This window comes from Cheilinus undulatus, linkage group 9 (genome assembly GCF_018320785.1).
Source record: "Cheilinus undulatus linkage group 9, ASM1832078v1, whole genome shotgun sequence".
Taxonomy (NCBI): Eukaryota; Metazoa; Chordata; class Actinopteri; order Labriformes; family Labridae; genus Cheilinus; species Cheilinus undulatus.
Window position 1 is genome coordinate 5,565,713 of NC_054873.1, and position 71,530 is coordinate 5,637,242.

Below are 71,530 nucleotides of genomic sequence, written 5' to 3' on the forward strand. Positions count from 1 at the left end.
AATACATGTTTGATGTATAAAAATCTGTTGGCATTCACTTAGAAAGTAAAGGAAAAGACTCGATTACTTTAGCATGAGGTTTTCTGGAAGCTGCAGCATAAACGTCCACACAGATCCACTTCTAGGGAAACCCTTCATCTGCCGTCTTGGTTTCCAGTTCTTTCCTTCGACGATGTACTCCAGAGTCATGCTCCTGTTGAGCGTGAACACAGAGTCGCCTCTCACCACGGCTGTGAACAGAGAACCCTTGCTGTTGGCGAAGTGTCCCGGCAGAGACGTCCACTGTCCCGAGCTCAGGCTGTAACAGTCCATGAGACATCGCAGGAAGTCGTCGGACGGCCCGTTTCTCATGACGTACAGACAGTCTCTGTGGCCGACCATGCAGTGACCGTAACTCTGTTGCCTGATCAGCGTGGTCACAAGGCGCCACTCATCTCTTCTGGAGATGTACTCGTAGATCTCTGTCGTCTCCATCGGCTTCCATAAACACACAAATATCCTGCTCATGGCTTTAGTGCACGCTGCTCCTGCTGCAGGTCGAGGTAAGTGTGCTGCAAACTTCCACCTTCCTGTCTTAACATCGTAGATTTCTACAGATGACATAACCGTTCGCTCGTATTCTCCTCCGATGGCATAAAGATGACTGTCTACACCTAGAAGGCTCAGATTGTATCGCAGCTGTGCCGGGCTGGAGATCCTGCCCCAGCTGTTTTCTTTCACATCATAGCAGAAACAGGCATCCACGACCTGTTTGTGAAGTCCGTGAACTCCTCCGATGATGTAGAGTTTGTTCTCTAGAGCAGTCACTCCAGCCATGGAGGTGCTAGCCTCAAGTGGAAGATCTGTCAGTACCTTCCAGGTATTCGCCGTCTCATCAAGGTAGCAGACCGTCCTGGAGGCAGCATGGATAGTTTCAACCCCGCCACAAGTCACGTGGGCTCCAACAGCAACAAAAACACTCGGTGTCAAAGACTCCACATAGGAAATCAGCTCCGATGGAAGGGATTTCCTGACCTCCGCCTCCAGGTCGGTGTACATGTTTCTGATAAAGAGCGCTGCAGCGTGGTAAAGCTCCATGAGTCCGAAGGTTGCAGCCGTGTGATACATTAACAAACAGTTGTCAGAGTCAGTGAGGTTGATGAGATGCTGGGTGAGTCGTTCAACTTGTAAGAAAGCAGCACATTCAATGGCTTCAACAATATCATCGCCATCCAGCGCTGGCTTCTCCCCTCGAAGCACCGCCAGTGCAAGAAAGAAGCCCCGAGCACGCAGACACTTGAGGTGGATTTCATCTTGTCGGCATTCCTTCATCCCAGAGCGATACAGCGCCCGGAAATAGTCGCAGCTCTGCACAAGAAGCATCTTTTCCTCTGAGAAGTGGGTGTCTCCAACCACGATGGTTAGTTTAGCAGGGACGAGACCAGACGGGCAACATGGTGGATATCTTCCATCTGCACTGTCATAGCTGCTTCCCTCCTCTTCCTCACTGCTGTTCAGAGACATTCCTCTGCTCTGGCAGTGTTAAAAAGACATTTCCAAAAGTCATAAAGTGGAGCTGGAGAGGAGTGACTCAGTCAGAGCAACTCCGCTCTTCAGGGAGGCTCAGTTGTTTCACAGCTTTCAAAATAGACGCAGCTAAAAATAGATCAGAACAAATGACCAGGGTCACAACCATGCTGGTGACAGGAGGGAACAAGGGTCGTAATGCATGCTGCTGGTAACTAATCGTGGAAAAATGGCCATTTTTAACTTAGACCCTACTTGTTCACAAATTAGGCCTAAATTACAGTAACATGGAGTTTTTTATACCCCGGTAAATCTAGTGATATCTATTAAAAGGGCTGCTATGACTCCAGTGTACACTTTTTAAATTATTAAGTGATTACATGTAGTTAATAAAGATCAAATTGTTATACTAGTCTGAATAAAATTAATGCAAACAAGTTAATCCTGGTGTATACTGCTGTGCAACACCACTGAGCACTACATAGTTGTGCAATGGTACATCTGCATTGCATTGCAGCTCTGCAGAAACACAAGTGGGCAGTGCTTTTTCTATACTATTTCTATTGCCAGATTCCAGTCCCATTCTCTGCTTGTTTGTCAACAGGAAACCATGGAAAACTAAATCAAGGATCTCATGTGGGAGCTGATAAATTCTAAGCAGCAGGTGTTTATTCTGCAGTTACTGCAAAGGAGAAAATAGAGGAGATGGACTGGATGGATGTTAAATCAGATGAGACACAGGACGGGGTTTCACATCATCAAATAACTAGAAAAGCACTCAGAGAGCGCAGAACTCCACCATTAGCCCTGCCTCCCAATAGTGAAAAATCCTTTAAAAACATTCCTGGATCCAGACGGTGATCCGGATCACTCCCAAAACCTAATTCGTCGATTACTCCCTCCCCGGTGGGGTGGAAACACGGTGGGGCAGAGGACTGGCTTTGCTACATGAGGACTGTCATGGTGGAAGCGTTGCCTGCTGGCGCCAACAGATGCACTGACAGTCTCACCCATGGTCTCACGGGATGACAAAGTCATGGCAGAGGGTGAATATTCCTCTATTCCTCCCAGCATTGTGAGTATTCTCGCTACAACTCGCTGCCTTTGTCTCTGTTACGCTCCAACTCGTCTCCTCGACCGGGCGTGCATCTTACAAACTCTATAAACTCCAAAACTTTGAACAGAAACACACCCAAAAATGCTGCTGGGAATGAAGTTACTCATGTCCGCCATCTCCTGGTGTAAAGTGGTAACAACAGTAGAAAAGCACTTGGAAATCGCAGACCTCTGCCATTAGCCCTATCTCCCAATAGTAAAGAATCCTTTAAAAAATTCCTGGATCCAGACGGTGATCCGGATCAGTCCCAAAATCTAATCAGTTCTTCCTTATGCCATCTCTGACATTTCCTGAAAATTTCATCAAAATCAGTCCATGACTTAATGAGTTATGTTGCTAACAAACAAACAAACTAACAAACCGTGTGGATCACTTAACCTCCTTGGCAGAGGTAATAATGATTTTAATATTAGACAAAGATAACCGGAGAAAATTGAAAATGCAGTTTTTAAATGATTTTATTTATTAAGGAAAAGAAGCCAACCAAACCGACCTAGTGCTATGTGAAAAACTCACTTCCCACGAATCCTAATGACTGGTTGTTCCACCCTTGGTGGCAACAACTGCAAGCAAGCATTTGTAATAAATGGCCTACTTTTCTTTGCAGAATTATTCTAATTCAGGCTCATTGAAGGGTTTTCCAGCTTGAACAGCTTGTTTAAGGTCATGCCACAGCATCTCAATCAGATCTAAGTCCAGACTTTGATAAGACCACTCCAAAACCTTCATTTTTTAAGCCATGCAGAGGAGGACTTGCTTGTGTGTTTTGGGTTATATTCCTGCTGCATGACCTACATGCTCTTGAGCTTAAGGTCACAAACTGATGGCTGGACATTCTCCTTCAGGATTTTCTGGTAGAGAGCAGAATTCATGTTTCCATCATTTACGCCAATAGTCCAGGTCCTGGAGCAGCAAAGCACCCCCAGACCATCCTACTACCACCACCATGTTTGACTGATGGTCTGATGTTCTTTTGATGGAATGCTGCTAGTTTTACTCCAGATGGAATGGGACACACACCTTCCAAAAAGTTTAGCTTTTGTCTTGTTAGTCCACAGAATATTTTCCCAAAAGTCTCTGGGATCAGAGGATGTCTTAGGCCCTGTCCACAGATTCAGGAGTATACGCAAAAGTTTTTTCTTGTATCGGCGTTTCATCCACACGGAAACAGTATTTTGGGAGGCCGTAAGCGATACTTTTTGAGTGAACAAATCTGTAGACACCGTTTCGTCTCCGTGTGGACAGCCAACCGCATCTTTCTTCAAACGATTACGTCACACATAGCCATAACCCACATAACCCACATAATCCGCTAACACCGCATGTGTTGTCGAACCAAACCAACAATGGCAGATTACAGGGTTGTGTTCGAGCTGCAGAAGCTACTGAGCTTATTATGGCTTTTACAGCAAAATCTGATGCTCCTTTACCACCACTGAGAACAGCAAACACTAGATTTTCTTAAATCCAACGCGGAGAACATCCAGGAGGACAACTAGGAGAAAGTTTGTGTCAGTTTTCTGTAATCTTCTTCTCTTTTGGTGCATTTCTGTGGCAGCGTTACAGCACCAATTACAGGCTCAGCATATATACTACAGCGTTTCCAGTCATCTTCAGTGGTTCCGTGCTTATGCAGACATTTCCTGAAACAATTCTGTATTTACGGAAAAATTTTTCAAAACGAAACGGAAAAATGTTGTTTCCGTCTGCATGTGGACAAGGCCTAAGTCAAACATGAGAGAAAGAGCCTTTGTGTTCTCCTTTGTCAGCAGTGGTTTTTGCCTTGGAACTCTCCCATGATGCCATTTTTGCCCAGTCTCTTTCTTACTGTTTAATCATGAACTCTGACCTCAACAGAGTCAGGTGAGGCTTGCAGGTCTTTAGATGTTGTTCTGGATTCTTTTGTGACCTCCTGGATGAATCATTGATGCGCCCTTGGAGTCATTTTGGTAGACCGACACCTCCTGTTAAGGTTCACCACTGTTCCAAGTTTTCTCCGTTTGTGGATAATGGCTCTGACTATGGTTCACTGTAGTCCCAAAGCTATAAATGGCTCTATAATCCTTTCCAGACTGATAGATGTCATTGGCTTTTATTCTCATCTGTTCTTGAATTTCTTTAGATGGCACCATGATGTGTTGGAGATCTTTTAGCCTACTTCTCTTTGTCAGACAGGTTCTATTTAAAAGATTTCTGGATCCAACAGGCCTGGCTGTAATCAGGCCTAGGTGTGGCTACTGAAAATAAACTCAGCTTTCTAAAGACGTGGTTAATCAGAGTTAATGACTTTTTCACATAGGGCCAGTCAGGTTTGGATGGCTTTTTCCCCTTAGTAAATAAAAACTACTGTCTAATAATAAAATTAGTTTAATTATCTGAGACATTTAAGACTGAAAAAAATGCAAAAACCAACAACAAAGAAATCGGTGAGGAGATGAATACTTTTTCACAGAAATGTATGCACATCTTGGTGCCAGAACAGCAAAGACAAGTGAAGAAAATATGGTGAAAAGTACTTTTTGGTACAGCTTGCATGTTAAAAAGTTCATGTGTTTGAAATGACCAGATTTATTGGCTTATATGAGTTCAAAACACTCAAACAATGAGGACAAAAACCAGAGATGTGATTTTTCTCCAGAGAAATAATTCTATTCATCGTTGTTATTCAGATCTGCTGAAATGTTGTTTGACTTCTTCAGCTCTGTGATGTTTACTGTAAAAACAGTGTGATCTCCAATCCCCTGATCGTCATGTGAGTGGATGTAGGTTTAAATTTAAAGATGTTTGTCTCCTGGGAACAACAGCAGCTCTTTTGTTGGTGTCTTTAAATCTGTTTTCTGTTGATCTATCTTTACATTCACGTACAGTACGTGGAGGAGGGGCTGACCCACATTTAGGGCACCGCTGCCTCCTAGGTCAAAACAATCACCCCGGACAACTTAAGAGAGATGACAGGGGGGATTGTGGGAGTGTGGGGGGGGGGCTTCTCTGATCTTCTTAAACAGCTGTGGATGTTTCTGCAGTGAGTTTAAAATGTAAGCTCACTGGAGGGAAAGTATAATTAAACACATAATCTGTAAATTTTGCCACCAGGGGGCTTTTATATAAGACGCTAACATAAGATGGCGTTGAGGGTAGTGGGGAATCATGGGAGTAAATCTCTGCTATGGCACCCCTTTACCCCCCTCATGAAAACAAACTGCATGACCAAAGTCAAGATGAACAATGGGAACCTACAGCCAATAGCTCTATGACATGTAAGCAGCAGAAAACATGGATAAGATACAACAACAGAACAGCAGCTTTCAGTGCTTACAACCACCTTAAAGGGATATTTCACTGTTTTGAATTTGGGTTGCATAAGGCAGTAGTTCTCAACCTTGAGGTCGAGACCCCCTTGGGGGTTGTGAGACACTGAGTGGGGGTCTCCAGATGCTCTTCAAAAGCAAAGACTATTTTTAAAATTACACTTGTTGCCACTTTACACCAATTTTGCCAATTTTTAACCCCTTTCATCATTTTTTCCCACCAATTTTAACACAAATTTTTCTATTTAACAATTGTTTTTTGTCAATTCTCAACTCTTTCCACCACTTTTTTTTCTGCCTGTTCTTGCCACTTATGCCTAATGTGTCCTCTGCCCATTATTGCAACTATGAACCCATTTTAACCACTTTTTTACACCCAGTTTTTCCCATTTTAACCACACTTCACTATTTCGTATGCACGTTTTGCTAGTTTGACCAATTTCTGCCAACATCCCTATATTGTCTTTGTTAGTTAATCCTAACTGACCAGTTTATATAGACTTTTCATCCCATTTTACCAAGTTTTCCAACCATTTTTGCCAGCTCAAAGCCATTTGAGCCACTTTTTAACTCCCTTTTATAACTATTTATGCCAATTTTGCCACTTTAACCCATTGTTGCCATTTTTTGCTATTTTCATCTAATTTTTGCCACTTCTAACCTATTTCTGCTGCCTTTAAAATCCCATTTTACCACCTTTTCAACTATTTCTTTGCCATTATTACCCATTTACCCATTACCCAAGGATTTAAATTTTTAATAAGGCTATTTACTACACAAATGATGAAAAATATATTAGTTTCTTTGAAACTAAGCGTGGTTATTTTTTCAGGCTAAATATAAAATATGTATATACCGCTGCTTAACTTTCCAATGGACCATGATTTTGCTGACTTTCTGGCTCTCCCAGTTTGGCTGGGTGCCAGAAAGCTCTCCCAGTTATCCCCCATATGGACGGCCTTGTCTTCACCTTCATTTTAGGGGTCGTGGACTGAAAAGGTTGAGAACCACTGGTGTATGATAATAGTAGAGACACCAGCCTGCAGAACAGTGAGTGTTGCCTCCTTAAGGAGAGCATGCTAGGCTATACAGCGCTACAGATGAGCACAGTTGCTCTGCATAATTTAGCCATTTTTAGGTAATAATGGGCCAGAAAAATAAACAATGTTAGCTCAGTTGTGCTCTATATCAAAAATGTTTTATGTGTTTTATTTTTCCCCAACAAAGCCTCTGTGTTTGGCACAATTTTGCAATGCTAACAGCTGTGTGCTCTCCTGCCTCAGCATAGTCAGCTGTTTGGGTGTGCAGGCTTTATCAGAGGAAACATAAGCGATTTCGACTCGAGTGACAATGACATGCCATTAAGGGGACATCTTTATGAGTTGAAGTATAGAGGAACTTCTACCGATGGGAGAAAGAGGAGAGGAACTTTAGTGGAGACTGGTGAGCAGGAGATCTCCAACGTTACCTGATGAAGTAGGTGTGTAAACTGTGAACCCAGAGAGTTACTGCTGTTATACTTCGGACTTACCAGCACTTCTTCAGGACATTTCTGATCAAGGATAGTGGCTCACAGATGCCGGCAGCCTGCATCACTCCCCATCCTGAGTTCCCTTAAAAAAATTAATGAAATATCCCTTTAAGTCTGCTTTACAAATCTGCATCAAAGCTACACCATCTGCTACATCTGCAATATGCATGCTATGCAGACTCTCAGGCATGTTTGGGTTAAAAACTGCAGAAGCAAGGTTAAGAGTTGGCGAGTAAGGCGCCTAAGGGAACCATTGGGCAGGAAGGAGGACTGAAAAAACCCAGACTGTGCCCTGGATGTCCTTGCAAATTACCAGGGGCATGGAAAATAATCTGCAACAACTCAAACATAACCCACTCTGTTAGTCATGGTTTCTTGTACACAAACAGGAAATGGGGCAAAAGGACCAGGAACTGGCATAAAAATTGCAATGCTGTGTAATATTTGGCTGGATTATACTAGAATGACATAGACATACAAATACAACCCAACAACCCAGAACTATAAACCAGGCTTTATGAAGCAGTCTTTGACATGCCAATTGGTGTTTCAAGGGCAAGAATAAAATTAATGGATCTGTCTTAGCAGATAAGACAGTGAAAAAAAGATTTTAGAAGTTGTAAAAAATCATGAAAGTTAAAAAACAAACAAACAAAAAAACATTATTTAAGTGCAAAACATGCATTCAGATATAGATAATAAGGTTCACAGTAACAAGTTCACCATTTCAGCTTCAAAGAAGCTGATTAATTTATTTGTGACCCCAGTGAGCAAAAATATCAATTACTGGTGGTTAAAGAAATTATAATAGGCTCATATACTGTTAATTTAGGGCACTATGCATTGAGAAATATGAAAGGCCTAATTTGTGACAGATTTAAGTGTCAACCTATTTTGATCAAACTAAAATAGTTCATTCAAGTTTGGTGAAAGTATTTGTAACTTATATTATTTAAGAGATATTAGAGATGTGGAAATAAACAAGAATGCCAAGAAAGGGACTTAAGCACGGCTGATTAGTTTCCCTTTGCTCTAATGGGCCGCATCTCTCCCGTAGTGACCCTCCTTAAATCCCTTCGCCTGTCCTACTACATGAAAGTAGTCCACCCGTTTTTTTTCTTAAATAATGGGCTTGCTTTACGATATACTGTTTTAAAGCAACACAAATCGATACACATCGGTCCAAGACTACTTATCTAGGCCTGTCATCTCGTGTGAGAAGTGAATTTGTTGTAGCGCAACTTAACGATCAGACTGGCGGAAGGATCCATGTCGTGTTTGTAAATATTGGCAGCGGTGGAGCAGGAGGCAGAGTGGCGCGCTTCTCGGGATGCAGCAGGGACTATTCGTCTGCTCCACGACACAAATGACCGAACTACCGATGGATTTTTCTCATGCTTCTGTCCTTTTTCGCTCTTGAGAACAGTTGAGGACTATTTTTTTTTTCATTTGGATTTGTAACATCATTTCTTTCTCGGCGTGTTCACATTTTTTTTTTAGCAAGAATCTCGAGCAGCATGCTGCTTTCCAAGCTGGACTCCTTGTCTCATATTTCATCCAGCATGGACCTGCCGGCGAAGCTGCATCTTCAGCAAGGTAGGTAACGCACGATGTTAACGGCATTTCACCGTCTTCCGTGACCCGTTTGATTTGGTGACCTGATTATTTTATCCTTACCTAACCCCAGTCGGTACGCATCATCAAAAACCTGCAAGCTAGGTCATGTCAGGTCACGAAATAGCACGGGTAACAAAATGCAGCGTAACACGTCATTTCAAGGGTAACGTAACAGTGTAACCGTTAGGATATGATTAAACGTGTCTTTTTCCGCTTAGGGCATTACCATTAGTCCTAATTATTTTAAGATAATCTCAGTATCTTTAAAAAGCTAAAAATCGCTTGTTAGTTATTTTTAATCGGAAAAAATCATCCTTATTGATACATTTTCATATGTTTTACCGCATTGCCTCTAGATAACAGGGTAGAATGCCATTTTAAACGTCAGGTTTAGTGCCAAAATGCATAATTTGTCGTTATAAATACTATATCTTTATAATATATTAAAGGTCAATGTTTATTTGGGCTTTTCAGTTGTAAAATTGAGCTTTTCAAGGGGATAAAGATGCTATTGTGCGTCCACCATTTTTAAACGGCTCACGCAGGAACAACGGGGGTCATCTGAGGACATTTTGGCGATGTGACCGCGTGGATTCTTTGTCTTTTGACTTTATCGTTGCTAATTAATAATTTATATTACATACATATGTTACATAAAAAAGGCGACGAGTACAAAAAAACAGCATAGGATCAAAAATTCATCGGCAGAGACAGAGGTTCTTATTTAAACGAGGGGTTAATTTTTGGCGCAATACTGCTGCAGAGCCTCACCGTCTTAAACCAACGGATATTTTAACAGATTTCTCATTGTTTTACAGCTAAATCGGAGAAGCAGTCGTTTGAAAAGCTCTACCGGCTGGGATCGGTGCTTGGCAGCGGAGGATTTGGCACAGTTTACTCGGCGGTTCGCCTCGCCGACGGGCTACCGGTAAGAGCGGGGAGACGCTTTGTTTTGATCCCGGTCTGACCGGCACATGGCGGCGGCCCTGAGAGTCAAGTGAAAAGGAGGAAGCTGTTGTTTCCTGTTCTTTACTACAAAATAAAAGCCTCAATTTATAATGGATGAAGTAGTTAACTAATTTTACACATTACGTGTTTTTGTAATTAGTTATTCCAATATTTGTATTATTTTTAGAAGTAGTAAATAGTTTGATTTTACATTGATAACGATCATGTTAAAGTTGCATGGTAGAGTTTTAATTATTTAAAGGTACTGTTTTCACTTGGTTTAATTACAATCCTGTTGATGATGCAGTTCTAATGTATTCACAGTCTTGATAAAATCAAGGTTTCTGGTGTGTTTCATTCCTTAAAAACTACTAATTTCCACATTTATTATATGAAGCTTATGATTTACTTTACCTTGTTTGCAGTCTTTGAAGATGGTTAAATACTTTGTTTAAACAAGCTGCCATTTTCAATATGTGCTTTGCATCAATGCTGAACAAATCTATGTACAAAACCTGCCACAAAAGTATCAATTTATCACATTTAATAATGACGAATTTAAATTGTCAATCTGCATGTATAAAACTTAGCTTTTGAGAGTCTTTTTTCACCTAAAATGGGATTTCACACCATCTTGATGTAGTCAGATAAATCACTGGATATCAGTAATCAACAATAACTGCATTGTTGTTTATTGTTGATTTATAATAATAATAGTAATACTTTTATTTATAAGTGCCTTTCAAAGCACTTCGGGTTAAGTAGAACCATATTTCAAACACTTTTTAAAACACAGAACAGCTGATGGACATAGAAGCTGTTAATATGCACTCTTCATATTAAAATCACATTTGACTTTTAAAATTATTGCATATTCATCGCTTTGTGTGCTTTTATTTGGAAGGCAGTGTGTTTTTTTCTCCACTTCCTGTTTTATTTGTGTCAGCTGGCGAGCTTGACACATCTCAGTGCTGTCTGGCATGTGGTCTTTGTTTTCACAAAGACCTTATGGTCTATGGAGCTTTGGTGTCCTCTTTGTTGTGAAAGAGAGATCACATTTGTTAAACTTACGGAGCGGGACACGATTTCTTAATTTTTTAGGTTCTCACCTTTTTGTACACAATTTGTGGGGAAATCCTGTTAATTTGTCAATAAAAACATTTAGAGGCTGGTCATCAAACAAAGGACTGTTTCAAATGAAGGGCATGACTTTCCCTAGCCCAAATAGAGTGTTATTTATTATTTATGGGGACTGTTTGTTCATGGTGTTTTATGTTTTCATGCAGGTGGCAGTGAAGCATGTGTGCAGGGAGAGAGTAACTGAGTGGGGCTCTCTGGTGAGTTTACCCTTATGTTAAAACACAATATTTACCTTGATAAATTTTAACTTGTTAAACACTAAAGACAGCTCAAATGGACTTTTTAGTAGTGCTGTATGATGTGTTCATAATGTGCTGTTGCGAATATACCAGACAATATCACAGTACAAATGGTTTCATGCGTCTGCTTGCTGTGTTGTCAAGGAAAATGCTGAGAATAATAATTCTGAAGTGTGTTTTCTGTAACTCAAAACATACAAATAATAAGTAGTATAAAATACAAGAGAAAACCTGAAGTTTTTGAACTACTACTGTCAAATTAGCTCAACATTTTCCAAAAAATCTTTTTGTGTGTTTTGAAAATGAAGGGCATTCAACAAAGTGGAATAGTTGCACATTTTTGAAGGCCCGTCTGCGTTGGGCATTTTTGATAACCTTTCAGGTACTGCTTAATAAAAAGTTATTTTCTTGTGGTTATGAACTTGCACAGCCTGATGTACATTAATTTTACAGAACTACTTCATAATTTCCTCCTTTCTCAGTTAAATTAAACACAGAGCTGGGTTACTGGTCATACTACAGCATACATACAGAGTTTAAAAGAGACCTTGTGTGTTTTTAAGGCATTTCTAAAACAAAACACATTGGAAATCAAGGAAAAGAACAAGACCATGCCTGTTTTAGACTCTTAAAGCAATTTCAAAATAACTCTTCTTTTGTCATGATAAACTTGTCAAGCTTTGATATTTCTCCCTTGCTTGAAATCTCTTACATAATGAAGATAATTTTCCTTTTTGTTTGATCATTTTTTTCTTTTTGCTCTGGTCAGTTATTTTGTCTGTAAAATACAGTGACGTTCCAAACTAAACTCTATATATTTGCCCAATAATCCCACAAAATTCATATATATCAATCAGTTTTTATTTGTATAGCTCCAATTTATAACCAAAGTAATCTCAAGATACTTCTCCAAGAGGGCAGCTATGGGTTACACCAACTGTGCGTAAGTTCAAACGTAGCCTAGTTTGAACATAAGTTCTTACTTACAACGGCATTTACGCTCTCCTAACATTTAAGGTGTTGAACCAGCAGAAATAGTTTCAACGTAGGCGTAAGTATAACTTAAATCTTACACCTAACCCCTACTAGGTGTAAAGTCCTCTGTAGAATATGGCTGTCATAGTGATAGCTCTTAAAGACATGATAACCCGGAGGGTGACGAGGAGTTGAGGATTTTACCAGAGTCAGCACTGTGTTCTCCTAACCTTGCAAAGCAGATGGATACGCCCATTTCCTTGTTTCTCACTGGCGAATCAAATCCATCTGGTGTATCAGGTTAGCTTTCTCCATGATCAATAACAGTTGTTTTCCGTGAGCGGAGATCATTTTCGCGGTCCACTGTTATATTATCTTATACTGGCTCTAGGTTTAGGCTGTAAGCTTCACAATACTCACATATGGAAAATGCCTTGTCATGTTTCATCCACACTGGATGCTGTTTGATGATTAACAGCAGTTAGCAAACGTTTATTTTAGCCGTTAGCATCTGTAGCAAACACAAGGTTTAAAAATGCTTTTCAGTGATTGGTTAAAGTAAGAAAATATGTCATATCTGCAACAATATTTTGGTTAGTTTGGACGTAAATCTCTACTAATTAAGATCAACCTTACATTTCTGTGGTGCAACTGAACAATGACACAACTTAAGTTAGGACTTTACTAGTTTCAACGTAGGGTTTAGTTTGGACCATGTTATATTACCTAAAGAGACCCAGAGTTGATTCATCATAAGCTCAGCTCTAAGAAACACTTGGCAAAAGATTCTGTAAAAGGGGAATTGTAATATTTTCGATCCTGAAAATGATAGAGGTTGTATTGTTGTAAAACATGGGATAAAAAGTGTCCATTTAAACAAATAAAGCATTGTGGGAACTGTCCGGTTTAATAAAGAGATCAAAAGTTTAGCCTGTAGCTGATCCAAGAAAATGTTTTTATTAGAATAACTTTATTGACAGAAAAGTGACACATCTACATTTTCTTTCTGCACTCAGAGCGGCTCTGTGGTCCCTCTGGAGATCGTCCTGTTGAAGAAGGTGGGTGGGGCGTTTGGCGGCGTGGTGCGGCTGTTGGACTGGTGGGAGCGTGTGGACGGCTGGCTGCTGGTGATGGAGCGGCTGGAACAAGGGCAGGACCTGTTCGACTACATCACAGAACGTGGCCCCCTGGACGAGGCGGCGGCGTGCGGCTTCTTCCTTCAGGTGCTGGAGGCCGTGCGTCATTGTTACACATGTGGCGTCGTCCACAGAGACATCAAAGACGAGAACCTGCTGGTGGACCTGAGGACAGGAAATATCAAACTCATCGACTTCGGCTCAGGAGCGCTCCTTAAAGAGACGGCCTACACAGAGTTTGATGGTAAGTCTAAAAAATCCAGCAAATCCATAGCTACAAAGAGTTTGTTTTCATTGTTTCTCTGGGTTTTAAGGTTGGACAGTAAATTTACAGAAAAATGGAGCTAAAATTAGAGCTTATGCTTTTTTTACTGCTAAGTTTGGTGTAAGACTCATTGTAAGCAAACACTTTCTCTTGTGCTTGAACATGAAAACAGATCAGACTTTGTCCTACAGGGGATTTGATTCAGCTTGGCATGGAATTGATCAGATTGATATCAGCTGATACTGATATTAAACCAATGCATCCGTGCATCCCTAAAAACTTCAAGGTGTGCACAAAGTTTTGATGAATTACAACCAAAATCATGACGTTCTTTCATGTTGCATGAAGACAGATGAGCAGCGTCATTGTTTCTGAGAGTGTCCCCCATAACAGTAGCCACTGCTTATCAGTGTATCTGCAACACTTAAAAAGTAAAAAAAATTGATAAATGAATTTGGCAAAAATTAAGACTTTTAATAAGTCTTAAATGCAAGACCACAAGGTCTTAAATTTTGTGGCAGTTTTCAATTATTATGCTCCTCTAAAGAGGTTGTAGGCTAGATTCTGCTTTTGTTTTTATATTTACTAGTCTTAAGTACAAGTGAGAATCTGATGCCGCTCCACCACATCAGACGTCGGTTTGCACCCTTGTTAATGTCTGGCTAGATGAGCTTTAAGTGCATCTTTAAAGCTCCCCTGTGTCCCTAGCTATCAAGCCACCTGTGATAGTGACGTGTGCATGTACATGAGAGGAAAATACAAGAAGTGGTTGAATGAGAAGATATTTGAGCTGGGGCTGATGCTTTTTAGTATTTTACAGGATTTTTCAAATATAGGGCAGCTTTGCAGTGAAACTTTTTGAATGTAAATTTAGAGGATCTTGAAAAAGGTCTTAAAGTATTCAATAGGATGTCAGACTTTCTGTATAAATCCTGCTTGTTTGATTGCTCGATGACAGTTTGTCAACCCGTTTCCCCACCACTGTATGGACTCATTCAATGTCTGTGCCTCTTTCATGATAAACCCAGCGTTCTTCTGAGCCATATCACTGTTGTGTGTAGTGAAATATACGAAATAACTAAAGTCTGCTCTCTCTTCTCTGCAGGTACACGGGTTTATAGTCCTCCTGAGTGGATCCGCCTCCGTCGGTACCATGGTCGCTCAGCCACTGTCTGGTCTCTTGGCGTGTTGCTGTATGACATGGTATGTGGGGACATCCCCTTCGAACAGGATGAAGAGATCTTGAGAGGACGGGTCTGCTACAGACAGAAAATCTCCACAGGTAAGAACTAGGATTGAGATTGATTTTCAAGAACTGTTTGATTTAAATCTCCAGCGAAGAGAAGACGCCACACCTTTCAGACTAAAGTCATGTGATATGAATGGGGAGGTTTCTTTTAGTTTCTTTGATTCACACTGTTGGGGTTCTGTTCATGTTTACATCACAGAATGCCAGCATCTGATTGGCTGGTGCCTCAGCCAGCAGCCGTCTGACCGGCCAACGCTGGAGCAGATCCTCCTCCACCCATGGGTGACGGGCAACAACGAGCAGAACACGGACAACAACGACATTACGCTCCGTGCCATCACAGCAGACTCCTCTGCCTCCTCGTCTCCCTCTCTCCCCAGCCAGCAGAGCGTCTGATTGGTCAAATGGAGGTTTCCAGAGGGCAGGGCATGGACTTGATTGACAGCTCTCCTCTGGCAGTGTTTCATAATTTTCTTGGGACTGTTTTTCGTCTCGAGACGCGTTTTGGAGCGAGTAGCTCTTATAGAGCCTCATCACTTGTTTCCTGCCTCAGTGTGCCTTTAGTTTGAATTTCTCTGTGGGTGAAGCATTGCCATGGCAACAAAACCTCATATCAGGGCTTGTTAAGGGTTGTCTCATACCACGTTTTAAACCTTGTAACGATCCTAGTAAAACTTGATACAGTATTGATACCTGTTTCTATACCATGTCAACATTGACCCGGCGGTGGGTGATTTCTTAGTTCAGATTACCAAAAATGCAGGCAAACTCCTTCTTACTGAGTTTCATGAACACATTAGGAATGCACTGATACTGACATGTTGCCAATCTCATGGTTCTGCTCTCCGTGTTTGTAAAAGATACAAAATGAAGTCTTACATTTGCAGTTTTTTGAGATGCCTAGATGTCTTGCAAAAGCATCATCCATATTTTAATTTGAATGGAGCATAGCTGCTCTCTTTTACTCTTGCAGCTTCTGCCTAAAAATCAGACTGAAGTTCTGCAGTTTTTTTTTTTTTTAAGTTCTGCTACTTTTTGTATACTTTCAATCATTAAGCCCTGTTCAGACCATGAATTTGCAAATGGACCAGTTGAAGCTTGCACGAGGCAGCTCAGGCCTGAAAGCCTGAGTTGCATCACTGCAACAAGTGGAGAAGGCGTGTTACTTCTTTAGCATTGCCTTTCTGTGCTTCAGTTTCCACTAATGCTTTTCTCCCGTGATGTAGCTTCGTAAAAGGTTGTTCTGTGGTATAATCGAGGACGGTGATAGTGAGTTACCAGCCATTGTTGCAGTTCAGCTTTTGTCAAAAAACCCCCCTAAAACAAAAACAAGGGGATAAACATTTCAAAGCCATCATTGGCGCCTCAGTGGAATGAAAGATCTCATGCAAAACCCGACTGTTGTGACCGGCTGACTGTTTGCAGCTTTGCTGCTGGCATTATAAATGGCTTCCAAGGTGCTTATTGGCTGTTGAAATGCATGACATGCCTTATGTTTCTAAAACCAGCTGTTGGTGACTCTAAAAAGGGAATCACAGACAACATCGTAGCTGCAACATCTCAGTTCATACAACTTGAAGTGCTCCCTACATCATCCTAGAATGGCCTTGTGGTGCAAATCTTAAATCCCGAACAGGGCTTTGGGAAAAGGGGCGATAACATATGATATCAAGAATGTTGGCAAACCAGAGCTTGTTCAGTGTGAAGATAATTTTCCCATTTTTGGGGTGAATTCAAGGTTGAGTGACATGTTTTCCCCAAAACACAGTTTAAAACCACATAGATGCCCATTTTGATCTGCAGAACATAAAGCATGGTATCAAAAAAGAATCTAGGTGTATCAATACTTTTCACAAGCCAATTTGGCTTTAGGGTACCTTTTATTCTCATTTAGTAGATTAGCTTAAAACTTAGATCCCACAACATTCAAGTGCATATTAAATCCAACGTAAAGCAATCAATGGTTTCCAATGCACACTTTGCATTTGTGCAAAGTATTAGGGCCATTTCTGGCTGCAGCTATTGATTAAACCTCAACTAAAAACTTAGTCCTCTCTGTGGCTATCATTAAAATAACAGTTTGTGTTGCTTTAAAACTTTGAAAAGTATCAAATATCAAAAACTATGATCACCCCGCATAAGGTTCATGAACAACTTTTTGCATGATGATGAACATGTTCATTTGTCTAGATGGGATGGTCACAAGTTGTCTCAGCTAGTTTCTTATAAACATGATTTTATTTGGGGAACTGCCTGATTGAAAAAGAGATGTACATTCATTCTTTTGTGTGTTTTTTAAGGAAATGCAGTTAGTACTGTAACCGTTTATAATGACACATTTTTTGTAGTTACTTGAACAATTGCCAAAAAGATCAACAAGCTTGAGTTTAAAAAAAAGTCCTGAGGGACCATCTCCACTGTCACACACCTCTTCTTGTAATAAAACCTCCCTCATGGCATTGTGGGATACTTGAAACAATCTACACTCATAACACTACAGTCACACCTCTCTGGAGTCTGCTTCAGCACACTAAACCTGAGTCTCTGCTTGAATACCAAAACCTTGTTTTCTTTACAAATAACAGTTTTCTTGACCAAACAAAACTGATAAAACAAAACAAAAAAAAAATGTATTGCCAGTCTTCTGACGGCTCTCTCTTCTCATTGGTGCTACTGATGACTCTTTTCAAGGGGAAATGGAAGTTTTTGTTCTCTCCTCAAATATGGCTGCTCATTCTTGGAAATGTTTGGATATCTGAATGCATATAGTATCTAAGAGTTAGTACTGAAACCAAAAGGTTTGAACAACTCAACCAGTTCCCCGACTTCAACAACTATCTCATCTTTGTCTTGACACGACTCAAAACTGAAGACGAGCCGACCTGCTCTCTCAGCAGTCTGTTTTTTTTTTACAAAACATTTTGAGTTCAGGCAGCCTTTAAAAATCTCTAGGGTTGCACAGACAGTACTGTTTCTGTCCCCCTTAGTTTATTTTGTGTCTCACCAGTTTCTCTGAATTGTCTTGAAAATGCGTCCTCCAACTGTCTCCTTTCTGTCCATGTCTTGGAGTTTAAATGCACGTTCAATGCAACTATTCTTTTATATGTGTTTTATATATGTTTGTAGATTTTATACGTAACGTTTTATTTATTTTGTGGAGAAATTCCTCCAGTATTTATTTAAAAGGATGTTTTTTTCTTTGAACAAGATTGGGAAAAGGTCCAGAGTTTAATGCTGGGTTTGAATTTTTACTCAGTTTTCATTTTCAGATCATATGTTTCATTTTTGGTGTTCTATATAATTCTACAAGTAAAAGTATTTTTTCATGGAAGAATTCAAATTAAAGTTTGTGTATATAAACCGATTGTCTGTGTGGTGTCTGCTTTTTAGACTTTGTACAAACCATACCTTAAAACAGGGGTTCTCAACCTTTTCAGCCCACAACCCCCAAAATAAAGGTGATAGAGATCAGGGACCCCCACTGTACCTGAAGGTGGCTGAACACAGCCATGCACAATTAAGAATAATCATGAACAGACAAGGCTGCCCATTAGGGGGGTTAAATGGGTGTGCTTTCTGGGGCCCCATGGAGGTCAGCAAAACAATGGTCCACTGTAAAGCTAAGCTGCGATATCTATATAATTAACCTGAAAAATAACCACTCCTATCAAAGAAACATATCTTTTTTAATCATTTATGTAGTAAATAGCTTTCTTAAAAAATGTAAATCCCTTTTGTTTTAAAAAAAAAATTAAAATGGGTTAAAAATTGCAAAAATGGGTTAATAATGGCAAAAAAATGGTGGAAAAGGAGGTGTAAATGGATCTTAAAAGAAGAAATAGGTTAGAAGTGGCAAAATGAGATTAAAATTGCAAAACAAACTAAAAAAGGCAATAATGGGCATAAATAGTGGTAAAAGGGAGTTAAAAAGTGGCTGAAAAGGCTTCAAATGGGCAAAAATGGGTTGAAATCTGTTCGAAATGGGATGAAAAAATGGATGTAAACTGGCAAAAAAGTGTTAACTGAGAAAGAAAAAAAGGCAGTGAAATGTATTTAAAATTTGGCCAAAAAAAAAGTGGTGAACTGGGGTTAAAAGTGGGAATAGTGGGGAAGAATTGGTTTAGAAAGTGCAAAAACAGGAAGAAAAAAGTGGTGGAAAGAGTTTGAAATGGCAAAAATACATTTTTACCTTGGCCAGGAAAAAAATGATGAAAATGGGTTGAAATTTGGCTAGGTTTGTGTAAAGTGGCAACAGTGTAATTTTAAGTTTGTTTTTTTTTTTTTTTTAAGGAAACTTCAGAGTAGCGGTTGAATGACCAATAAATGCCAAGTTTCCAAATGAACTGTATTAGGGCTTTGTATGCTTACACTGAGGGACAGGATGTAGGGTAGTACTGGAAGAGAGAAGATGCCACATCAGATTTGAACTTGGACCTTCTAGTTTTGGCTTTTAGCATTTGTTTTTATCCCCCCACCAAATATATACTTAAATAAGAATAAAAGTGCTGATTTTTAAAAGTGCTCCAAAAAGTAAACTTAAATAAAAAGCTACTCAGTTACAGTAATTTGGGTTAATGTCATTAGTTACTTTTGCTCTGTGGCCCCAAATGATCAAATCACCATCCATGTCTTAAATAATGGTTTTAATTTATTTCATCACATAAACGCACTGATACATGAAAATCTTGAGAGATAAATAGTTATGAAAAGTATTTTACCCTGACATATGGATTTTTAGAGGCAAATTGTGCTCCATAAAAAAGGGGTAGCTGATCTGAAAAAGGTCCTTACATAGTTTTCTAGTGAATAATGTTTAAAATCGATCACTAAAGGGAAAAACGAATCCCAGAATAAACGGCTAACATTAAACCCACTTATCCATATGTACGTGTAGTTCTGAAAGATATGGAAAATACCTTTTTCTGTTTGTAAATAATGTTTTTTTACCCTGTAAATCCAGTTCTCTGTCATTTTTCCCTGAGGGTGTTGCTGCACGTTGCGGCTATTGTGTTTCGACAGCGACATCGTGTGGCCATTTTGTGGTAATGCAATCCACCTCCTGTTAGCAACTTTTGGCCTACTCGTTGCTAAAACACAATAAAAATCGTTTGTCAAACCATACGCATTTTTTGTAGCCCATGCCGAGATATTTTGAGTATTAAAGTGGAATAAATACATTTCTATCATAATTTGTCGACCTTTAAGCTGCGTTGGAAATCTCATTTTGAACAGGCGCTTCGGGGACAGCTGTAGAGAGGGGTCCTTCCACCGTCAACACCAGAGAAGCACGCTAGCAGTATGTATATCATCTTCTTAATGGTGCAAATACGATACCAAGTGTTTTTCAAACGTTATTTTTAAATATTAATATCTTTATATTCAACATTGAGACATACACCGACCTTACGTTTAAAAAGAAGCTCATACAGCCAGGATATGTAGTGTTTCGATGCCGTTTAGATTTTATTCAGGACGAGGTCAATTGCTCCAGTTTGACAACAATCAAAATTTAAATAAATACATTTTATATTCACAAAAATAACCTTTTAATTTGACTGACATAAAATAAACCAAATATTCTATTTTCCAGTTAAATTCTATCGTTATTTGTCTTTATTATACTGTCATTCACTGGGTACAAATATTGATTGTCCAAAGAGTAGGATGCTTGAATAGCTGTGTTAACAATGCTTTGCTCTGTTTAACAGCACTCGGGGAATATTTCTAAAAGAATCAAAATTTTCATAGGGGGGCTAAGAATTTGATCCTCATCTGTATGTTGGAACAAACACAGTAGCTAAACGTCCTGTTTAGGCCTAAGTCTGGTAATTACAAAGAATATAAAAGAGATTTACAATAACAGGACAATTCTCTGAGTGGTCCACAAGTAAGGATTTGGGGAAAAATACATTCATCCAAACAAAACTGAACTCATTTTATACATTTTAGATGATACACTCATGCACAATAAGCAAGGTAAAAAAAATAATAAAAAACTGTTAGTCGTCTGAAAAAAAGAAACAAAAGAATAATATTCAGCTGTTGAAAAGCAGGAAACACCAAAAGTTTCAATGCACCCTGTTTCTGTTTCTGTGTTTTCCCTCAGACGTCAGGATGGGTCGCTCCTCCAAAGACAAGCGGGACATTTACTACCGTCTAGCTAAAGAGGAGGGGTGGAGGGCACGGAGCGCCTTCAAGCTGCTGCAGCTGGATGAAGAGTTCAACCTGTTCACAGGTGAGAGGAAGAAGTGACACCTGAAACAAGGCACTGTTTACACCCATTGATGGGTTATTAGGCAGTGAGCTACATCTTTAAACTCTTCTGGGCTTGCTTGTCTGCATTTACTTCCTTGTCTTATCTACTGACTCTTAAATGTGGGATTTGTCAAAAGTTGGTAATAAGAGCTTCTTTCTCTCTCAGGTGTGAACAGAGCCGTGGATCTATGTGCGGCTCCTGGCAGCTGGAGTCAGGTCCTCAGTCGGAAACTCAGGTTTTTGCTTCATTTTCTAATTCACTGTATTTTTACAAAGATGATCTTTGTATTATTTTTTTTTAAATTTGTGCATCGTAACATGGTAAATTCAGAGTAAAAAAAAACTGTTTTCTTGTGGTTTGAGATCTGTTTTAGTTCCAGGTGTTGTGTTTAAAGTTGGAGTTGCACCAACTGTGACAACCAGAGTCAATACTGAGGTTTAAAATGACAGTTTAGTTGAATTGGATGTTAAATCAATTATTTCTTTTGGTGTACAATTCCATAAAGCTAGGGATGCATGGTGTTAGATTTTTGATATCTGATATGCCAGTATTCACGGATTAATTTTTGCAAATATCAGTACCCATATTTGTATTCCAGATGTAGAACTTCAGTTGTTTAGGCAATTTAATGTATAAGACTGAACAATGAAACAAACGTGAGTCCTCAAAACACACCTTAAAGTTCAAAGAATGAGGATGAACAAAGAAAGAGACCTCACTTTAGCCTGTTGGTCCAGTCTAAAGCGCCACAAATGTATTAGTAAATATGGCCAAAATTTACAGTCAATAAATGCTGATTTTCACAGGCTTAGTCTGGCAGAAACGTTGATATCTGCTGATGCTGATAATTACCTTTTAAAGCTACTATCTTTCAATGATCATATCAGTCTAATAATTTCATGCATCGCTATTTAATGCCAATAATTTCTCTCATATTTGACCGTAAAAATATTTAAGTTTATCTGATGGGTGATCAACTAAAGCCTCAGCTGTCATATTTTCTAGTCCGCAGCATTAAACTGATTGCACAACAGATCAAAACTAGCCACTGACATCGGTTCGTTGCAGACGGGCTGATGTCCGAGATCAAGGCTGATTCCAGCCAGTACCAATGTTGAATCTAAAACCAATGGTTCCCCAGTGTTACTGTACTGTTTTTCCTCTCAGAGGGCGGGAGGAGAAGGGTGAGAAGAGTGAGGAGGTGAAGATTGTAGCAGTGGACCTGCAGGCCATGGCACCTCTGCCAGGAGTCACTCAGATCCAAGGAGACATCACCAAGGTGAGGACATGATGAAGACTCCTGCAGCTCAGATTCCTCTCTACTGCATACTAAACAAATAATCTTGTATTTGTGGTAGATTTTATTCTCCTCCAAAGAAGAAATACTGCGCTATGTAAAAGTGACCTGTATCATCCTTCTCCTCCTCTCAGGTGTCGACAGCTCAGGAGATCATCCGTCACTTTGAGGGTCAGCCGGCTGACCTGGTGGTGTGTGACGGAGCTCCAGACGGTGAGACATCATCTCCTATCCTGATTTTCTTTCTAGACTCCTGTAAATAACTTTGTGTTCAGCTGTAGGGGGTAATTTCCTGTTCTGTCTCCATAGTAACCGGTCTACATGATGTGGACGAGTACATCCAGGCTCAGCTCCTATTGGCTGTGAGTAAAGCGAGGTGGGGGAGGGTGCTTTTAGCCGTCTGTTGCTGATGTCATGATGACCACTGTTTGTCTCTTTCAGGCTCTGAACATCACAACACATGTCCTGAAACCTGGAGGGACATTTGTGGCCAAAGTGAGTCCAACTTTTATTCATCAGATCATTTATTTAACATTTTAATTATCTGCACCCTGGTTATTTTAAATGTGTCATATAAATAAAGTTTATTTGAATTATATTAAAAACGTCATGTCCTTGTACTTTGGTAAGGTAAGGCTAAATAATTTATAGAGCATCGTCCATACATAATAAAATTAATACAAAATAAAGCTAAAATATAAAAACATATTTAAAAAAAGATAATAAAATAATAGAACAAATAAAATGATAAATATAGTATTAATACGTTAAAAATAAATAAAGATATGTAAATAAGATCATAAGAGAAGAATGAAAATTATAATTGCAGCTAAAAATGCTTTTCATAAAAGAATGGATAACCCATATCAAATAAAAGATCAAAACAAATACTATATAACAATACAAATGTGTTAAAATATCAAGATTACAGCAATCAGCATTTCTTTAGATTAAATGTAAAGCTATATAGGTTCTTTACAGATGATGTCACCACCAAACAGGCCATGTTTTCAGCTGTTTATGACTATGCCAAATGTTTAAAGTGCATAAAAATGTTCTTAATTCCTAAGCTACCTTTGTGCCCTGAAAGTAGTGACTTATTCAGACAAAAATAAAAAGTTGGATTGATTGGATTGGATTTGTTTTACACATTCATCTGGAAAACCACTCATAGACAGCGTTTGGGAAAGGGCAGAACCTTTGAGAAAAAACTTAGAAAGTGATTGGATGAATGTTCTGTCTGTCACATCTCTACGGGCCAATCAGAGCAACAAAACACGTGATGTATCATGACATGTCAGTACACGACTTTTGTCATTTTTGAAAAGAATACGACTCAATGCTGTTCTTTGTTCTTCTTATAACAAAGGAATGTCGTCAAGTTCTGATAAAACTGGCGCTTTGGCAGCATCCACGCCAATGTCTTCAACCATAATTGCACCGGCCTCTTGTTGCTGCTTGCTTACATCACGACTCTGCCGCACCCAAAAGTACTGCCCCTCAACGCTGATTGGTCCTGTCACTTTCTAACCAGGCCCAAATGGTTCAGATGGGAGCTTAGCAAGATGGATTCACCAGTGAGAAACACGGAAACGGGCATATCCATCTGCTTTGCAAGGTTACAATAAAACAGCAGCAGGCAGAAATTAAAAAAGCCTCCATCTGAAGCCTGGAAGAGCAGTGTCACACAACTCTTGTCTGTGGTCTGTTTCCATAAAGCGGTCCAGTTTGGTTCAGTACAGTTTTGTCATGGTTTAGTTCACTGAACTCTGATCTTGCCCGTGTTTCTTCGACTGGTGTCCACTCAGCTTTGCTTGTAGTGATGGGAAATCTGTCTCTTTCAAGAGACCAGCTCAGCAGAGCTCCCAAACAACTCTTCATTTGTCACCAGTTTGTCTTCTTAAATGTGGATTAAACCACAAAGGATGGAGGAAAGGAAACTGGCATTCAAACAGGAGCTAGCTAGCTAGGTTTAGCAGTACAGGCTCATTTGGGAATGGCACATCACTTATTTGGTTGCCTTACAAGGTTTATTCATTTGATAATATATCACTTTTTCAATTAAAGGCAATTTTTAGACAAAATGAGCCTTTTTTTACATGTTAAAGGGGTTCAGCTAACCTCTTAGCTCAGGACAAGATTCTTGTCTCCCTTCCTCTGGATAGACACTAGACGCTAGAAGGTTTGCAGACTAAGTAAACTGTGATTATTTATCCCCTCCACTCCAGGTAAATCAGTTAAACTGTGGTAAGAAATCAGTGTTCTGTGAAGTGTATGGATCATACTCAACGTATGTTGAAATTCTCCAGGACAGTTACAGTTTACAGTACTAACGCTCCTGTCCATCGCTTTTTGTCTTCCAATGAACATTTGGGATCACATGATTACAAACAACCTTTAATAGAAATGCAGTCTCATAAAACGAAAATAAAAAATACTTTAACATAAGAAAAATTGTGGAAATTATAACAAAAACAAAATTTAGAAGAATTGGAAAAATTCTTGAAAGTGAATTGCTGTTGACTTGTGTCCTCACTGTGTGCTCAATATTATCCTTTATTCAGTGAAAAATCACCAAGGTCTGTAGAGAGAATGATGAGTGTGATGCTCTTCTGACAGTTGAGCTATTTTCATCCGATTAAGATGCGCTGGGCTACGTTGGTTTTGTTTTGAAAACGAGTGGCAGTGGGTAAAAATGGCAGTGGAGGCAGACCCGTATTCTTCTAGTATCAAATCTTAAATAAGATTAACCTGATGCTAAACAACCCAAAGATTATACTTCGTCTCAATACAGATCGACTACTTAGATTATGGAGCATTTTTGTTCATCATTCAGTAGGATAAGAGGGGTCTGATTTGTGATTCAGTTTCTGTCAGGTCATGCCACATTTTAACCCCATCCTCGTCTTTGTGTTTCAGATCTTCCGAGGTAAAGACGTGACTCTGCTCTACTCTCAACTAAAGATCTTCTTCAGTGGTGTGACCTGCGCCAAGCCTCGCAGCAGCAGGAACTCCAGCATTGGTGAGTAAATACCAACAAGCGTCCAGATCAGTACTTCTGAGCTTTAGATGTTTTTGTGTACTCATGACTTAATTTTCCTCTCGTGTCTGTCTGCAGAGGCCTTTGTGGTGTGTCAGAATTACTCTCCACCTGAAGGTTACGTCCCCAACATGTCCAACCCTCTACTAGATCATTCCTACGGTAACTGCACCACTCTAGATGAAATAAGCTTTTTTCACTTTTACCTGTTAGACATTTTTTACAAAATAGTGAAACAGTGAGAACACAGAAGTTTGTAATTTTAGTTTAAAAAGCTGTATTGTCTGAGTACAGATTCTGATCTCTGTCTTCAGATGTGGATTTTAACCAGTTGGAGGGTCCAAACCGTGTCATTGTTCCCTTCCTGGCGTGTGGAGACCTCAGCGCCTTCGACTCAGACAGAACCTATCCTCTACAGGTGAGCAGAGCCAGGTTTATTGTTTCTGCTCTCTACTGAGACAAATAAAGCAATGTTTTCCAGGCTCCTGTTACAGTTTGTTGTTGTCGGGCTTCATTCATTTTCACCTCGAGGCCCTGTTTACATTTTGCAGTAATTATGCATTCTGGGCACAAAAAGTGTCTTCACTTTAGTGCTGTGTCCACATTATACATTTACAAGATGTCTTCAGTGACAGCCTGATGTCAGAATTCACTTGCCCACCTCTTTAGCACACAAAAGCCCATATGTCATGTCTGTGTCTCTCTCCCTGTGGCTTATATCCCTGCATGCTTTGTGCAGTAAAGCCTTTGCCGGCAAGAATGAATCGGGGGAAATCGACCTCTGAGCTATGAGGCTACGGTATTTTCTAACAGCTTAACAGGGGCAATCTGTAATGCATGCCATCATGCATTGTATGTAGACCACCAAACACATCACATCTGGATGAAAGCATCACATAGTCCGCAGTCTTAGTTTCAGATGTCTAAATGATTGCTGCACATGTTGAGGTGCATCTGCATAAATCATTAAGGGTTACTACTAGGTTTCCAAATACCCTAAACAGATAAAATCCCTATTAATGCATTGTCTACCAATGTCTGAGGCTGATTCTAAAGTTTATTTTCTTTAATTATGTGATTTTACTCATTGAGAAACCTTTAACGGACAGATTCTAACTCAGATTTAAATGGAAAAAATAGAAGATACTGAATGCAATATATTTTGATATGTCTTAATAGGATTTTATCATGCTTATGGTTTAGATGTCAAATGCCAAAATAAATTAGGACCATAGTCATGCATGAAATCCTTTATTTCAGCTTTTGCACTCAGAATATGTTTATGAGAAATTGTTTTTCCTTCAAATGTCTTTATCAGTAAGGCCACCTCAGAGCTCACCTAGCATTTATTATGTTCTCAATATTTACTTAAAAAAACCTAGTGCTACACTTTAATAAAGCTGCATAGCAGGTGTCTTCAACTACATTTGTACAAGGGCTAGCTTTTCATTTATGGATGGGGGCCAGACTTTCATATAAACTTAAATTAAGAGACATTTTGGTCTAATTAGCATATATTTAGATATTTTATTTTATTTCAGATATATGCCATTTTAGCCTCTAGAAGTAAGATCAGTCTCTGTACCGTAGCCAGCCACAAGGGGGCAGTGGAGATATTTTTAGCATAATGCATCAAGGCTGTTTTGTTTCAATTACTGAATTTGGTGCTAATGTGGTGTGCTGATTGAAGAAATGGGTCTTTAGTTTTGATTCTCATGCAGGAAAATGCTTGAGGTTGAAAGAAAACCATGGTTTTAATCAAGAATTAACTGTAAATATAGCTTATCATGCATCATATTTGTTTACAAGGGGTGACAGGTGGATTTCTCTAAATTGGACAAAACATTTAACCATTCTGGAGAATTTTTATCAGTCTCAAATGTTTTTTTTAGACAGCTGATGGGGATTTTAAAAAGATTCCTCACATGCATCAACCTATTTTTTTCCTCTGTATAATTCTGAATTTAATAATGTTCTTGGGGCTGGATTACAAAATGTGGGGGGCCTGATGTGGCAGTGGGGCGGTCAGTTGATGATCACTGCTCTATAGTGTGCTATTTTGATCCTTTTTTTGTTATGTTTATGTTGTATTTTTAAGTTTATTTAATAATTATAAATTCATGATATCTGTTTTATTTGGACATGCAATCTAAGGACAAATTTCTGCAACTGCATGCAAATATAGACATAAAACATTTGATACTATATTCTAACAAATGGGGAAATCAGAAATGCAAGCAGGGTTAATTATTCTAGTCATATGGTTATCAGTTTTAAGTGTAAATCAATAGACAGTCAAGTAGAGTATACATCTTTGTAACCTAACAATTAAGGGCTTTTCTAATTAAGTTATATTTTAGAGATCTCTAGTTGGATCTCCAGTTGCCAAAAACCTTCATGTCAATTGATAATGATGATAAAAGAATAATTTTATTTGTATTGCTTTTTTTATTAAACAAGTTTGAACGTGCTTTACGGTTACAGTCATATTTAATAGGGGAAACTAGTGAAAAAGAGATACACAAATAGAAAAAATAATATTGCATACAAATAGAAGCAGTAAAAGAGGTTAATAAGACCCAGAAATTGATTAACACATATGCCAAGACAAACCTTGTAAAGCAAAACAACAAATCCAATGGCAAAGAAAAAGCCAGCTGTTAAGATTGTAAGCATGGTGTGTTCAGAGAAAAACAGATAACTTAAAGCTTAAGAAATTCTTCTCTGTTCAAACTCAATCTTACTGCTTGTGTGAATTCCTGTATTTGTTTTCTTTCCTTAGCTGGAAGAGGGTAAACAGTATCAGTACACCCCACCAACCCAGCCCCCCATACGCCCTCCGTACCAGCAGGCCTGCCACCTCCGCAAAAACAACCTGCTGTCCAGAGAGGACGCTCCGTCTGGACATCCCAGTCAGAGTCAAGATGAGGCAGAGCAAAAGACTGAGTCCACCTGATCGCTCACTGATTTTTACTTTAGAAAAACACCAACAGGCTTAAGAGAGTTCTCATGAAGAAATATCTTTTAGGAAAGACTTTTCTGCCTGTCTTACAGGAAGATTTGGGTCCAGGATGATTGTCATGATACCAGAATTTTAACTTTGGTACTATTCTAGTACAACAAGGTTATCAATATTTTTCTAATACCACAGCAACAAAAATGCAAGTCCCAGGTTAAAAATCTGACTTTTTTTAAACTTTTGTAATACTCTACACTATCAATCATTAAAATAATGAAGCATCTACTGATTTAGGGAAAGTGGTATTGTTAAGTTTCTCTTTTAAGTGTTCATCATAAGACAGTGGATACAAAGCATTTTCACAATCACAAGAGTATATTTTATTGTTTTTTTTTGTTTGTTTGTTTTTTTTTCTATTAACAGGGGCTATTTTGTGATGGGTCCATCACCAGTCAGACTTTTAGTGTTGTTAATGTATTAAATTTGATAATAAAAGTAAACTGTTGGAAGGAAAAAATGACAGTGATGTGCTGGAATTCATATAACTATAGTCCTATTCAGACTGTTAAAAGTGTGATACTTACACCCTTTTTTTTGTGTCAGCATTAGAAAGTAACAGCTGGTATGAATGTTGTGCTTTGAGTTTACACACTGCACTCTGTTGCACTTCTGCTATTCTGTAACTCACTGTGAAATGACACCAGTTTTGCAATGTTGCAGCAAGATATGAATGCATGAAGGTATCAGGAAAGCAAAGTTTACAGAAACTGTTACAGAAATGTATGCTTTAAAGGGCGTAAAGCGTGGCATAACATTTGTTACAATTCTGCCATCAAGTGTATTTGCTGACTTCAGTAGTTACATTGGAGTCATCCACCACTGACCTTAAAATCCAGTGTGTAAGACAAATTAATACCTAGCTTTTTCACCAAAAAAGAAGGTTCTGTCCTACATAGCAACGAGACCACCATACCAGAATAAAACACTGAGACATGCACCAACATAACAGCAAGTGCAGCTACCTCCAACAGACTGACTAAAATGGACTAAAATGTTTAGTTTTGTGAACTAAAACTTTAAAAATGATTAAAATGTCACTAATACTTAAAGGATTTAAAGCTAACAACTGGGACTACATGGCTGGGGGTCTGTTCTTCACAAAAAACACTATAGGCCAAGAACTCAACCACCACACTGTAGCAAGCAGGATTACAAACACCACATGTAAACCGACGATACTAAAAGAGCTACACAGCTGCACTAACACTTAAAGTTGTGAACTTATTTGAATCCAGTGGAAAAAATCACACAAGAAGACTAAGATTTTTTTCTCTCTGTGATCCCCCTAAACGGGCTGCATCCTATATCCCAGTGTAACTTATTTTAGATTTTAGGGTGCATGTTTTCTTTGGTAAATTTGGCTTTGAATATGTAGAATTTTAATCAATTTGACAACCAGATATTGCAATGTTATTTTAACCAACAGAGGGTGCTGTCTCCCTTTGTCTATTTTAGAAAAGGTTAAATGTTAACTACATTTTGCTGCTACATTTGATTGCTTGCCTGGCCATCCAACCAATTAGTTATTATAGCAGCTTTTACTACTATTAAGATAAAACATATAAATTCAAACTCTGCACAACATCAGTAGTTAAAGAAACAAGAATTAAAGGTACACAAAAAATAAATTTTATTTTATAGAGTCATTAGCACAATACATGTTTAAAACAATGCTTTATTTGTTATTCTTTGTGATTTAATTACACTTTTTTTCTAACAGAGTCATTTTAGTGACTTAAATCACTGTTTTAACAGTAGACGAAAGTGATTACTATTTTCATGCTTTTTAAACTCATCTTATTAGTGTTTTTGGTAGTTTTCATTATAATTGTCATGCATAAATTATATTCTTGTCTTGTATCACCCGTTTTCCAATTCTATTACTCAGATTATCGGCAAGATTGTGTTATCTTTTCCTCTACGAAAACCCACAACCCAAACACCAAAAAAAGCCCCAACCACTTCCTGGTTTCCTTTGTACGCGATTACGTCACGGCGTAAGGACTCACACAACCGCATTGTTGTTGGGGGAAGAGAAGCTCGGGCAGTTGCTGAGCCCTGCCACTTCCAACTGCTTTTAAAACAGTCACATCGATCTGTACTTTTTTTTTTTTTTTACCCTGAACAACTTATTACACCTGAAACCTGTTCCGTCGCCCTGGATACCTGTCGGTCACTCACAGGTTTGACTCGGTTCAGCGCGAGCCGCGGCCGCTGTTGGATGAGCGGACTGAATGTGGATTTAACTGCCGCTGTGCTCCACAGGCCGCGCCGCCATTGCTGCTGGATTTATACGCTGAATTCGTGAAAATACCGAGGTAAGTTGAGTCTCCCTTGGGCTCAACATTTTTTATATCACACCTTATATCCTGGACATGTTTAGATAAAAATAACACAAATCAATGAGAGGAAAGGGCACGTTATTTGTCCGAGACTGCTTCTTGTTGTGTTGGTCGCCATATTTCCTCCCCCTTCAGTCAGATGTAATGCTAGCAGGCTACGTTAGCCTGGTTTGTGGACGGAGTGTCCTAATGCGTTTAACAGTAGTCCGGAGAGGTCATCGCCTCATAGGAGAGCACCGGCAGGCGTTCCTTTATTATATCAGTGATGTTTTTGGTATAAAGCATTTAAATGAGATGAATTTATCACTCAGCTTAATGTTCAGGTCCGGATATGAGGAGCTAACGTTAGCCATGGCTAGCAGAAACGGTTGAACACAGACAGGGAGAAGCCGAAGGAGTAGAGGCTGCTACTGGAAACAGAGAATACTGAACAACAACCAGCTCTCAGCGGCTTCAGGCGGACCCACTGAACCGACCGTAACCTCGCCATTGTTGACACGAAGATGCATTGCAATATGCGATTTGATTCATTCATTAAGCGAACGTTATCATAGTCTGTTTCCGTCACTTTTGTCTTACATGTACGTACAAAATTGACAATATATTTCGACAGCTCAGCTTTATAAACTATACTTTCTCATACATCTTAGGGAACAGTTGCAACAAAAGTGCTTAAGCTTGTAACACACGTTATTTCAGTCGTAAGGTGCGTAGGACAGGATTGAGCCCATCAAACCACATGACATTTAAACGCAAGAGGAAACGAAAATCAACACCTATAAACACACTAACATTTAAATGCATTGCCTTGAGACTGTGGAAACAGAATAGCTTGTCCTAGATAACCCAAATTTTTACTTTCAGTTCTCAGCTAATGAAAGCCAGCTGCCACATTCAGTGTCGAAATTACAGTAACATGCTAGCCTGCATATTCGGTATGAAAACGAGGGGGGAACACAGTTTTCAGCCAAGAACTAATGCGGCGGTATCAAACAATAATAGTTTTGTCATCTAAATTATGTCTGGAAAATAGTGCTGTGAAATTAATTAAAATTAAGATTAAATTGTAATATGTCCTGCTGCAATTTTCAAACCACAGAAGGTGCAACATTTCTTTGACCTGAAATGTGTTTTAAAATACAAGCTGTGGACATTTTTTACAGCATGTTATGGTCTACACATCATGCACATATTTAAGTGTATTCTTAAATTGTGTGCACCAAAAAAATTAACCTTTCTTGGCATGGCATAAAAGGATCACCACCTTGAATGCAACCATTTGTACTGAATTTGAAATAAGTCAAAATAAGGTCAAATGGATAGTTTTCAAAATTGTTTAGCCTTAGCTTAAGCTAACAAACAGTGTGTTAACTATGATATGCAAACATTTGTTGCTTCTTTGTTGAGAAATTCACAAGATGAGGTATCTAAGAAATAATGATTTTTTATCAATACATGTTAAATCAAAGTGTTCATTGTGTATAAATTCATGTTTAATTTTTTAAATGAAATTCTACACTTAGCCTTATATAATTAGTTTAAAGGATAATAAACACTGGCTAAAATATAATACTAAAATGCTTTTTTTTTCTTAAACTAGACTAAGATTATGGAGGTTACAAATGACTTTATTATAACTGAAACATTGACATTTTAATGTGAAGACTGTATGAAATAGCTGCCAAAAGTGATGCTGGTCACAAAGCATTATATTTGAGGCTTTCAAAGTTCATTTCAAGCAGCAAAGTTCCAGTTTTTTAATAAGGAATAGCACTGAAAGGTGCTGAAGCTTTAAAGAATTGTATTTATTTTGTAGACAATTTGAGTTGAAGGGGAACAAATTCATCAAAAACTGCACGAACGCGATGCCATACTTATGAGGACGCCAAAGTCTTTATTTCTGTTGACACTGTTTGATACCACAAACTTTAAAAAGAAATGTTATCTGTTCTTTTAATGGAAGACAGTCTTGAAATCTGCACCTTGTAAGTGAGGCACACACATAGTTTAACATTGGTATTTGGCCCTGCTGGCAACTAGTAAATAATGTGACATAAAACAATGCCAGGAGCAGAGCTGTTGTCAATTTTAGACCGGCATTTACCACACATGACTTCTGATTTAGAGAAGAGATTTATCGTTGGGTAGAAGATGTGACATACTGGGCAGACTCTGATCTGAGGTCTGACATGAGAGGAAATGAGTGCATTGTGGGAGACCAGAAGAAGTGACAGGAAAAAAAGAGTCAACTAGGGATACACAATATTATTAGCATAATATTGGTTTTGGCAGGAATTAACTCAAAAACTCAATTATTGGTATCAGCAGATATGAACATTTCTGTTGATGTTTACAGCTGATATTTTGACTGTCTATATCAGCAGGTTTTAAGAGTAAATTTGTGCAGTTTTAAGCAGAACTCATGGCCCTGTCAGGGCTTTGGTTTGTTTCTTTTGTCCTCATTCCTTTAACACCCAAGTATTTCTAAGGACTAAAGTTTAAAGTCTGAACTACGGCTAGTTTATTTACTGTCAGTTCATAAGAGAGTGTTCCTATTGTGTTATTTTAAGCATTTTGTGAGGTTTGTCTTAGGGATTCTTGATGCAAGGCCAGTATTTAGTTTTGGCAATTGATTTCAATAACAGGTCAGTTCTACTACAGGAACAAAAAACATCCGATAACGTGCTTCCAGTTTCAGACATCAGCTAAATTGTTGTTTTAAATAGCAGTATCAGCAGTGACCTTGAATTTTAAAACTATTGCATCTGTAATCTTTTTATCAGACTGATGTGTGGACTGAGGGATGAAGCCATCAGAAATTGCTCGCAGACTCCCTCACACTGTCTAAATTGCTCAAATACATTGACAGCATTTTGGTAGCAAAACATTACCAACATACACTCACCAATCGCTTTTTAGGCAACCTGTTCAACTGCTCATTTGAACAAATCAACTCACATGTCAAGAACCGTCTAGACGTTATGTTGAAGTTCAAACTGAACATCAGAACGGAGAAGAAAGGAAGTTGAAGTGACTTTGAATGTGGCATGGTTGTTGGTGCCAGACAGACTGGTCTGAGTATTTTACAAACTGCTGATCTACTGGGATTCTCACACTCAACCACCTCTAGGGTTTACAGAGAATGGTGAGAAAATGTCCAGTGAGCAGCAGTTCTCTGGGCCAAACTGCTTTGTCGATGGCAGCATTCACAGCAGAATGACCAGGCAGATTCAAACTGATAGAAACTCAAATGTCCACTAGTTACAGCTGAGGTATACAGAAGAGCATCTCTGAATGTACAGCACTCTGAAATTAAAAGCAGACCAGTTACAGCAGCAGAAGACCACACCAGATGCCTCTTCTGTCAACGAAGAACAGGAAACTGAGGGTACAGTTCACACTGGCTCACCAAATTGGACAAAAGAATGCTGTAAAAACATTCCCTGGTCTGATGAGTCTGGATTTCTGCTATACTGATCAAATGGTTAGGTCAGAATTTGGCATAAACAACTTTAAAGCTTGCCAGACCACCAGCGACTCAGCTGGCTCAAATTCACATAAATCACATTTCTTCCTCATACTGATGCTCAGTTAGATGTTAAGCAGATCCTCTTCACCATGTCTACATGCCAGAATGCATTGGTTGCTGCCATGTTATTGGCTGAATAGATTTTTTGCATTGATCAGCGGTTGAATTGTTAAACTTAATAAAGTGATTGGTGAGTGTATTTGTGCTATCTAGTCACGAAGTTACACAATATGATGTGCCTTGGACTTCTGTGTTGTTGCCATGGTATCCAAGTGTTCTATTTAGAGTTTTCAACATTTTTGGCACTTTGATGCTTTTTGAAACCACATTTTTTAAAATGATGTATTCTTTATTATATTAGTAAAAAATGCTATCGTGCTTTAAAAAAAAGATTTATCGTTCACATAACAAAGAAGGTGCGTCCATCAAAAAATGTCTTTACACACATTTTCGTATTGTCTTAACAGCAAAAATACATTTTCAATGTCACAGTATTTGTACAATAATACAGCGTTGAGGTGTTTTTTAAGCAGTTTATTGTGGACTAAAATGTTGAGACTCAGGACTTTTATTTTTGTTACCCAATATTAAAACAAGTATCGTTCGGTTGAACTTACATTGAATTCTGAAATTCTGGTGTAATAACAGCTTCAGTTGCAGCCAACTGGAAACACATTGATCTCATAAACTAAGCTGCACACGGAGACATCGGGGCCTCCCCATCTAAAGCTTTTAGCCGATCTTCATGTCCCATCTGTTCCTCTGAGGAGACAACTGTAATTGCATTAACATTGTTGTTTTCTCCACAGAAGAGGAGAGTTGGAATCCATTTCACTCGCCAAAGGTTTTTGTGAAAAGATGCACACACAAACACTGTTTCACTTGGAAATCATTTCATATTGGATTAATCGGTAAAAATATTAAGTGATAAAAACTCCAGTCATTCTTTAGATTTGGAATAACTTGCTGGTTTTCTTTGTCGCAGACATCGTCATGTCATCGTTATTATGTTAGTAAGGAAATAGAATGTTGTTTTTAATTTGCATTAGGAATGAACAATTTGCGAAAATAATCTAATTGCGATTTTTTCCCCCCCCCCAATATTGCGATTTAATATGCAGTTATTAATTGGTTTCTCATCTTGTGTATTTTTCAATAAGTTCAAGCAATAAATAATTCAATATTATAACACATTCGGTCAGGAACACTCTCATCATATATTTAACTATTTATTGCAAAATGGAAATGCAGTTTTTCTACGTGGAGAAGGCTCTGCTTAAAAAATACTCCCTGGATTAGTCAGCAGCATGCTTTGATTTTCCAGGAAGCGCATGGCTAGAAACCCCTATATGGATAGATGCATATATGACAATGTGAATTAAAAACAGAGAAAATATTTCAGAAGCAAATAATCCATAGTGGCATGAATATGAAGGTGCAACAAGCTTTAAGCTATAAAGGAGGCGGCTGGGGTGGGGGAGGTGAAGCTGGCTAGCAGCTGATCACAGCTGGAGCTATGACTTTCACGTACTAAGCTTCATTAATTGGAGATAGAATGAACTAATAAATTTAGCTCATTTTTCAAATTTGGTGTCATTTGCTTTATTGAAGGGCATTATCATTTTTATGTCACTCATTTTAACTATGAGAAATATACATAAAACAAGATAAGGATGATTTTTGTAAACCATTATAAAAAAAATGACACTTGAATGTTTGCATGATGTGCATAAAATCTCAGCAGCTGCCAAAAAAATAGGATTTATTATACTGGTATTTTGACACATTTTAAGTTAAAGAAATATTGCAACTTGTGCGATTTGTAAATTGCAGCAGGCCATATTATGATTTAATCTAATTTGCAATTAATTGTTCAGCCCTAATTTGCATAATGTACGTTTTTGGATAGAATCAATTGGAAATTGAAATATGGCCACAGCTCAGCAGATGAATCAATGTATGGGAGTACAATATGTGTAATATATCATACATGTGTCGGGCATAACTGATACCTTAATTTCTCGCCCGTTCAATGTAAACTAAACCTATTGCCTTGTGTTCTGGACTGAAACCTATAAAAGTTTTTGGACTTTATAGTTAAAATTCTAGTGTCTTGCTAACCCTTGTTAAGGGCAATTCAGTTTGTGATGTAAATTATTAAACCTGTCCAACCCCCCAGGCCAAAGTATTAGGAAAAAAAGTTTAAATATAAATGCAAAATCTCAGTTAGCAGCCTGAGTCAAGGTTTTTATAGTTAACAAAAATTAACTAAATAACGACAACTAATGAACACCCAAGCCTGGAGAGAGTAAAATCTCCTGATTTGATTTAAATACAACTTAACATAATAGTAATTTTAGGTCTTAGGTCATATACAAACATTAAAATCGAATAGTTAAAGTGAAAAGTGCAGAGACCTTTTGGGTCCCGCCCCTGACAGGTATCCCACATTGCCAACAAAAGTAAAACTAACACTTATACTAATAAAAACCAAAATAAAACAAAGCATATTTGCAAAATTAAAACTAAACTAAACTAAAAAGCAGCAGAAAAAAATTAAAACTAAACTGAAAATTGAAACAATCAGTTAAAATGAAGTAAGAATGAAAACTAATGAACAAACCAAAACTTTTATAACCTTGGCCTGAGAAGACCAAAGCTATGAACATAAACATATTAAATATAAAGACTGAAAAGATTTGTGGGAGCAGTAAGATTCAGCTGTAATATGTAACACATAAACTCCATTAAGACTATTCTGATACTTTGTTTTAATTGTTGGCATTCTTATTTTCACTAGAAAAATGCTTTAAAATCTCCTGTACTTTGATAGTAAGAGCAGTACAACAAGGACTCTGTCACTTAAATGTTGGGATTTTTTTGTTCTTTGATTGAAGGATGCCGACAGTCATGAAAATTAAGAAGATACATTTACTGTGTGACATTGTTCCTGTGAGGCAGCGTTAAGGGTGAAGAATGGGATCATTAAAGCAGCTACTGTTTTGTCTGACACACTGCTGGATGTGCTGTTGCTTCACAGGATGAGTGAACAAAAAGAGATAATGTTGATGTCAAGCAGTTACTCCAGTGACACTGTTTTTCCCCTTTTTAAATAGTGTCTTTCAACATGAAGAAAAAAGCTCGACATCACCGCCCAGCGGTGCTAAAAAGAGACTCCTCCCCCATTAAGCCTTCACCCAATAGGGAGACGCTGACATACGCAGAGGCTCAGCGAATAGTGGAGCTGGAGGTGGACGGCCGTGTGCACCGGCTCAGCATCTTTGACAAGCTGGACGTCATCACAGATGACGACCCCACGGCTCAGGAGATCATGGAGTGCAACAGTAACAAGGAGAACAATGAGAAGCCCCAGCAGGTCCTGGTGCGCTCAGTGCGCCTCAAAAACAACCAGCAGAAAAAGAATGCAGCGCTCACTGCTGCACACGGAGGCATTGGTACACACGGCAATGCCAGCGGCTTGTTGGAGCCAAAGGTTAGAACGGTTGAATACAATCTGCCGGTGGTGCCAAAGAGGCCTTCTTCTTATTATAAATATGTGGAGAGGACGGAGGAGGAGCTGGACGAGGAGGTGGAGTATGACATGGACGAGGAGGACTACGCCTGGCTGGAGCTAATCAACGAGAAGAGGAAGGGTGAGGGCGTCAGCCAGGTGTCACACAACCTGTTTGAGTTTCTCATGGACCGATTTGAGAAGGAGTCGTATTTGGCATCCCAGGGTCAGAGTGACCTGCAGTCACAAGTTGATGAGGACGCTGTCTGCTGCATCTGCATGGACGGAGATGGAGCAGACAGTAATGTCATCCTCTTCTGCGACTCGTGTAACATCGCTGTTCACCAGGAATGTTATGGCGTGCCGTACATCCCTGAGGGCCAGTGGCTGTGCAGACACTGCCTGCAGTGCCCGTCACGGCCGGCTGAGTGCGTCTTCTGTCCAAACCGAGGTGGAGCCCTTAAGAAGACCGATGATGACCGCTGGGGCCATGTAGCATGTGCTCTGTGGGTGCCTGAGGTCGGCTTCTCTGACACAGTTTTCATCGAGCCCATCGATGGCGTCCGCAATATCCCACCAGCACGCTGGAAGCTCACCTGTTACCTGTGTAAAGAGAAGGGTGCAGGCGCCTGCATCCAGTGTGACAAGATCAACTGTTACACAGCCTTCCATGTCAGCTGTGCCCAGAAGGCTGGCCTCTACATGAAGATGGAGCCCGTCAAGGAGGTGACGCCATCAGGGGCCCCCACCTTCTCTGTGAAGAAGACGTCCTACTGCTGCAGCCACACACCTGAAGGCTGCGACCGGCGACCGCTCAACATCTACCAGGAGCCACACCCAAAAAATGGAGCCTGCCACAAGAGGCCAGAGAAAAGGGTGAAGTCCAGGTCGAAGAACTGGTATAAGAAAAAGACTAAAAAGGTGGAGCCTGAACCAGAACCAGAACCTGAGACCCCTGCCAACTCTGGACCCAGTATCACTGTCTCAAGGTAAGAGGGAAAGTATATCTTTAAAATATCTTCATCATGAACTGTCAGTCAAGTATGTTTGGTTGACACAACCTGATGGAGGTGAATTACAGGTCATGATCAAAAACATGTAAACGGCTGTGAAAAAGCCAGAAATACATGTCACTGTGTCTTCAGACCATATTGTGTTAACTTACTCAAAGATTTGAAGATTCAATGAAATCAATTGAACATTTTGATACTAAATTAAATGTGTATTAAGTTTGTGTTGACTAAAGTTTTTCTGTATCTTTGTGGATCAGTTTCGACACCATCCTGAACCAGGTGGCTGTTCAGAAGAAGCGCCACTTTGTGGAGCGAGTGTTTAGTTACTGGGTGCAGAAGAGGCAGTCGAGGAACAATGTACCGCTGATACGCAGACTGCAGGCCACCCCTCAGCCAGCCAAAACCAAGCAGGCGGTCAGTGCTTCTGATACTCACTAGATTCCTACAGGAACATCAAGTTTTTTGAATGTAAATGTTATTGAACGTCGCTGTTATTGTCTGCAGGACCGCTCAGACACAAACCAGGCACTGAAGGAACAGCTGAAGGAGTGGCACCGACTCCGCCATGACCTGGAGCGAGCTCGCCTGCTGCTTGAGCTCATCAGGAAGAGAGAGAAGCTGAAGAGGGAGGAGGTAGTTGATTAATCTTTAACTAACTCTTTTTCTGTTATTTATTTTTATTCATGTAATAATTTAGTAATAGATTTTTAGTTGTATCTGATTGACTTAATCTGTCAAAACACTGAATATGGTTTATCTATTTGTAAAAATAAACAGAAGAAAATAAATGGAGAAACCATGACCGGTCTCATCCTGTTCCCCTGTTTTAAACATTTGGGTTGGTGTCCATACTGAGCTGTTGGTCTACGTTTTTCTCTCAGTTGAAGCTGCAGCAGTCGGTGCTGGAGGTCCAGCTGAGTCCATTCAGCATCCTGCTCAGAGCCGTGCTCAGTCAGCTGCAGGAGAAGGACCAGTACAGCATCTTTGCTCAGCCTGTCAGCATCAAAGAGGTATGTCACAATTTATATATTCCTATCAATTCCACTCTTTGGTCCTGGAGAAAGATTAATGCAGCAGAAATTCCTGGAAAATGACCCTCAATCCAAGAATTCAGGATAACATATAAATGTGCAATAATTCTGAAAAGGTCATTGTAACCAGTTTTGCACTATGTATTTTCTGTTATTGAGCCTTGATGCTTTTAGATTTTTTTCTTTTTTAACATGTTGTAAAAATTGATTTGATACTAAAATATTATAGTATTAACCTGGATTTGAAATTGAGAAAACAATAGAACATTTGCTGTAATGCTAATGACACCAGACTTTGTTTCAACAACTATTTGATTTTTATAGAATATGTAGCTTGTCTTTCATTTTACTTCTTCAGTGTTTAACTAAGTGTGTTTGGCCATTAACATGATTTAAAACAGTGAGTTGCTGTGTTGAAAGATGATATAAATAATCTACCATGGATAGAGTCACTTATCTGAATGCTAAAGATCTGCTTGATGTTATCTACGTAAAAATAATCCAATTAATAGAGTAGTGATACTCAACATGTGGCTCTTTTGTCATGATTTGTGGCTCTTTTATTTCTTAATTTGAAGCATTTATGGGGAACTTTGACCTCAGAAGTTATCCATTGCACGTCACATTAATCAGTGTGTTTCCCACTCTTGTACAGTAGGCTTTAATTGTCAAAGTCAGTTGTCAGTCTTTTTTTTTTGTCTGTATATTTCCTTTTCCCTTATGTGCATTTTTGGCCCCATTCAATCCATTTTTGCTGCTTATAACTCATTTTTGCCACTTTCATCCAATTTTTTCCCCTATTTAGTTAATGCCCCTTTTTACCAGTTTTTGCCTCTTTTATCCTGCTTATTGCAATTTCTTCCTATTTTCCCCACCTTTTTTGCCCATTTTTGCCATCTGTACCTCATTTTTTGGTCACTTCTCACCCATTTTTGCCACGTTTTCACCCCATTATTGTCTCTTTTTACCAAGTTTTTACCATTTAATGCATATTTTGCCCCTTTTCCACCAATTTGTTTTTTCCATTTTTTTTCCCGGCTATTTTTCAGCCGTTTGGCTCTCTGGTTGAACAGGATATAGTAACGCTGTGATAGAGAGTATGTGGATTTAAAAAAATGCTCCTTGTAAGACTCTGTAGTCCTGGACTTCAGAGCACTTAAGTGCTGTAAGTGTACAGCAAACATAGACAGTTGGAGGATTTTTAAATTTATATGTTTTTTGATTATTCCCATCTTTGCTGGGTTTTATATTCTTCATTTCTTTTATCTTGTGATATTTATTTTTGCTGTCTTTTAATGCTCTTAATGTTCTAAATTAGAGATGCACGATGTTGGATTTTTAACAATATCTAATATGATATTTTTTAAATCTCATTTTAGCAGATAGTGATATAGATTAGTAATAAAAATTAGGGATGCACAGATACTGAAACCAGTACAGGACATTGGTGCGATACCAAGCCTAAGTACTTGTATCTGTACTCAGAAGTACTCTTGCAGATTATATTTTGTGTCTATAGAACTTTTTTGAATTGCTGCTATACAAATAATGACTGATTGATTTATTCATGTTCTCTGTAATCTATGTTCATTAAATATTTTGACTTCAAATTTCCTCGAATTTGTTTCTGGAGTTTCCAGCCTTGCCATTGTAACTATGAAACATCTGCAAATTGACTTTTCAGACGTTTATCTTCCTCCTTTAACTGGTCTTTCCTCTCTCCTGCAGGTCCCCGACTACCTGGACCACATCAAGAACCCCATGGACTTCTCCACCATGAGGCAACGCATCGATGCTCACAACTACAGGAGCTTCGACGAGTTTGAGGGTGACTTCAACCTCATCATCGACAACTGCATGTCCTACAACGCCAAGGAAACGTTTTTCTACAAGGCAGCTCAGCGGATGCTGGACCACGGTGGGGTGATCCTCCGCAGGGCCCGCAGAGAGGTCGACAGGATTGGCTTTGACTTCCCTGGTGGGTTGCATCTGCCCGAAGCCCCAAAACTGGAGCCTCCACCGCCGTTCTCCTGGGAGGATGGTAAGTCCACTGGTATTAGAGAAACCATCAAATATGAAATGTCCTGCTCTGTCTTCTCTGATCTCAAGATTGTTTTTGTGTCACACAACATCACATGGTAACCTTTTTTTGTTTTTTAATGGCTGGCAACTCAGCACAGTGACTTTAAGTTTTATAGACAGTTACAGTCTGATCAATGAGGGTAAACCCAACTTTAACATAGCTACAAATAGTTCATGACATAAACTCAGATAAAACAGTTGCAAGCCACAACTTATGTCTTTAAAGTTTATGAGATGTACAAACTAAAGATAAATTTCAATAAATGTCAGTTAAAATCAGAATGCAGGGTTTATATTAAAGGTACATCCTGATGTAATGTGTGTCTCACTTTTTCTCTCAGTGGACCGCATCCTGAGCCCTGCCTACCGTCAGCGGACCCCCCTGGAGGATCAGCTAAAGGAGCTTTTGGAGAAGCTGGACTTGAGCACAGCCATGAGGAACAGCCCGTCTCGCAGCAAGAGGCTCAAGCTGCTCAAGAAGACCATCTTGGAGGTCCGCAGTGAGTTGAGTCTGAAGAAGTCCAGACCAAAGCAAGCACCAGCTGCTCTGGAGCCCAGCTCAACCCCGTCAGAATCAGAGGAGAAACCACTACCAGAGCCCCCAGCAGAGCCTCCTACGCCGCAGGAGGAGAAGCCTTTAACTCCACCAACGTTTGAGCTGTTAACCTCGCTGTCAGCGCTTGACACCTCATCCAGCAACTCAGAGCCTCCTCTGAAGACCCTCATAACCAGCGTGGACCATGTTCCTATGGAGCTCAACAGCAGCAAAGACACCTCTACCTCAGAGCTACCTTCAAAACACCCCAATGGGTTCATCCTAGACCCGCCACTACTCAACGGAAACCTCCACTCCGAAGCCTCAGGCGACTGCAACCGACGGACCAACAGTCTTTTTCGCAAATCCAAGAGCAACAGCCCGCAGAATCCATCCAAAACACAAGAGGCTACCACTTCACTGACATCACGCCTGGGCGCCAAAACCTTCCTGTCTGTCGTCATCCCTCGACTAGAGACGCTCCTCTTGCCTAAGAAAAGGAAACGAAGCTGTAGTGGCGACGTAGAGGAAGAGGACGAGGAGTCGCCAATGAAACGCCTCGGCACAGGTATGCGGTCATAGAACAGTGGACTGGGTCTGAATTTAAACTCCCAACAAAAAAAAAATTTCACTGCACTAAAACATATCTTTAAAAGGTAAAACATAACTCAAATGAATCATGTTTTTTCCAGGTATGGCGAATGGTTTTGTGGTGCAGAAGGAGAAGGAAGTGGAAATCTCAGCATCTCCTCGCCTGCTGGAGCCACGCCGACGTTGTGCCTCTGAGTCGAGCATCTCCTCTAGTGGGAGCGTCCTCTGCAGCACCAGGTGAGACGAGGAGGAAAAACCAAAAGCTAAGCACACAGCAGAGATTTTTGACTGATGACTCAAACCAGTTAACTGATACTGAACTAGCTGGGGCTTATTGATAAGTCCTAATCAGCCATTGAGTTAAAATTTTAATTTCCCCACATGTGGAACTTTAAATCCTTCCTACATCACCCAAAAATTAAACATTCTCATTATTTTTGCTCTATTGTCTCTTGTAGCACAGTCACCATGCCCAAAAGTGGGAAAGGGCGGCCGGCTGCGGCTCGACGGAGCACCGTCGATGACAAAAGCACCCTTATGACCTGCATTGAAAATGGCGAGTTTACTGCCTCTGCCAAGATCTCTACAGGTGAGTAGAACGTTTGTCCTCTGCTTCATCAACTAACCATGCATGCACCATTACAGCCTGTTCTGTGGCTGCAAGCTGAAGTGATCCACTGCTGCAAAACATATTTTTTTAATCAAATATTCTCTTAGACTGGCTTATTTAAGAAAATACAAAAATAAAAGGGCAAGGTTAAAAAAAAAAAAAAAAAAAACTTAAATTGAAGGAACAGGAAACCTGTGAGTGACAAGGTAGAAGTGAAGCAGCTTCAGTTATATTCTCTGTGGGTTCAGTGAATTATAGGCTTGTTTTTAAAAATCTATCCCACGTGAATTATTAAATTGGACTGGTTCTTCTTTTTCTTACCCTCAGTTACCAAACAAACCTATGAAAGAGAACTGGGTGTACGGTCATGTCCATGCAAAACTGGTCTGATCAACAAACTGATTGCGATTTTTTTTTTTTTTCACCAAGATTGCAATTGCAATTTAATTTCTTAAGTTTCTCATCTCATGCATTTTATAACAAAAACAAGTAGTAATTCAGTCTATACTATAACCAACAAAATATTAGATTAAACTAGGGCAGAACAATTTATAAAAACATCAAATTGTAATGATTTTTTTACTCATTTTGCACATTTGATATGATCTGTTATATCAAAGCCAATTATCATTTCTATATAATTCTCATATTTTATATTCTCCTAGTCACCTAGCAAAATATGGCACTAGAATGATTGCATGATATGTAGTGTATAACATCTCTGCTGCAAAAAAGTTCTGAACTGGTATCTTGACACAAACTACAGGTTAAAGAAATAACGCACCTTCTGCGATTGGAAAATTGCAGCAGGCCATGTTGCGTTTTTAATCTAATTTAAGATTAATTACCCAGCCCTAACGTTAATTAATCTGGACCAAGGTTATAGTTAACTGAAACTAACTTAATAACTAAAACTCAAACTAAATACAAAACTAAGCTTTACCAAAAAAAAAAAAAGAAAACTAAATGAAACCCCATAGTGCGCTTACAAAACTATCTAAAATAAAATAAAAAAGGAGACAAGATATCCTTAGCTTTAGTTTTTGACACGACTATACTGACTGGCACCTACACCCACGTCTGGGGAGTGTAAAATTGCCTCATCTGATTGGTTAAGACTTCACACAGTGGTAGTTTTATGTCTTGAGTTGTATTCAAACATCTTCATTAAGTAAATAAAATAATAAGTGAAGAGAAGCCCGTTTTATTATGTTTTTTAAAATGTATTACGCTCACTCAGCCCTGACATTTATCCGTAAAAAACTAAAACTAATAAAAACTAAACTAAAACGAAGCATTTTTGCAAAATAAAAACTAAACAAAACTAACCAGCAGTCAAAACTAGTGAAAACTAAACTGAAATTGAACACAGAGAGTGAAACAAAATAAAAATAAATACTAATGAAAAATCCAAAACTATTATAACCTTGGTGTGGACAAATTCCAACTAGCTCTCAGCTTGAGTTCACAGAGTCTCTGTGGACCTGGCCATTTGGACAGACAGAGATTTGCAGGCATGTAGTTAAACAGTTAGCTATTTTACATTACACTCAGCCTCTACCAGTCCCTAATGATAAGAGCAGTCTAGAGTGACTACGCCCCTGTTTGGGTGAAAAACAGTGGTAGTAACATGATTACTATGTCGCATTTTGAGATACAGAATATTAACAAGCCATAATTTAGAACTTTTTCCTCCTTAAATGACAAAGGAGCTTAAAAAAATGAAAAATCTTTTGTTTACAACATAATTTTACAGGGCTGTCTTATGATATAGTTAACAAAGGGGTTAGTCATGCTGAGGAGGAGGATCAGACAATCATTTACAGTTAAAGACTAGGAAATGTTTAGCAGTTGAGCCACAGATACTATCTGTGTAGTCCAGTTGAAGCCTTAAAACTGTCACACAGGGTCAGTAAATTCACTTCAACTTGCAGAAATATGCCTGAATCCTGCACATATTAACACCTAGCTGTGACAGGACTTGCTTTAAAGACTTTAAAGCAGAAAATTAGACAAAATGGCACGTTTTTAGTTAGATATTCATGGCCATGGCGGTCTAATATTCCATCATTTCATTCCTAACATAGCTGCCTTTTTACCTGCCTAAGTGCAAACATTTAGCCCATGCTCCACAATAATGACAGATGAAGCAGGTTTTAACAATCATGCACTTCTCTCACACAGACTCATCCTGCACCCTAAATGTACTGGAGAGGTGGTGTTAGGATAGTTTGAAGTGTATGATTTAAAGATCTTTCTTAACTGGTTTCTCCAGAGTTACCAGCTTAAATATGATGTCCGTGTTTGTGAGTTGAGCTGTCGTCTGTGTGCCTGGCTGTGTTCACACTGGTTGTGCTCTGTGTCTGTTGCAGTGAACACTTCATAACTTGCTTGTCGTTGTTTCTGTAGAGGTGTGGAAGGCCTCCGCTGCTTCTCCATTTGTTCTGGAGCCTCTTAAACTAGTTTGGGCTAAATGTAGTGGATATCCCTCCTACCCTGCCCTGGTGAGTGCGTGTCAGTGCCCTCTGTTCTCATCTCCCATCTGCCCTTCTGCCATTGTGCGGTGCCGTAGCTCGTGATTCGTGCTCACAGCCATGCAGCAGCTGCCAGCCAGCGATGATGGACCGCTCAGTGTGCCTGCGTGCGTGAATGAGCGTGTGCAGTCAGCCGCTTCGCTCAGAGCGTCACGGCTCGACTCAGCTTTGCATGTTTGTGTCTCTGAGTGCGGGCTTCTTCTCTCCGGCCGCTGCCACCCGGATATTCTCCACCCTGTCAGAAAGAGGAGGCCCCCCTTCGCTCAGTCTCTGCCACTCTGTGTTTGTGTTCCTCACAGATCATGGACCCCAGAGCGCGGAGGACGGCGCGTCAGCACAACGGGGTGGAGCTTCCCCAGCCACCACAGGACGTTCTCAGAGCCGGAGAACGGATGCAGTTCAGGTCCGCAGAGAAACTCTTCCTCGTCCACTTCTTCGACAGCAGGCGCAGCTGGTGAGCAGATCGCCAACTCTTGTTGGGGAAAAGAAGTCATGAAGTAGAGAAAAACAGGGAGCGAATGTGTTAATATTTTAGGCTTTAGTATTGGGGACTAGATTTTCTTTTATCTACCAGGAAAGCGGCTGCTTGGTGAAATACCTTTTTTGGTAAAGACTTGCTTACTGATCTATAATCTAGTCACAGAATTCTGTATCAGGCCAAACAGTCACTAAAATATGTCAGTGAGCTTCTGTTTTCCATTTTCTTGTGCTATTTTATTGAGGTGAGATGGTCACTTCTGTTTCCTCTTTATAAAGACACCCTTCTGGCTCATCCACCCACTGTTAAATGCACTCTCATGGTGAGTCATGGGACTGTAGTCATCTCAGGAAAGTCATCAGTGTGACTGTTGTAATAAATACTGTTGAGTCAGAGCAGATTGGATAGAAAGAGATAGAAGATAACTCTTCTCAGGGTTTCTCAGAACACATAAATTCATGTTGTGAATCTAGAATTGAGCAAAGACCAGTACATAAATACTTTTCAGGTAGTTAACCACTGAATTTAAAGAAAGCAGAATGAGTTTAGTTGTCTGTAAATTAAAACTTTTAGATCTGTAATGAATAGACCCATTTTTTAACTTTCATTCCAAGGATTGTAGGTATGTCATGATTTCAAAACAGGTCTACCATAAAATCCTATTTATCCAACAGAGCTAGGCAATTAATCACATTTTAGATTAAATCGCAATAGTACACTCTGCAATTTTCAAATTGCAGAACTTGCAACATTTCTTTGACCTTAAATGTATGTCAAAACAGCAGTTTAATAAATGTTTTACAGCAGAGGTGCTACACTACACATCATGCAACACTTTGCAGAAATTCCCTATTCTTTCCCTCTTTTGTAAGTTTGTGCCTTTCAAAATGAGAAAGACATAAAATAATTATTCCTGCCAATACAACAGAGACTCAGAATGATCACAATTAAACTGTTTAGTCTTGGTTTAATCTACCAGATATTTTCTTTATTATAAAATGCAATGAGATATTTCCTGTGTTTAGGAATACACAAGATGAGGAACTTGAAAATAATCATACTTTAAATTGCAATGGCAATATTGTGAAAATATATCGCAATTAGATTATTTTGCCAAATCGTTCAGCTCCTTTTATCCAAATGTAATTCCTGTAAGTGCAGCTGATGCCATAACACATTGCATACAACCTGACATGATTGAAAACTTGCTCTCATTCATTTTGTGCTGTGAGTGGCAGCTAATCAAACAAAGCCTACATATTTACAATGTGTTCATTTAATCTAGGAACTCAGAAATTCAGAGTTGACTTCACCAAAAATTCACCTTGAATTCACCTGGCTTCTGAGGTAAATGGAACGCAGAATTAGAACCAGCTGGCAGGTCCACTTTTTGACAGCTTTTCCTTCCTTGTTATAAAGTTTATGAAAAATAGTGGTATACTGTTAAGTAGGGCTGGGTATTTCCAACACCCTCTCAGTACAATATGTAAAGATATTTATTTCAGTCAATAAACATGTCCTATTCAGAATTCCCGACATTAATTGTTCCTTATTGTAGACAATAACAGCAAAGGCATAGCATTAAGGATCCTACTACTTAAAACACTTAAAATTAGGTGCTTAGAGATACTGGTAGTAAAGTGAAAATATCCAGTTTATAATCACTGAGCTTTTAATACATTAATTCTTATTTTTTAACTAGAAATGGCCCTTTCGTATGGTCCTCTTGCTGTTGTTCTCATACACCATAATATTTTGGTTTTACTTTAAGCCGACCTGCAAGAATGTCTTTTTGCTTTCCATCTGCAGTAACATGGACAGCACAGAACTGATGAGTGGTGAATAAACAGCCAGACTTGTACTATTTAAGCAGCTGTCTGAAGCCTTCATTATCAGCTACGCTGTACGTCCCAGTGTCTACAGATTAATCAGAGAAAGTCCTGCCCGTGCTCTTCTGATCCTGTCTTGAAGTTTAGGAAAAATTTTGACTTTACAGTATCATGGGGCAGCACACACTGGCCTGATCACAAGCCTAGCTGTTGTTGCTAACAGCAGATTATCCTGATTTTATGTATCCTCCATTTTAACAGGGAGAACCAATTTAGACCAAGGTCTCTTTCCTGAGGTGCCCTACATCAATACAAATACATACATGAATCACTAAAAAAGTCAGCAGTGGTTACATTCACACTCAAAATTATACTTACACACTCAAGACAGAGGCAGTTGCATGTGTATAAAAAGCATCTCAATAGTCCAAAATTGGTAAATTTGTAGCCTGGAAAATCTTTTTCCTGTTTCTCACTGTTAGGTAGGACTTCTACCTGTAAAGAAAACCGAACTGAGGTTTCATTCCCCTAACTAAATGTACGCAGATGAAGACTGGTGTTGCTGCAGTATTTTACCTTGTTTTTACATAGCTTGTACTTTGCATAAAACAAGTCCAACTCTTGACTGTCAGGTGTTTGAAAACCTGAAATAATTCTTTCAGTCTTGCTGGCAGCCAGTACACTGTAGTCTGTTTTGAGCTGAAGTCTGCGCTGCATCATGCAGTCTAGTGTCTGCTGCCACCTGATGGCTTTGTTATGTATGGCGCTTTAGAAGACCAGCATCTTAAAACTGCATTCACAGCATTTGCTGCCATATCGATTCTTTAACATCTGCATTTATTAAGAAGTTTGTGCCAATATACTGCTGCACTGTTTTCTGTTTTCTGAGCACAGGCCTGGTGTTAGGTAAATAAACCTTGTGGAGTGCTGGTTTGATTAAAAAGACAAGTTGTTGCATATTAAAGACTTTCCTGTATTACCTAACAATGTAAAGTAGATCATTTCCTAGGTTAAAAGATGCAAAATTAATCTTGTTGGATACAGCCACCACCTGGTGAAACTCCTGTATTGCAGGCTGTTAGAATATTCAGAATCATGGCCATTGACTAATGTGTGAGCTCCTCTGCTGTGAGAAAAGAGCAGAATGAACTGAAAGTGTTGGAGCAAGAATCAGTTGATGTGAGAGTCAGCAGGCTGTAAATGGAGAGGTCACAGATGGACTGTTTTTTTCTATCAGTCTGTTTACACATTGACACTGATTTCTGTCCTCAGGCAATGGCTTCCTAGATCCAAGATGTCTCCGTTTGGGATCAACCAGACGCTGGACAGACTGAAGCTAAAGGAGGCCCGCTGCTCCTCCAACCGAAAAGCTGTGCAGCTCGCCTTCAACCGAGCCATGGACCACCTGAACCGTGTCAGCAGCAAGCCTGAGCTGAACGGCGGCCTCGCTGTCACCGGCTGAACTCCTCCTCCCATCATCCATCTCTCCTTTTTGTCCTCTCAGCCTTCTGTTTTGTTCACAATCCAGACACTCAGTTTCTGCCTCATACGCACAACAAAACCCCACACACTTGTCATGTTTACCATTTCCTGCTAACTGGATCGTTTCCATGCCTCCCCTTACATTTCACCCCTCCGTCTGAAATACTGTAGCTTGTGACGGCCATCTCCTTTTGTCAAAGAGCTATGCAACATAAACGACTCGGTTAGCAGGTGAAAGAGAAGAAATCCTACCTGGGCTGTGAGGACCGAGAAGTCACAGGTCTAAACCTGTTGAATGTGTCAGAGTTTGACCTCTGACCTCCTTAAATGTGCTGCAAGACTGCTGCGACAGTCCCACTGCCACCCAAACATCCATCAGCGTGCAGCAGTGCGGCTGCAGCAGCTCCTGTAAATATCCTGTACAAGGCCTGACACTAATTTATTCACTCCTTCAGTTTGTTTTGGTACATGGTGTTCACATATTTATACAGTCGGAGGTGATGATCCACGTCGTCGCTGTCGGCCTTTCTCCTGGTGCTATCTCTACACAGAGACGAATAAACAAACATGCATACTGTAACGAACATTTTCATGTCAGCTCCTTTTTTTACGGTTTTTGTAAGTTATTGAGTTCTCAAGCTTCATCTTCTCTCGTCTTTGGCATTAATTTTTTTGTGTGTTTGCATCTTTTTTTTTTACCTGAATGTTTTTACTGGACTACTTCGACATTTTTTTGTTTGTACATATTTATATAAAATCTATATAGATGCTCTCAAGATTTTAAACATGCCGAAAGTGCATCATTCACACCGAAACCAAAAAAAATCTGCTGCCCACCAGGTTCCCACTGATGTGTTTTTACAGTTGTGTTTTCAGCCTTTATGTCTGTGTGCAGTGATGAGTTTGAGTCTTCTGTAAAACGTCACAGAATCATCTTTTTCCATCCGAGCAGAGCTACAGTCAGCTGTAGGAGAGAAGAGAATGTGCCTGTACTAATTTATTGTAAAGCAGAAAATGTATATGCATTACTTTATAGAGAGAGTATTGTAAGAAAATACTACGGGCACAGCAGGAGCCACATGTAGAGGCTTCTCTTCCTCTTCTGTTGTTTTGTGAGTTTTTCTATTTTTGATCTATAGCATTAAATCTGAGCGGTGAGGTGATAGTGTTTGATGTTTTATTTTGACGGGGCAGCGTTGGGTAGATGTCAGGTTTTGTTTGGCCCCTCTGGATGTGGATGTTGTGTGTAAATAGATTTGGTACTTTAGCTGATTCTCTGGGAAAAAGAAAAAAAAAACACAGTTATAGCCAACGGGAGCGGAAACCAGCCGACGGCAGGCCGCTGGGATTTTTATACTAAAACACTGAAAATTAAATATGTTATTGAATCACAGTCTTGTGTGTCCGGGTCTTTATTACTTTGCTTTCTTTCATTCATAAAATTAAATTAAGACATGAACACCTCTGTGGAAGCTGGATCCAAAAGTGCCCCACAAGTATTAAGAGCAAAAACAAGCCTGCATGATTGGAAGACTTATAAACTAATAGTGTGCTTGTATAAGCGAATGCCATCCTTATGTCTAAATAGTTAAATATACATAAATATTTTAAGATTGAGACTTATACACAACATAAGACTGAGAAAGAGCATATTGGTTGAATTTTTTTTCTCCTTTAAATGCTTGAATGTAGTTGTTTTACAACATTGCATATGAGAAACAGTATTAGCCACAAACATACTGGTTTCCACACTAGACTAGCCATTTCCACTTCAACTTCATCTTTAGTTTTTTTAGTTAATATGCAAAAAGGAAGTCTTGCCATATGAGATACGTGATGCTCTAGGAGCAATAAATGATTTGTCACCTGAAAGAGCCTGCAAAGTGAAAAAGAATCTGTATTTAGGTTTGTTGTATGATAGGCCACTGTGTTATGAACCCCTAGTTCAAATTCAGTCAGATAAAAACATCCCTAAGTTTATATATCATTAATCTTCAAAATCATGAAAATGAGGCAGTAAAATCTGCTCCAGGGTGGTGTGGGTGTGTCTGCTGAAGAAGAACACTGATGATTTGACAAATTTTCCTCACAATGAACAAAAAAAAAGCATTTAACTGACTCTGAAAGGACAAAATTCGAAATCATTAGTTTTATAGGTCAAAATATGAGATAACTTTCAAAATTCTGAGTTTAAAAGGTACACATGAGATAAAAAAGATGAGGTCATGAGTAAAAAAGGCAAAAAATAAGAGACAAAAGACTAAAAATACATTTTAAAGGTCAAAATATGAGATAAAGTCAAAATCATGAGGGTCTTTTTGTGTGACTTTTAAAGGTCAGAATATGGGATTTAAAGTCTAAGATAGGAGTTGAAAAGTCTAAATGTGAGATAAAATTCAAAATGATAAATTCAAAAAGTCTGAATATTAAGTTAAAAACAAATATAAGTTTAAGTCAGTGTTAATTTCATCAACCAAAACTATGACTAAGAATGTTTGCCGACAACCTTTTTTCCACAAAACTAGACTAACAAAAATAGAACTGTGATGACTAAAACTGACAAAAACTAAGTTTAGTTTTCGTCAAGATGACTAAAATTAGACTAAAATGTAATGTAGCACCTCCTCTTTTTGCATTCTTCATACGGGATGGAAATAAAGTAATGTTGGTTCAGCACGTAGATCAAAGGTTCGTAGGTGTAAAGCAGAAAGCCTTCCACAATAAGGATGTGAGTCTCCTCCTCCTTAGTGTTAGACCATGGGACGATCTCAGTGTCCAGGGTGTTATTAACGCCATCCAACCATACGTAGGAATACTCATCATGGCGTCCATGTCCAGAGCATTGATGACTTGAAGAAGTCGTCCTGATGGACCACACAACAGTTGGGCAGGTTTTTGATCAGTCTGTTGGAGGGTGGTTTTCCCTCCACTGGTTATGCCGCCGATGCCGATGATGTACTGCATGATTTCAGAGCTTGTTAGAAAATCGGCAAGAGTTCAGAACGTCAATAAAACCGATTAGGGATCGGAATCATCAGACGGGAAGAAAGCTTGAAAAGAGAAGGTTGCAGCAAAATCTGTGATACTCTCCGCTGTGGGTAACTGTCAAAAAAAAAATGCATCTGTATCTATTCTGCCTTTCAGCTGTAGAAAGCAGGGACCCCAGGTTTAGCAGAGCGCAGAGAACGCACTACCATGATTTGGTACCAGATTTAGGCAAGAAAATAAAAGATTGGACTAAAAGTAAAGACTAAAATGTGAGGATTTTTTATGGACTAAAACTAGACGGAAACTAAAAAGGATAGAAATGACTAAAATGTGACTGAAACTAAAATGCATTTCATTTAAAGACTAAAACTAAGACTAAAATTAAAAATAGCTGCCAAAATTAACACTGGTTTAAGTCATAAGTGTGAGATGCAAAATTGAAAATATGAAATGAAAACATAAATTAATATCATTTTCCCACATTCTTGATTTTTTCTGATTATTTTCTCTTTACTTTTTCAATCTTTTATGATTTATCAAGGATATTTCAAACCAAAAAGGTTACATTTACATTTGTATACTGGGGGAAATCTGCAGACTTCACACCGATGGGCCAGTTATAATAAAAGGATAACATGATCTTGCTGGCCGGTATAGCTGGCCCCTGGGCCTTGAGTTTGACAGCCCTGATCTAAAATTATATAACGATTTATTAAAAGAAAAAAAAACATATCTTTTAAAGAATATCATCAGGCTATACGTGAGTAAAGTCAAGGTCATTGAACATGGTGTTTCCTGTAGTTTATTTGTAAAAAGCAGGTATAAAGTTGGTAAACCGCTGCCACACACTGAAGCAGTGGAGCCCCAGTGGGGCACGGTGTCATGATGGGGGGCGTAGCAAGGTGCAGGAAGGCAAAGCCTCACCAGATAATGACTCCAGCGCTGGAGAAAGGGAGCAATTCACTGATGTCACATCCGGTTCAACAGTGTGGTTTAAGGTCAAGCCTGAGACACTGGCTGCATTTTGGGTTGGAGTGGAAAAGGAGTAACCACTGCTGGACAGGAGAGCCCTGGAAACACTCCTCACCTCAGCAACATCCTGCTGGTGTGAGATGTGCTTTTCCTCAATCAGTGCAAAAAAACAGATCAATGTTGATGTGGCATTCTTAGAGCTGCAACCAGGATCTGGGAAGATCTGCAGCATGCTGACAGTAGCCACTGAAATTATTACAGGACTGGAAATATATATCTTAAAAACATGTTCAATAAGTAAAAAAAATATGTGTAAGGCAATGGTTGCTGTTCTTTCTACAAAATTTGAGCTTCTATGCTGCTGTAATAAAAACAAGGAATTTGCTAGCAAAAACCATGGCTGACTGTGTGTTGTGTGTTTACGTTTTTATATTTTGATTTGTACGGTGAGAAGTGTCTATGTTGTTGTATAAACTCCCAGTTAACCACAGCTCTATGGTTCTGGAAATGCTTGAAGCTGCACCTTGAAAGTGCTTGAAAGAGGAGCATGAACCCTGACTATGTCACTGAGCTGACGTGCTCTTTCTGCAACATTCCAGCATGTGACCACCAGATGGCGCTGTTGTTCTGTGGGAATAAAAACAGCAGCTTTGCCTTGGTTGGTGCTTATTTTGAAGATATGGAGGATGAAGCCTTTTCTAGAGCATCTTTCAGATCTTTAGTGTTTCCTTGGACAGCTGACAGGGACGAGACCTCGGGGGATGATGGGAGGAGAGATGAGAAAAGACATTCAACAAAGTTCCCCCTCTGGATTTGGTGTGTTGATGTTTTACATGTTTGTGATGGTCATTATCGTCCTCAAAAACATGTCCTCCCAGGAGGCAGGCTCCTTTCACGCTGCAGCGAGTCTGGACCAGAATTTCCCTTCATTCGCCCGCGTCAGCCCCCCTCCCCACCCACTGTCTGCAGCAGAGACAAGTCCCTGCAGCAGCGTCTGAAACGGGGCGGTGTCTTTGTGATGAGTGATATCATGTCCCATCTGATGGCTCAGTGTTGGTTTAATTAGCCTGCAGACTCTTCCTCTAGCTGAGTTCAAGGGCCCCATGTTCCTCTTCTTGGCCATCTTGAACCAAAGCATCATGGGAGGTTTTTTTTTATCCTTCTTGTTGCCTTTAGCTGGGACTGAGGCGAAAAGTGAGACCTGACTTTGTTCATAATCTTCACATTTATACATGTGTTAAACTTTTAGAAGGGTTTTCTTCAGTTTAACCCTCAAATATTCATTTTATCTTTCTCATGGAAAATATCTTTCAAAGACCGATGCGGAGAAAAGGTTAGAAATGAAATTTCTAACCTTTTTTATCTCATATTTACCAGAGTTTTCTTATCTGTGATTGCTCCTTCTCTAAGAACACAGTAGGGACAGGCCCTTGAGAAGCCTGCAATGAAAAGTGTTTGTATTTATTTTTTCTTAGTAATTTGTGTTATTTTTTGATCAAAAGTGACTAAATGACTCAGTCAACAGACTGCAATTTGTATTAAATAGAGCAGTGTTACTCAACCCTGGACAACAAAAGAGCCAAACTGTTGAAAAATACCTTTGCAAGAGCCACAATTTAAGTGGTTAAAAGTAGCAAGAATGGGTTCAAGTTGCAATAAAAATAAGTTAAAGGGGGCAAATTGGACAAAAAGCGACAAAAAAGGGTGAAAAATGGAAAAATAACAGAGTGAAAGTGACAAAACTGGGGAGAAAAGGGGGCAGAAAGTGGCAAAATTTGTGTGAGTAGTGATACGTAACTGGTTTGCAGGTGGCAAAAAATGGTCAACAAGTGGCAAAAACATTACAAACTACAAAAGCATTCCGAGAGCAATGACCTCCGCTATTAGCCTTATCTCCCAATAGTGAAGAATCCCTTAAATAATTCCTGGATCTGACCCCATGTGCCCCCCACCACAGCATTCACCAATTACTCCCTCCCTGATGGTGTGGAGACATGGTGAAGCAAAGCATTGGCTTCAATACAGGTAGACTGTCATGGTGGAAGCGTTCCCTGCTGGTGCCAACAGATGCACTGACAATCTCACCCATGGTCTCACCAGACGACTGGAAGTCATGTCAGAGGGTGAATATTCCTCTATTCCTCCCAGCATTGTGAGTATTCTTGCTACAATTCGCTGTCTTTCTCTCTGTTACGCTCCGACTTGTCTCCTCATCCAGGAGTGCGTCTTTCAAACTCTATAAACTCCAAAACTTTGGATAGAAACACACTAAAAAATGCTGCTGGGATTGAAGTTGCTCATGTCCGCCATCTTCTGGTATAAAGTGGTAACAGCGCAGACCTCCACCATTAGACCTATCTACCAATAGTACAGAATCCTCCCAATAGAAAAAAATTCCTGGATCCAGATGGTGATTGACCAGTCCCAAAATCTAATCAGTTCTTCCTTATGCCATTCTGACATCTCCTGAAAATTTCATGAAAATCCATCCATAAATTTTTGAGTTATGTTACTAACAAACTAACAAACCCATCCCATCACATAACCACTTTGGTGGAGGTAAAAATAAGTGAAAAGTGACTGAAATGGGGAAAAAGCAGCAAAGAGTGGCAAAAATTGGGGAAAAGAAGTGGCATTTATGGCAAAAGGCAGCTTAAATGGGTGAAAAGTGGCAAAAATGTCAAAAAGCAGGATAACAGAGTCAAAAACTGGGGAAAATGGAGCAAAAAGAAGTGACAAAGGTAGCCTTAAAGCAGTAAAACTGATTAAAAGTGGCAAAAAAAAAAAATGCAAATAAGGGCAATGGAAATATACAGACAAAAAAATAAAGTTTGACAATTAAAGCCAAGTGTGGGAAACAAACTGATTAATGTGACTTTCAATGGATAATTTCTGAGGTCAAAGTTTCCCTTTTTTAAGGTTTTCTGTGGAATAATATTTCAAAAGAGGGCCCTGTGTAATATTCTTTCTGGGGGCCTTAAATCCCTAGCTACGCCCCTGGGGCTGTAGGTCAGGTCACAGGAGCCAATCAAAAGTCTAAAACGTGAGGCTGAAGGTGAGGTCTGAATACAAAAACACTGGTCAGAAAACCACTGGGAAACACGAAGGAAACGATGCATAAAGCAGGGTTGAAGATGAACTGGCACATGTGGAAGGGACTGAGCAGTTTAAATACACGTGGGAGACAATGAGACACAGGTGAAACACATCTGGTAATCACAGAGACGGGAAACTAGCTTTATATTTTGAATTTACTTGTATTGTTTGATAAATATTATATCCATAAGTGTAATGCACTCAAAAGTTACAAAAGATACAACAATTTAAATGGAAATTGAATATTATATGAGCTAACTACATGGAATGAAACACAAAAAGCAATGAAAACTCTTGACATTAGTGAATCCCTAAATGTGTTTATTTAATTTCTAGGTACCCCACGTACAGTATATTAATTCGTATATACACAGATGAATCATTTAAATGATGTTTGTAAGTATGCATGTATGTGCTTCACATACATCAATCACAAAAGTTTGAAAATGACGGCTGTGGTTCTTGTGTTAGCCTGTCATTGTTTTTAGCATCATCGATCAGTTGTTAGCCGATACTCCTTTAAAACAAAACATTGCACAGTACTTCATGGATGAAAAGACTGTTGCTGCACATGACATGCAACCACAGGGTAGTGCTGCGTTTGCACTGAGAAGCAGAAAAAGGTTCTGACAACAGATCAAAATCAAAGTTTTTACTTCACTTAATACTTTGTGCTCCCATTTTGGGACGTCGAGGTTGGGGTGCTCTGTGCAATACTGAGTTCACGAGTTGTAAATACGACTTGAAGAGACGTTCTCTTTGACACTTCCGGTTGGAAGTCGGAAAAAAAGTCGGAATACGAGTTACGGGTGTTGTCCTAACGCTTTAGTAATGTTGGAATCTGGTTGCTGTTAACGTGAAAACACTGGGATCTACATGTGACTGAATTCTGGATTTAGACTGTTAGAAAGTTTTTCACCTCTTTCCTGGCTCGGTTTCATGTGGGCGGGGCCGATCTGGGCTCGTGATGTCATGAGCCCACAGTGGGGAATGATCCCGCCTCTCTAACACTACAATATAAAATCACAGAGCAGTTCATCTCAGTCCAGTCTGTTGTTAGCTGATGTCACTGCCTTTATTGAAAGTTAACAGACAGTTAAATGCTGTTTTTTTGTCCATTGTTGGGTAAATTTACCAAATCTATCAGCCTCAGTGGTCTGTGGATCATTTAAAGGATCATAACAGAGATTTGAGCCAGAAAACAGACTTTGTCTCTTCTCTGGACCAAAGCCAGGCAGCTCCACTCTGATCATAAGGTCAACATTCAGATCTTAGCATTTTTAAATCTGGAAGGATTATATTTCTCCTGAGTGGGCGTGGCTTCAATTCAACAGACACGCCCACAACATCCTGGAGCAGATTTTACTGCCACATTTTTCATGATTTTTGAAGCTTAATTTTATAAACGTAGAGATGTTTAATCTGACTGAAAGGGGTTCAAAACACAGTGACCTGTCATACAACAAACCTTCATACAGATTCATTTTCACTTTACAGGGTCTTTAATGCTCAATTCTGACTTCTTCTCAGATCTGATATTTTTGTTTAGCTGGTCACACTGCAGCCAACTTCCAAAAAAAACGATATTTATCTGATTTAGGACCACGTGTAAAAGTGGCCTGAATCTGATTTGAAAAAGTCAGATTCAATGTGACTTGTGCTGTTCACACTGTCAAAAAAAAATCACATACGAGCAAAAAATCAAATTCAGGTCACTTTTAAGTGCAGTGTTGAACGTAGCCAAAGAGACAACAGGTATGTCACCAAAATAAAACAGGAAATGCGAGACAAAACACATGAAGAAGAAATTAAATATAACAACTATCTTGGTGTTGTGACACGTAGATTATTTCTCTGATGTAACATAGTCAAAGAAAAAGAGACAGCAGTTGAATAATTTTTGAACTGTAAATCATAACCATTTACTTTTCCCTCCATTAAAGCGTGTCATTGTGCCGTTCCAATGATGCCATCCATGCCTTCGTACCTCTTAGAGACGCTTCGCTAGTGAGCCTGAAACTTCACTGACGTCTCCTGGTCTTCAAAGATAAATTCACACAGTAACTCTGATATATCTTCATAAAATCTTGGGGAATAGGATCCGATGAGCACAACTTCTTTTCTGGATTATATTGTGTTTTATTTGGAGAGACCAAGCTTGACTCCACAGCGGAGAGAGAAGCTGGCATTGGTGCTTTAACTCAAGCAGAACCAGACTGTGATAGACATCTACCAGGAGAGCCGGGCCCAGAAAGAGGGAGACAGAGATGGATAGATTTAAACAGAGATGTGGTCAGCACATCCATCCATCAGACATCAGAGAACGATTCTATCATCAAGAGCAACAAAAAGTCTTTTTGTAAATTCAACGTTAGATTTGTCCTGCCACAGAAAGATTGAATTATGAAAGTGAGACACATCTTCATTACTGGGTTTGTGAGTTAAACTCTCCTGACATCTTTGCACCTTGCTTGGCATCATGTGATCACCATGGCAACTCTGGAGGATGAGGATGAGAGCTTCGGCTGGTTCCTACTCCTGAAGGTGGTGAGTGAGGCCTGATGCCATCAAGGAATGAGGCAGGGGATGACACAGAGAGATTTAGCTTCAAAAGCTGGAGGAGAAACTGAAAACTGTCCGATTTTCAGAGTTTCACTGAGGTGGATCTCGACCAATCCCGTCTGTTCTTCTGTTAAATATGAGTCTGTCACTCAGTTAAACTGTGGTCACCGTTGGTGTTCCCGTATTGCTGTTCAGTCTGAATCTGGAGATTTTGAGTGAATATCTCACTGATGACTCATCATTTCCTGTTAATTAGCAGCAGATATTTCGGTCGTCCTGAGCTCGCCGGCCTCCTCAGCCACTCTTACTCTCACTCTCTGGCTCTTTGTGTGTCTCTGGGGGTTAAAATGTCTTTGAAGTTGGAGATAATTACCCATGCAGCCGGGTAATTAACAGTGTCCAGCTCATAAATAAACACATTTCCTCTGCACACACTCCATTAATGCAGCAGACGCCGTTGGATCAGAGTGCCGCACAGTCTGCAAGAATCTCAGAGAAGGATGGAGCCGGTTCAGATCGGCTCAGATCGCTCGTCTTTGGCTTCACTGCCCCATAAATCTTTACTAGAATACAAAGATGTGTTTAATGAGAATCCAGCTTTATTTACAGTGAAGGCTCAGGCCTGTTTTTGTTACACAGTTTTAATGACCATCCTCATTTACTTCCTAATGTGTTTTTCAAACCTGAAAATATCGACAAAAAAATCACAAGTTTTCAGAACAAAATTTCCTCCAAAGTTAGTCCTTAGCGTGACCTCTTTTTGCTCGGCATGTCTTGTACTCTTTTGGGGAGACTGCTCAAATGTTCCTAAGTGATCTGAAGATTACTGCGGTCAAATATAAACTTTTTAAATCACTACTAATCACCAAATTACAACAGTTAATCCTGATTAATCTCTCTTCTCCTGCATGTTTAGAATTTTTATTAAATCCATACTGGTAATGTGAAGCAACTCTTACTTGATTTGAGTATCAGATGAAGTTAGAGCACTCCAATGCTACACTACTGAGGTCTGAAACCAAGACTTCTGTCTAAACAGGGCCGACTTTAGGATAAGACCTTAACGGTTGCTCATCTCCTCAATAAACTGTGACATGAGAGTTCAGTCCTGTTGCTAAACCTCTATTTTATGCAAAACAGGAAATATTTCCTTCCTACTGTACCATACGTCTGCTCATCATTGATAAATCAATTTAAATGTTACTACAGCTATACAGTCATATCAGCAACGATCTGAATGTAGGACTGGTCCCTCTGCATCTCTACTCTACACTGCGCTACTCTTTCTACTGTAATTTATACGGGTCCTTTTCCCAACACTTAAAAGTGAATCAATGACATGATTATTACACTCAAGTAAAAGCAGATTGACTCTGGTTAAAATGTACTTAAGTCAAAGTAAGTTCTGGCCTACAGACCTGCTCAAAGACTTGGCAGGGCCCCTTAACCACCCAGTGATTGGGTCCTCTCAGTTTGTGATTTTTTTAAGCTTCCCAGTTCTGCCACTTTTTTTTTTTTTGCCACATTTAATCAATTTTTTGTCACTTTTTAGCTGCTTTTCACTATTTTACACCCATTTTAAACCAATTCTTACTTTCTTAACTTTATTTTCTCTATTTGTATCCCCCTTTTACCACTATTAACACATTCTTGCCACTTTATAGCTGATATTCACCATTTTATTCCCATTTCTAACCATTTTCTGTTTCTTAACCATTTTGTCTACTTGTATCCCATTTTTGCCACATTAAACCCATTCTTGCCATTTTTCACCCTTTCTTGACCAATTTTTCTAATTTTATTTCAATTTTTGCCATGTTTAACTCATTTTTGCAATTTTAAGCCACTTTTCACCATCTTGGACCCACTTTAATCCTTTTCTGCCTTTCATAACTCCCATTATTGCCAATTTAAACCAATTCTTGCCACTTTTTAGCTTTCTTTCACCATTTTACACCCATTGGGTCCCTTTTCACCTTTCTTAACCAATTTTTTCTACTTGTATCCTATTTTTACCACATTTAACCCATTTGTTGCCACTTTTTAGCTGCTTTTCACCATTTTATACCCATTTGTAATCCTTTTTTGACTTTATTAACCCATTTGTTGCCACTTTTTAGCTTCCTTTCACCATTTTACACCCATTTATAATCCCTTTCACCTTTCTTTACCAATTTTTTTCTACTTGTTTCTCATTTTTGCCACATTAAACCCACTTGTTGCCACTTTTTAGCTACTTTTCACCCATTTGTAATACCTTTCTCTCTTTCAAAACTCCCATTTTTGCCACATTAAACGATTTTGCCACTTTTTTAGCTCCCTTTCACCATTTTACACGCATTTGAAATCCCTTTCCATCTTTCTTAACCAATTTTTTCTACTTGTACCCTGTTTTTACCATGTTTAACCCATTTGTTGCCACTTATTAGCTGCGTTTCACCATTTCACACCCATTTGTAACCCTTTTCTGACTTTATTAACCCATTTTTAGCAAATATGTCAGCCACTTTTCACCATTTTACACCCATTTTTAACCCTTTATTGCCTTTCTTAACCCATTTTTATAATTGTATTCCTTTTTTTACTACTTTACTACCACTTTTCAACAGTTTTTTCTGCAAATTTCTTTGCCATTTTAAACTGTTTTGTTGCCAGTTTTCTTGTTTTTGCCTTTTTTTGCAATTCTTAAATCTTTTTTCTAACAAAAAGCCTCCTCAGTTCCTTCTTTTTTATTCTTTTGCATCCTGACGTTTTTGTTCATCACAGCTTAGCCATGAAGTCTGACATTACTTGCCAAATATTTTAGCCACTGTGCCTATACACATAGTTAATGCTGTCAAAAATATAATTCTGTTTTTAGAAAAGGGCTTTACATTTTAAAAAGGTTATAATGTACTTCAGCACAGATAAACAAAAGTGGTTTTTATTGTGTTGATAAGAGTGGCTTTTATTCTGGTGAAAAGTAGAATAATAAAATCAGATGATCACAGATGAACTTTAACAGCAGATGGATATGGTGTATGAGGAGGATATGAGGATCTGGGCTAACGTGGCGATATTTAGTGATAAACTTGTTCTAGATTGAGGTTATATTTGATTTTCAGAGACTCTTTAATGGTTAACTGCTTTATTTTTCTCTCTCTATCTCCAGGGCTGCAGAATTAAAGAACATAATAACGCCAAGACCTCTGAAATAAAACAAACACTAAACGTTTTTCCACCGCCCCTGCAGCTCCCTGAAGCAGCCGGCGTTCCCGCCCTCACGCTGAAACCTTTTTGTTTATTCTGAACCATTAACAGCAGCTGAAGGCAGCCTGAAAACAGCGCCTTTCTTTCCATTAGAATGCCATAATTGCTGTGTAATTACTCCTCCATTGTTGCTCAAGCAGCGGGGAGACCTCTCGTGTTAATAGCATCAAAACTTCAAAGGTGACACCATGTTAGTGTGGAGTATGAATATTCATGAGGACAGAGACAGTCAGACACACAAAGCTCATGTTTGTTCTCTGAGATGAGCTTTTTGTTTCTGTGTCTGACTGCAGAGGAACGGGATTATTAAAGCACCTGTTTGAGTCCCATTACAATCCATCACATAAACATTAGCAGCCCGACTGAACGCTAGAGTCCCTGAGACAACAGCGAATAATCTTTGTTGGTCTGATTCAAGACCAGAAAACTGTTTCTGTTTCTCCCTGTAGATAGTTCATGAGAAAGTTAAAGCAACAGTGCTTCACCTCTATTTTAAAAACGTAGTTCCAGAGTGAATCCAAGAGGACAGTAAGATTCAGCTGACTGTATCTGTATCAGTCTCAGTTCCACAGAGTGCCACAGTCGCCTGCTTTCAGCACGATGTAACTGTGAAAGCAGGACGTGGTTCTCCTGTTAAACATCCATCTGGCTTTTGGTCTCTGGTTCAAACACCAGCCTTTAGCTAAAGGGAAGCCAGTTAGCTTAACTTTAGTTTCAAAAAATCCAAAAGAAAGAAATCTGGTGGAACCAAGAACCCTTAAGAACTGGAATCAAGGGAAGCAGAACTGGAACCATAATCAAGCAATCAAAATGGTACCACAAGCCAAAGGGTGAATCTGCATCAGGTTATCAGGGCTGCCTTAGAAATAGAAAATTAAGAGGATAAAATGATAGACATTTTTGATAAACTCAGTATTTCTGAGATTATAAAGTCACACATTTAGAAGAAACAGTTTTTAGAAATTTACTAGAATTTACTTGTAAAGTTGTAAATTTATGGGACAAATAAATAAATAAAATAAACATTTTACATAAAAATACATTTCTAATTCTACAGAGTTGTACATTGACCAGGAAAAAAAATCAAGGTTCAAAAAGTGTTAAAAGTAGGGGAGAAAAAAAATCTACATTTCAGAGTCTAGAAATGATTAATTTACAAATAAACCCTGAAATGACTGAGTCAAAAAAGTTGTAAATGTATGAAGAAAAAAGATGAAGAAAAATTCGCAGATTAGAAAATGTACGAGAAAAAGAAAATCTAAATTTCAGACTCCATAAAGTAATGAGTTTACAGGAAATAAACTTTATTTACTGAATCAGAAAAGTTGCAAATGTATAAGGAAAAATATTCAGAGTTCAAAAGCTGTAGACATGAAAAAAATATTTAGTCTAGAAGTTATTCATTTACAAGGGAAAAAACGACTGAGTCCAAAAAATTGTTTATTTACAAAAAAATCGAATTTTCATAATTTGGTTTATGAGAAAACAATCTGTATTTACTAAGTCAAAAAAGTAAATTTACAAGGAAAACAACAAAATATAAGAGTTAAAAAGTCATTAATGTATGAGAAAAAATAGAAATTCAGAGTCTAGTGTAAATTTATAACAAAAAAGAAATGATAGAGTTCAAAAAGTTTTAAATGCACAGGAATACGTTTTTAGATTATAGTTTCCTGAAAATATTAATTTGGAAGAGAAAAAGTCAACTAGAAAAGCACTCGGAGAGCGCAGACCTCCGCTATTAGCCCCACCTCCCAATAGTGAAGAATCCTTTAAAAAGTTTCTGGACCCGTCCCCATGTGCCCCCCACCATAGCGTTCGCCGATTACTCCCTCCTGGTGGGGTGGAAACATGGTGAGGCAAAGCATTGGCTTTACTACAGGTGGACAACAATTGCCTGCTGGTGCCAACAGATGCACTGACAGTCTCACCCATGGTCTCACCAGAAGACTGGAAGTCATGTCAGAGGGTGAATATTCCTCTATTCCTCCCAGCATTGTGAGTATTATCGGTACAATTTGCTGTCTTTCTCTCTGTTACGCTCCAACTTGTCTCCTCGACCAGGAGTGCGTCTTTCAAACTCTATAAACTCCAAAACTTTGAATAGAAACACACCCAAAATGCTGCTGGGATTGAAGTTACTCATGTCCGCCATCTCCTGGTGCAAAGTGGTAACAGCGCAGACCTCCGCCATTAGCCCTATGTCCCAATAATACAGAATCCTTTTTAAAAATTCCTGATCCAGACGGTGATCCAGATCAGTCTCAAAATCTAATCAGTTCTTCCTTATGCCATCTCTGACATTTCCTGAAAATTTCCTGAAAATCTGTCCATAACTGTATGACTTATGTTGTTAACAAACTAACAAACCCTGCCGATCACATAACCTCCTTGGCGGATGTAATTACTGTGTCTAAAAATGTGTGTATCTACAAGGACAAAAAGCAAATGTAAAAGTCAAAAGTCATTAATATACAAGAAAAAAGAATTGATGTCTTAAAAGTTTTACATCACAAGAAAAAAAAAGAATAAAGAGTTCAAAAATGTTGGAGATTTTTTGTTTTGAAAATGACTTCCTGTCCATGTTATGCATCCTCTTCCTGTTTGGTTGAGCTGTTGTTTTTAATCGGAGCTGTGCCGGGCTGAAAGAGAAGAAGTTGTGGCTTCATTACAAACTCGTACCTTTTAACTACAGCGACGACGAGCCGTGGGAGGGGGCTGATTGACATCACGCTAATTAACCAATCAAGGAGCGAGGGGCGAGCAGCACCTGTGTGGTCACTCCGAGTGCAATTACCTTCTGCCTGCTCCCCTGCTTCCTGTTCAGCCAATCTGTCGACCATGGAGAGCCTAATGACCCGCTAATAAGACAAGCGCGCCGGAGTCCATCTTAATGAAAATCAGTCGACCTCTTCCTCCTCGCTCCACTCTCTGTGAGGCCGCCGATCATGAATCCGGCCCTCGACCTCCCGCCACCTCGGCTCACCGCGAAGCCACGCGGCGTTGGAGAATATTAAAAAAGGAGAGATGATTTCCTGAAGAGGCTGTTGGACTTAATTCCCTCCTCAGAGACAGAAATGAATCAAAGGAGGATGGTGGCGTCTCAGCACGAAATGAAAAAGCTGCTCTTTGATTTTTTCCCCGTCTCATCTCTCCATCCACAGGTCATTATCGAGCGTGATGGGATGAGGCCCCGGGGCCCGTCTGGCTGCTCCGCTGCCTGGAGACGGATCACGTCAGGGAAAACTGTGTCACTCAAAAATGTCCAAATCCTCAGCTCTCAGTCCAAAAATACGGAGGAGTATGAAATCTGTGATTTTTTCTCTAATGTGGCTCAGTCACTTCTGGAGTTGAACTACATTTAATTGATTTAATTTACATACAGAGCATGAACCTGATAAAAGTCAGAGTTTATAGTAAGAGCTTGTTTCTGATGCTGGTCTGGAGTAGAGCTCTGCAGCATACAGTCTGAAAAATTCACATTAACGTCATCACATTACACCATTTAAGATGCTGTGAATTACACTTCAGTACAACAATACATATGGAACGCATTCATAGCTTTCATTTATGACTAGCGTGTAGCCAGGAGGGCAAAAAGAGCTTAGACCAGCAGCAGCTAGCATTGGAACCTATGTGGAGCTGCAGCACTGGACATTTAAATTCTCCATTTCTTCAAAACAAAGCTTTGAAAAGGCTTGAATTATTTGGGGTAATGTAAGCACTCAACTTAAAAAAGTAGACATGTAGGCCTTTAATAATGAATTCAACATTTCAGTGCAGAATGTCTACGTACTGTACCTTTACTTCTTAAAGTTTTTCACACATGACTTAAATTTGAGCTGTAAAATGTTTGGAATCTGCAGACATGGTTGCGAGATTCTTCTGCACCTTATTAATGATAAGGTCAAAATTGATCTGCACACTGAAACATCTGAAAGATAGCGAACAACAGCTGGAGCATCATGGGTAAGTAGTCTCCTTATTATGGCTACACACCCACACCCACCCACACAGAGTCTAAAGTGTTTTTGGGTGACAGTGATCAACGGGCAGTCACGGTCCAAAACCTGCTATTATATCTAATGGATACTGTACGCCTGTGTCGGCGTGAGTGTGTGTGTGTTGTGTGTGTTGCCAGGGAAGTGACAGTATATTTTGCAGAGGTATGAATATTTTATGGAGTGAACTCATTAGACGCTTGGCCTCTCGGGAGCTCGGAGGAGAGTTTGTTTTGTTCCAGATTATTTGCGTGATGAATTATACATCTCTGAGATTCAACAATATGAAAACAACACTACAGCTACAATTAGACGCAGGGTGGAGCGCTATATTTACACTCCACACATCAAAAAGCTGCCTGGCCCACTTTACTGTTGGCCACGCACAGCTCACTTTGAGTCAGAGAGGAAAAAACACTTTATATCTGCTTTTAAATCTTATTTATTCTTTTATTATAGTTATTATCAGGCAGGGTGCTAAGTTCAGGACTATTTTAGGAAATTTGTTTCACTTAATCAGACCAAATGTCCTCTAAATTATTGTTTCCAGGTTGGTTTGCCATGTTAAATATCAGGCCTTTTATTGGAGGGAGGGGCTGGTTTAAAGGCAGGCCTCTGAAGCACTAGCACACACTTGTTTATCAGACAGTTATAGAGATTATTCAGTTATATTTACCCGCAGATTGAGGTTTTCTTTTTCCCTTGAATCAGAAATCCTGTTATGTGAGGGAAACACCATGGACAGCTTGTCACATGTCATTTTTTAACTATTCTGTCTCACCTGGACTTTTTGTCTTAAAACTCTTGTAAAACATCAACCCTGTGGTGCACAGTCACGCTCTAAACATCCTTTTTCAGGATAACCGAGGCTTTAAGAGTATGTGTGTTGCAGCAATGCCTGAATATTTAAAAATTTTGGGAGAAAAAAGGCAACAGAAAAGAAAAACCACTAAATGGAAATCATTCATCATTGCACGTTTTTGTGTTGGCTGTTTTTGAACCTTTATTCAAAACAGTTCCTGTCTGCAGAGACACAGAGGGCCACATTGCAGCCTCTCTATTATGAGCTGTTCAGGCCGTCTCCTGCAGGTTCTAAGTGATAAAGGATGCACAGTTTGACACAGCGTGACACTATGACGGACTGTGGGATACAGTATGATGGTTAGCATTCACAGCCAGTGGCAGAAACACTTGAAAATGGATTTTAAAAATGGGTAAAAGACATTCAATATCAAAGCTACTGGTGTGGATTTAAGCTTTAAAGACCCCGGAAAGTGACCTAAGCTTCTGTAAGTGATTTAAAGCATGGATAGCCTCATTAGAATGGTACAATGGAAGCTTTAAGGGGAAAAAGAGATGCTACAATTTACAGTTTTAGAGTTTTCTAACTCTTTATAACCTGGCTCAGCTTCTTTTAAGTTCTGAAAGAAGTACTTTGGCTAATAACTGTGCGCTGCACCAGTGTTATTATAGTTAACTAAAAATAACTAAATAACTAAAACTAAAATTCAAGTTTTTTTTTAGTTAACTGAAACGAAATAAAAACAAAGCTTTAGCAAAAACCAAAAACTAACTAAAGCTGTATAGTGTGCAAACAAACCTCACGAAAATACAATGAAAATAGAGATAATATCCCTAGTTTTAGTCTTTGACACAACTACACTGACTGGCACCTACACCCAAGCCTAGGGAGGCCCATTGCCATAATTCCTATAGTCTTAGTAATAGGTGTGTTTCCTTTAGTAGTCAGTGCAAGCTGTTTCTAGATCTGGGGGGACCGATATACCAGCTGCACAGCTAACGCTATGGAAGGAAACTAAACTAAAATAGCAGTAAAAACTAATAAATACTAAACTGAGATTGAACACAGAAAGTGAAAACGAAATAAAAACAAAAACTCATGAAAAATCAAAAACTATAATGACCCTTTGCTGCACTCAGAAAATACAGGATGACCATCTTACGATAATGTGACTGCTGCTGTGACCGACATTGACTAACCAACCAATAGGAAGGCAGCAAGAAATGACACAATGACACCAGCGCTAACAAAGAAACAAGTTTGCATTAGTTTGGAGACAATGCCAAAAGGCAGAAGTTTGTGTGATTCCAACAAAGAGGAAAATCTTCGTCTTATATGTTTTTCTAAACATACGAACGCTGCAATTACAACAGTTTTGTTGTTTCTTTGCTTCATTATTTACCACAGCACTGATGGCGTAGATGGATGACGCACATTGATGACGTCAGTGTCTTGAATACTGACGTTTGTCAGCAGTGATTCAGTTGCGATCAGTGGGAGTTGTCATCGCTCATCCTGCACACGGCAAACTTGATGTCATATGAGATTCATGTTACACAGTGTAGCATAGAAACTTAAAAGTCTGCCAAAAATGCACATCTGTAGGAGGCATATCCCCTAAAATACACCAGATATGTGTACAGTAAGTCTCCGCTCCAGCGTGGTAACGGAGCAGATAGGTTTAGGTTTTAGTCAGAGAGAGTGATTCCACCAGCTCCGCTGCTCTGCATCTCTGCTCCGGCGGAGCTCCAGCAGTCCAGAGCCCTCCACAGCAGAAACCCTGGACTTCTATTTCTCCCGGATGCCGAAGCCTGCGCATAAATTCAGCACTGAGCAGATCGAACAGGGCAGGAAGTGTTGCTGAAACCAAATTAAAATATCCGGTTACACTTCAAAGTAAAATACTCTGTGTTGATGCCAGACAAATGCCAGACTATATTCAATTTCACTACACTAACAAAAAGTCTTAATGGGGCGAAGCAGAGCCCATAATCAACAGGTCAGAGGAGCAAAAAGAAGCACTTTTATTTATAAGGGGTTACTGACCCATGATAGAAGCAAGAACCTGCATGAAAGAACCAGACAGACAAATCAAAGCAAGTTTATCCTACTCCTGTAGTTCAGAACAATAGCTTTAGGTGTGTTTGTAGGCTTTATGGCACTTCAGTAGTGTCTACCAGCATGGTCAGGTGTGATTCTGTAAGTACCGCGAAACTCCTCGGCCTCGCGGGTCTAGCAGTGCTGCTCCATGCTACACTGCAAACGCAGTCAGTGGGAGTTGACGGGGGGACACACAGTCAAACTGCAGCGCAGCCGTGCTGGAGCGGAGACGTATCTGGTGTAATTTAAGAGAGGCAACTCTGGTCACTTACCAAGAGAACCCATGGAAGTTTCTCTGGTTGGAGAGTGACTCATTTCAGTGCGGGGTCAGGTGTGTGTGGCTGAGTCCAGGTGTGTTGAACTCTTGGGTTGCAGCAGCCTGCTGACTCGTTATCTCACCATCAGAGATGCGGAGAGCCTCTCTGTGTTTCCATGAAGGTGAGCATCCGCTCGAGCACTTCTTTAAACTTTCCTTTGCCAGATTACAGCAGCTCAAAGACAGAAGTTTCTTAGTGCTGTTTCTTTCCCGGTCTTTATGGTTCTCTTTAAACGCTAGTGTGGTGACCTTTGTGTTCATTTAATGAGTGATTGCTTTGTCTAACTTTTAGTTTCCAGTCAGCTGCAGTGCAACAGTGGTGTGGTTTTTCCTTATGTCAGTGCTTTCTAGGAACAGAACCTTTTTAGGTTTGGCTTTTAACCATTTTGCTCTTTTGTTTTCCCCTCTCCCACTGAATCTTTAATACGTTTCTGTAGGTATACCTCTGGGAAAACTTTAAGGAACTCTTTGCCCACAGGTGTGTCCCACTACTCCAGTCAACAGGGTCCTTTCTGTTCTTTTCTCTGTCCCACGGTAAACAGGCCGACATCAAATAAACCAGACGTGTGTTCACAGCTATTCTCTAGATTTGGCTTTCCATTGCAACAGTTTGTTCTTCTTTATAACACTGATCTATTTAGGGATAGCAAGGACAAAAGCAAGTATTTAACACAGTCACATAATACTGATCTTTTATAGTCAAACATCTGGGCTTCCTCACAAAACCGGACTTTAAATACTGAATCACATCTGCAGCTTTTCTCCAAATATTCCCTCAGTGAGATATCTTTATAGTCTGTGCTGTAGCCTCGGTGGTATTATATCATCTCCTCACAGTTTTCAGTCATTACTGAGGCAGATAAAAGTGTACAGATGGCGATCAGTGAAAGAGAGATGTGATTAGAGCTTGAATATCTTTTGTGATTAAAGAAAGAAACTTTGAGAAAAGCTTGAACACTGCAGACGGCAGAATGGAGAAGCTCAGTGCACACTTTTTTTTTTATAAGTTTTTCAATCTTTATGCTTAACTGTACCTTTAACAGTATGACGGGGGGGTTGGGTGGAGGTGGTGGGGTGTTCAGTAACTGTGAGTCCGTCTCCAATCTCCACCGGCTCTATTAGAGAGCTGACAGGCCTGTGAATGGGCTGGAGGCCTCGTGGCCTCGGAGCAATCACCGCGGCCATTTCACACCCTGCTGATCCCCTCATCTGCTGCACCGACCGGAGAGGGGCT

The 71,530-nt window shown here is 39.4% G+C and overlaps 4 protein-coding genes across 5 annotated transcripts in view; 3 read left to right on the forward strand and 1 right to left on the reverse strand.

The window, feature by feature from the left end:
- LOC121515403 (kelch repeat and BTB domain-containing protein 13) overlaps positions 1–1,570 on the reverse strand; it is a 1,573-nt gene extending 3 nt beyond the window's left edge. The window contains exon 1 of the mRNA XM_041796159.1: positions 1–1,570. This exon is cut by the window's left edge and continues 3 nt beyond it. Within this exon, the coding sequence (XP_041652093.1) occupies positions 64–1,503 (1,440 nt within the window). The 5' untranslated portion in view covers positions 1,504–1,570 and the 3' untranslated portion in view covers positions 1–63.
- Positions 1,571–8,785: 7,215 nt separating this feature from the next.
- LOC121515360 (serine/threonine-protein kinase pim-3-like) lies at positions 8,786–15,717 on the forward strand. Its single transcript, XM_041796075.1, has 6 exons — positions 8,786–9,058; positions 9,898–10,007; positions 11,314–11,364; positions 13,398–13,761; positions 14,888–15,064; positions 15,231–15,717. The coding sequence occupies exons 1-6, from the start codon at positions 8,980–8,982 to the stop codon at positions 15,425–15,427; spliced, it is 978 nt and encodes a 325-aa protein (XP_041652009.1). The 5' UTR covers positions 8,786–8,979; the 3' UTR covers positions 15,428–15,717.
- A 4,558-nt stretch (positions 15,718–20,275) lies between these two features.
- Positions 20,276–29,083, forward strand: ftsj1 (FtsJ RNA 2'-O-methyltransferase 1). Its single transcript, XM_041795834.1, has 11 exons — positions 20,276–20,327; positions 21,138–21,266; positions 21,453–21,522; positions 22,455–22,566; positions 22,719–22,797; positions 22,894–22,946; positions 23,026–23,079; positions 25,504–25,606; positions 25,703–25,786; positions 25,939–26,042; positions 28,407–29,083. Exons 2-11 carry the CDS (start codon positions 21,146–21,148, stop codon positions 28,578–28,580), a joined length of 954 nt encoding a protein of 317 aa, XP_041651768.1. The 5' UTR covers positions 20,276–20,327; positions 21,138–21,145; the 3' UTR covers positions 28,581–29,083.
- Positions 29,084–30,672: 1,589 nt separating this feature from the next.
- LOC121514779 (bromodomain-containing protein 1-like) lies at positions 30,673–51,603 on the forward strand. 2 transcript variants are annotated; one of them, XM_041795087.1, is made up of 12 exons: positions 30,673–30,961; positions 37,631–39,014; positions 39,296–39,452; positions 39,543–39,671; positions 39,920–40,048; positions 41,798–42,110; positions 42,493–43,254; positions 43,379–43,514; positions 43,736–43,866; positions 46,297–46,391; positions 46,721–46,875; positions 50,001–51,603. In XM_041795087.1, the coding sequence occupies exons 2-12, from the start codon at positions 37,642–37,644 to the stop codon at positions 50,188–50,190; spliced, it is 3,570 nt and encodes a 1,189-aa protein (XP_041651021.1). In that variant the 5' UTR covers positions 30,673–30,961; positions 37,631–37,641; the 3' UTR covers positions 50,191–51,603. The 2 variants fall into 2 exon arrangements, with proteins under 2 accessions (XP_041651021.1, XP_041651022.1); XM_041795088.1 differs by lacking the exon at positions 46,297–46,391 and having other exon boundaries at positions 50,001–50,155.
- The last annotated feature ends 19,927 nt before the right edge of the window (positions 51,604–71,530 follow it).

Excerpts from the sequence above, each read along its gene's own strand:
- LOC121514779 (XM_041795087.1), top strand. The coding sequence starts at position 37,642 with ATGAAGAAAAAAGCTCGACATCACCGCCCAGCGGTGCTAAAAAGAGAC. Across the intron at positions 39,672-39,919 it reads AGAAGCTGAAGAGGGAGGAG|TTGAAGCTGCAGCAGTCGGT; the intron begins GTAGTTGATTAA and ends TTTTTCTCTCAG. Across the intron at positions 43,515-43,735 it reads AGCGTCCTCTGCAGCACCAG|CACAGTCACCATGCCCAAAA; the intron begins GTGAGACGAGGA and ends TGTCTCTTGTAG.
- LOC121515360 (XM_041796075.1), top strand. The coding sequence starts at position 8,980 with ATGCTGCTTTCCAAGCTGGACTCCTTGTCTCATATTTCATCCAGCATG. Across the intron at positions 9,059-9,897 it reads GAAGCTGCATCTTCAGCAAG|CTAAATCGGAGAAGCAGTCG; the intron begins GTAGGTAACGCA and ends ATTGTTTTACAG. Across the intron at positions 11,365-13,397 it reads TAACTGAGTGGGGCTCTCTG|AGCGGCTCTGTGGTCCCTCT; the intron begins GTGAGTTTACCC and ends TTCTGCACTCAG.
- ftsj1 (XM_041795834.1), top strand. The coding sequence starts at position 21,146 with ATGGGTCGCTCCTCCAAAGACAAGCGGGACATTTACTACCGTCTAGCT. Across the intron at positions 21,267-21,452 it reads AGAGTTCAACCTGTTCACAG|GTGTGAACAGAGCCGTGGAT; the intron begins GTGAGAGGAAGA and ends TTTCTCTCTCAG. Across the intron at positions 22,798-22,893 it reads GTGTGACGGAGCTCCAGACG|TAACCGGTCTACATGATGTG; the intron begins GTGAGACATCAT and ends CTGTCTCCATAG.